The 64,911-nt window shown below is 41.4% G+C and overlaps 1 protein-coding gene across 2 annotated transcripts; it reads right to left on the bottom strand.

Moving 5' to 3' along the window:
* Positions 1–12,427: 12,427 nt before the first annotated feature.
* On the bottom strand, positions 12,428–49,158 carry HSD17B11 (hydroxysteroid 17-beta dehydrogenase 11). 2 transcript variants are annotated; one of them, XM_020911594.2, is made up of 7 exons: positions 48,787–49,155; positions 43,770–43,877; positions 41,089–41,220; positions 38,905–39,011; positions 32,182–32,319; positions 16,402–16,518; positions 12,428–13,155 (listed from the first exon to the last, which is right to left on the bottom strand). In XM_020911594.2, exons 1-7 carry the CDS (start codon positions 48,997–48,999, stop codon positions 13,065–13,067), a joined length of 906 nt encoding a protein of 301 aa, XP_020767253.1. In that variant the 5' UTR covers positions 49,000–49,155; the 3' UTR covers positions 12,428–13,064. The 2 variants fall into 2 exon arrangements, with proteins under 2 accessions (XP_020767253.1, XP_070314260.1); XM_070458159.1 differs by lacking the exon at positions 16,402–16,518 and having other exon boundaries at positions 48,787–49,158.
* Positions 49,159–64,911: the final 15,753 nt, after the last annotated feature.

Genomic DNA, 64,911 nt, shown 5'->3' with positions numbered 1-64,911 from the left:
TTCAGCTTCAGCTGTTCAACCCACAAATTGGAGAACAATTAAACTGAAAAGTTCTCATACGGTTACAAAAGTTCTAGGGCCCACAACAGATTTCCCAACCTGGGATCTGACAAAAGGACTGAGAACCCCCAGGGAATTTGACTTTGAAGGCCAGTGGGATTTGATTACAGAACTTCCACAGGACTGGGGAAACAGAGACTCTTGGAGGGCACAAACAAAACCTTGTGCACCAGGACCCAGGAGAAAGGAGCAGTGACCTCACAAGAGACTGAACCAGAGAGCAGTGACCTCACAAGAGACTGAACCAGACTTGCCTGTGAGTGTTCAGGAGTCTCTGATGGAGGCATGTGTCGACAGTGGTCTGCTGGAGGGTCAGGAACACTGACTGCTGCAGTCCTGGGAGGTGTGATGTGTTGGCATAAGTCCTTTTTGGAGGAGGTCACTGTTACCACACCATAGTTCGGCCTCAGGTCAACCTAGAGAGAAGGAACACAGCCCCACCCATCAGCAGAAAAATGGATTAAAGATTTACTGAGCATGGCCTTGCCCATAAGAGCAAGACCCAGTTTTCCCCACAGCCAATCCCTCCCATCAAGAAGCTTCCATAAGCCTTTTATCCTTATCCATCAGAGGGCAGACAGAATGAAAACCACAATCACAGAAAACTAACCAAGCTGATCGCACGGATCACAGCCTTGTCTACTCAATGAAACTATGAGCCAACCATGAACAGTTCAGTGCAGTTCAGTTCAGTCACTCAGTTGTGTCTGACTCTTTGCGACCCCATGAACTGCAGCACGCCAGGCCTCCCTGTCCATCACCAACTCCTGGAGTCCACCCAAACCCATGTCCATTGAGTCTGTGATGCCATCCAACCATCTCATCCTCTCTCGTCCCCTTCTCTTCCTGCCCTCAATCTTTCCCAGCATCAGAGTCTTTCCCAATGAATCAGTTCTTCACTTCAGGTGGCCAAAATATTGGAGTTTCAGCTTCAACATCAGTCCTTCCAATGACTATTCAGGACTGATTTCCTTTTGGATGGACTGGTTGGATCTCCTTACAGTCCAAGGCACTCTCAAGAGTTTTCTCCAACACCACAGTTCAAAAGCATCAATTTTTGGCAGTCAGCCTTTTTTTGGTCCAACTCTCACATCCATATATGACTACTGGAAAAACCATAGCTTTGACTACATGGACCTTTGTCAGCGAAGTAATGTCTCTGCTTTTTAATATGCTGTCTAGGTTTGTCAGAGCTTTGTTATTATAGGCCTACACAATGGCCTGCCTCAGGGAGCCCTGTCTGGCCTGACCTTTGGGCTAGGGTGCATTTGTTTGGCTCACAGGGAGACAGCCTGGCCCTGCTCACCTGTGAAGGTCTGTAAGGAAGTGAAACTAGCATATCTCCCTGCCTGAGACTTGTCATTGTAGGAGATATTTGCAAGAATGATATGGTCTTTTCCTTTGTTTCCTCACCTCCCTGCTCTGCTCCCCCATCTCTGATCTATACAGGAACCTGGCATCCAGGCCCTGGGAAATGGTCATTTTAGGCACTAGCCTGCCACTTTCTTAATCAACTGGCTTTCCAGTTGACTCAATACCTTATCTTGGATTTATTGGCCTGTCATGGGGGAAGCAGAACCAGCTTAGACTTGGTCACAACACTGTTAGAATGAGCACCGTATAGATGAGGAAACTGATGGCAAGAAAAGTGAAGTAACTGCCAAAGTCACATAATCAGTAAGAGGCTGAGTTAGGGGACTTCTCTGGTGATCCAGTGGCTGAGACTCTGCCCTTTCCCAATGCAAGGGGTCCGAGCTCAATCCTTGGTTAAGGAACTAGATCCCACATGCCGAAACTAAGACTTCATGCAGCCAGAAAAATATATAAATAAATTTTCAAAAAATAAAGTAAAAGTTTTATAAAAAGAGGGGTTGAACTAGGATTCAAACTCAGGAAGTCAGATTGTAGAGCCCCGACTTTTAACCTAAACCAACTAGTTATAACCAACCAGCCAAATGATTCTCAACTAAGGATACTTTTGTCCCAAAGGAGACAATTTTCCATGGCTCTCGGAGACATTATTGGTTGCCACACTCAGGCACGCTAGTGGCCTTGAGTGGGTACAGGACAGGCAGGCTGCTAAACATACAATCCACAGTCAGCCCTGAGCTTTGAAGGAAAGAGTTATCCAGCATAGTTCTTAGGTTCAGACATCTTGACCTAGGCTATACCATATTGCACTGGAGAGAGTACAACTGACTATTAAGTTTTAACACTGAGTGCATTCATAAAAGAGTACTTGACTTTATCAGTCTGCATGCCGGCTTAAAATATTAAAGTGTTAGTCGCTCAGTCGTGTCCGACTCTTTGTGACTCCATGGACTATAGCCCTCCAGGCTTCTCTGTGCATGGAACTCTCCAGGCACGAATACTGGCTTGGGTACCCAGTTCCTTCTCCAGGGAATCTTTCTGACCCAGGGATTGAAACCAGATCTCCCTCATTGCAGGCAGATCATCTATCATCTGAGGCACCAGGGAAGTGATGCTTATATGGAGTCTTGTTTAAATATCAACATAGTGATTTAATCAAACCTAATGCTGGCTACAACATCCGGAATCTGTTTTCAGGTTGAATGTCTATAAGTTCACTTAGTGTACTCACACCGTGCAAATTCATATACTATTAATATACTTCTGAAAAGCAAATTAAAAATGTATAATAAGATTAGATTCTTTTACCTGCTGGGGTGTTTGTATTACCCAAGAATTAAGAAGGTTTGAGGAAGTGAAAATAACTTTGTTAGTGTTACTTACTTCACATTATGCTCAAATAGTTTGGATGCTGAGAAATTTCATTCAGTCTGAGATCACTTGGAAAACTGCCTTTTATTTATTTTTTTCCTATCTTGAGTCAGAGTGTTCACATTCCTCAAAGAAAAGGTTCTACTTTCTTAACAATGCTAGAAACACAGAATCTACCCCTTGCTTCTTTTTTTTTTTAAGTTTTGGAGATTTTTTTTGCATGTCTTATGACATCATTGACTTCATTTCAATGAGTTTTCATAGCAAGTAAAAATGTTTAGCTTACTCTGATAACATTTTACAGTAGTTTTCTTTTTTTCTTACTGATATGAATGAAGGCACTTCAAGTTTATCATTCATTTGCCTTCACATTACATTTTAGGGTGAGTTGTTTTTGGGAAAATTTTCTTGAGTAAACTAACACCATCTATAACAATTAGATTCTTATTAAACTGAGATATTTTTTGAATTTTTTCTGCTTTTTTCTTTTTCCTCTTCAGTGAATATCCCTCTTGAGAGCCACCCCTCTGACTTCCCATTTTAGATATGCGATGCTTTTTACACAGGTAATAATAACCAGAAAGGGGAAAAGATGGAATAGCATAACTAGTATATTTATAATTTGGAAGTCATATTATAATGATGGTAATATTAATCATAGCATTTACATAGCAAAAGAAAGTGAAGGAAAGGTGAATGTGAAAAGAAGATTGGTAGAGGCATCATCCAGGTTGAATTTTTCCTTCTGAGCAGAGCCATTCTGTGGGTGCTAAGGAATTTCATCTGTGCTGTGTAAAGCTCAGAAGTGTTGATATGACATAGTAATTGATGACAGGTAGGTGATATACCGTGGTCTAAAGAAAAGTCGACAGGGACTTCCTTGGTGGTCCAGTGATTAAGAATCAGGGGATGTGGTTTTGATCCTTGGTGGGAAAACTAAGATCCCATATGCCAACGGGCAACTAAGCCTGTGGGTCACAACTAGAGAAGCCCAATGTAGCCAAATAAATGAATAAGAAAAGTTAACACTAAAAGCCATTATTTCTTTGGGGGACATAAAATGAAGTTATGAGATCTGTGTACATCATTTTAATCCTCTGTTTAGTCTAGCTATTGTAATTTGCTTAGCAGAAATTTAAGAATACAATCTCTTCAAATACTTTTCTTGATGTTTCTGGAAGGTTCATTAGTTCATCATCCAGGATTCTGTATACTGCCAAATTGATAAAGCAGAATTAGGTAGTCTTAAAGATCATATAAACTTACCTTGAGGCCGCAAACAAATCCCTAATTCAGACCTCATATACAGCCTCAGAATATTTTTGGTTTATAAAACCTTTCACCTCATCTCTACACATCAGTCTTGCTTCTTTCCCTAGAGTAACAAAGAAATGCTCCTGATCACTGTAGTTTGCCTCTCCACCATCTTTCCCAGGTGGCTTAGTGGCAAAGAACCCTCCTGCCAATGCAGGAGATGTGGGTTAGATCCCTGGGTCGGGAAGATCCCCTGGAGGAGGAAATGGCAACCTACTCCAATATTCTTGTCTGGAGAATCCCGTGGACAGAGAAGACTGGTAGGCTATAGTCCACAGGGTCAAAAAGAGTTGGACGTGAGTGAGGTGACTTAGCATGACTTAGCACACATGCCATCTTTCCTTGTTCCTCCCATTATTCTTTCCCTGATAATTCCACTCTTCCTGCCTACAGGGCCTGACTCTTTTGATTTTCAACATACTTTGTTTTTTGTTGTTGTTGTTTTTGTTTTTTTCAGTGTTACAGCTCTTCAACATACTTTGATTTCTTCCATAGTAAAAATATTCAGTGAACTCTTTGTCTACCCCATCCCTGTTTGCCATCCTGTCTTTCATATCTGTCAGGTTAAACAGACTGCCTCTGTTTTCTGGCTACCCATTTCCTTGGGAGTATGAAACTGTTTTGCACTTTTACTGTACCACTCGGTATTGATAAAAAAGGGCTGTGACAGTTCTTAATATAAGGAGCTACGTGAGCCCACAGGAAGGGCAAATCATTCAGTCCTGAAGATGGGGGTGAAAGGTGAGCCATAAATGGTGAGCAGGGGTTGGATGGTGAATAATCCAGATATAGGAAACCATGTGTGCAGGAGCCAGGAGGGGAGAGATCACGGCACATTCAATGAACAAGAAGTTCTGCCTTGGAGCACTGAGTGTGGGGTAAAGAGAAGATAGATAGCAAAGGCTCAGTCTCTCAAAGTCTTAGCAACAGTGAGGGCTTTAGTAGGAGACTGCCATCATCAGATTTAGAAATGCTGCAGGCTGGAAAAAGGATTGGAAAAAGGACAAAAGAGATGGAGGGAGACTAGGTAGGAGGCTTTTCAGTAATCCAGGCCAGAAATGATGGTGGTCCGAATGAGGGTGCCAGCAAAGGAGATGTTTAGGAGCTAGAATAATGGAAGAAATACGCATTCACTTAATAAGTATACATGAAATACTTGGTATATTTTATGGGCTATTCTAGGCATTGGGGGGAGTACAGCAATGAATAAAATACATAAAAACAAATCACTTCCCTTGGGAAGCTTATGGTCTAGAGGCAATGTTGACAATAAAGAGCATAAATAGGATTTCCCATGTGGTCCAGTGGCCAAGACTCTATACTCCCAATGCAGGGGGCTGGGGTTTGATGCTTGGTCAGGGAACTAGATACCACAATGAAGATTGAAGAGCCCACATTATACACCTAAAACCTGGCACAGTCAAATAAACAAGTAACTTTTTAAAAGGACATAAATAAGCAACATATGTAGCATGGGCATAATGATAAGTGTCAAGAAGAAAATCAGAGAAAAGAAGGAGAAAATCGGAGAAAAGAAGGAGAAATGGAAATGTGTGTAGGCGGTGTAGGCAGGGTTGCAGATTTAGGTATAGCATGAGAAATTCTGAAAATACCTAAGGAAAGAGACTTAAAGGAAACAGGGAGTTAGCTATGTGACTATCTGGAAGAAGAAATTCTGGAGAGAAAAGACTAACGTACAAAGGTCTTGAAATGGGAACATGTCTTGTGGGTTGAGAACCATCAGTGAACCAGTGTAGCTGGAATGAATTCCAAGAGGGTGAGGGTAGTGTGATGGTTAGTTTTCTAGGTCAACATGGTTAGACTACAGTTCCATTATTCAATCAAACGTTAATCTAGGTGTTGCTGTGAAGGTATTTTGTAGATGTGGTTAACATCTACAATCAGTAGTCTTTAAGCAAAAGGAAACTGTTCTTGATAATGTGGATGGGCTTCACCACATCTGTTACAAGACTTTGAAAGCAAAACTAGCTTTCTCTGCACTGTAGACTGTACGTGTTCCTCTGAGGTTCACAAGTTGCGATCTAATTTCCAATGTAATGGTATTTGGAAGTGGGGTGTTTATCTCAGAGTCCAGCAATAAGGCCAGGGACAAATCATGGGATCGAAACTATTCAAAATGTAACTAATATTAATTAATCAATTCACAAATCACTCAAGTGTTGCACACAGTAGTGAAACAGGAAACTGAGTTCTGCTCACGGAGCTGAGGAATGAACTTTAAAAACTTGCATACACTCACATAGGCAAAGTTTTATTTTAGAAGACAGAGCTACAAAGCGCTCAGCATAGATACTGAGAGGGGGCAAAGAGCCCCCAAAGGTGGGAATAACAGCAGCTTGTATCTTTGTTAGAATTGATCTGTTTGTTTTTGGTTGGCTTGGGGCCTGATGCATGTAATTTCTGACCAGTTTTTTGCAACGTCCAGTTTATCATTTTTATGGTTTTCTTTTGGTTCCCAGTTTCTCAGTTTCCCCCACATTGTGGTGCCATCCCTTGACCCTTTCTCAAGACCCCAGACCATTATTTAGGGACCAGATGAATGTTTTAGAGTTAATGGTCCACCTGGAGTTCTTCTCCTTGATAAACTGGGCAGTAGTTAATGATTGTTTTGTTCTGGGTCTGAATGTTTCATGACCCTCCAGACCAGGGAGGCATTCCTCTGAATGCCTTGAAACTGGAACAACAAATATAGCTTTGGGCTAATGGAGCAAACGTTTATGTGAGAGAACGAGTTGAAATTAGGAAAAGAACCGAGGCCCTCAACCCTACACTGACCACCTAACAATTTCTGCCTCAATAGGTTAGTCAAGGTAGGGAAAATAGGAAAGGGGGTTAAGAGCCCCCAGAAGAAGTCTGGGGAGGAGTCGTCTCAGCATGAGCAGTGGTCTCTGGTCCTCAGACAGGCTGTGAACAGATAGCTCCCTTCTCTTCTGATGGAGCCTCCTGTGGCTGTTCGTCTAGAACAGCTCTTAGCAGGAGGAGTTGGGTCCCCTGGTAAAGAGCCTTCAGTCACTTGTCTCAGTGGGCTTATTTTTATTTTTCGGCCACGAATCATGTAGGATCTCAGTTCCCTAAACAGGGATTGAACCCGAGCTCCCTGCATTGGGGCAGGAGAGTCTTAACCACTGGACCACTAGGGAAGTCCCTCAGTGGGCTATTTTAAGGAGTCTGCCAGTGGGGTGTCATGGTTACACCCCATGGAGTTTTGTCTCCATCAGTTACTCCTTCTGTTTCAGTGAAGCCCTTCCATAGATATTGCCCAGCAGTTTACTTATTTAAAGCAACACTTGGGACTTCTCTGGTGGTTCAATGGCTAAGGCTCTGCGACCCAGGGCATGGGGCCCGGGCTCGATTCCTGGTCAGGGAACTAGATCCCACATACTGCAACTAAAAAAATTCTGCACCCCACAGCTAAGACTTGGTGCAGCCAAATAGATAAATAGATAATTAAGAAAAGTAAAGCAACACTCAATTTATCCCTCTAAGGCGGCATTTGCAGATCTATACTGGACATTTCAAAACAATTAACACTGAAGTTGACACTGGCCATTGTGACTCCATTTTGAACTACCTAACAAAGCTTAAATCCTACGAGTTTCACACAAGGTGAGTAGGAATCATAGCACAAAAGAATTCACACCACATCTTGGGGCCTTGGGGAGGTGATTAGTTCAGGAAGGTAAAGCCCTCACGAAGGGGAATGGTGTCTCACAAGAGAGACCTCAGAGAGCTCCCCTTCCCCTTCTGTCCTGTGAGGACACAGAGAGAAGGCAGGCAGGCTGGCTGGCTGAGAACCAGGAAGCAGGCTCTCACCAGACACCTAATCTGCTGGTGTCTTGATCTTAGACTTCCAGGTTCCAGAACTGTGAAGAACGCGCATGCATACTTAGTTGCTTCAGTCGTGTCCGACTCTTTGCGACCCCATGGACTGTAGCCCACCAGGCTCCTCTGTCCATGGGATTCTCCAGGCAAGAATCCTGGAGTGGGTTGCTGTTTTCTCCTCCAGGGGATCTTCCCGACCCAGGGACTGAACTCACATCTCCAGCAGGTGGAATTTTTTTTTTTAACTATTGAGAAGACAATAACTTCCTGTTATTTATAAGGCACCCAGTCTGTGGTGGGCTTCCCTGATAGCTCAGTTGGTGAAGAATCTGCCTGCAATGCAGGAGACCCCAGTTCATTCCTAGGTCGGGAAGATTCGCTGGAGAAGGAATACGCTACCCCCTCCAGTATTCCTGGGCTTCCCTGGTGGCTCAGCTGGTAAAGAATCTGCCTGCAATGTGGAAGACTTGGGTTCGATCCCTGGGTTGGGAAGATCCCCTAGAGAAGGGAAAGGCTACGCACTCCAGTATTCTGGCCTGGAGGATTCCATGGTCCGTATACCCCATGGGGTCGCAAAGAGTTGGACACGACTGAGCGACTTTTTTCAGTCAGTCTGCGGCAGTCTGTTATAGCAGACTGAATGAACACATCCTGAGTAAGAATAAATGCTGCCTCAAGACTGCAACACCAACATCTGCCCAAGAGAAACTTCCCTGGTGGTCCAGCGGTTAAGAATCTACCTGCCGGTGCAGAGGCCATGGGTTCGATCCCTGGTCTGGGAGGCTCCCACATGACTCAGAACAACTAAGCCTGTGGATGACAACTACTAAAGCCTGCATGCCCTTTAAAGCCTGTGCTCCACAACCAGAGAAGCCGCTGTGAAAAGAAGCCCGTGCATCACAGCTCAAGAGTAGACCCTGATCACTGCAACTAGAGAAAGCCCTTGGGCAGAAACAAAGATTTAATGCAGTCAAAAATAAAATAAACTCATTAAAATTAAAAAAACAAAACAAAAAACTTCTGTTAAAGAGTTTCCAGCCTGCCAGCTTCCCCTACAAATTTCAGATTTTATAGCTACCACCATCATGTGAGCCAATCCCTCAATTCCTTGAAACCCGTTCTCTCCGTCCCCACCCTCTCTCTGCCAGTTGTGTATATACATATGTAAAGCTTCCTACTGGTTATGGTTCTTTGGAGAACCCTGACAAATCAGGCAATAAGGGGGCAGGTAAGAAGACTGGACCACAGATGGCCTTGTTGGTCATAGAAAGGACTTTAGATTTATGTTTCAGATGAGAAGCTAATGAAAGATATACAGCTGAAGCATGACAGGATCTCATATTTTAAAGAATCATCTGGCTACTGTGTTGGGACTAGCAGAAAGGGGAACAAGAGGTGATGGTGACTTGGGTTAGGGGGCAGCAGTGGTGGGGGGTGGTGCTTCCCGGAGACTCAGAGGTAAAGAGTCCGCCTGCAATGCAGGAGACTTGGGTTTGATTCCCTGGGTCAGGAAGGTCTCCTGGAGGAGGAAATGGCAACTCATGTCAGTATTCTTGCCTGGAAAATCCCATAAGGTATCAAAGAGTCAGACACGACTGAACACGTACGCAAATTAGCAGCGGGGATGCTAAGAGGTGACAGAATTCTGGATGTGTTTTCAAGGTAGAGCAAATAATAGTTCTTTTTTAATGGATGTCAAGGATGATGCAAATCTTTTTGGCCCGAGTAACTGGATTAACGAGTAATGGGGTTTGGAGCAGGTTTGGGGTCATGTGAAAAGTTCACTGTAATGCTACCTTGAAACGCTTATTGGCCATACAGGCAGAGATATCAAGAAGGTATTTGGATGTCTTTTTGGTGTTCAGAGGGAAGATTCAGGCTGGAAATATACATGTGGGAATGGTGATTGATATTGAATGTGAGTTCTGGGGATAAGAATTTGAGAGAGATAAAAGTGAGGGAAAGAAAGGAGGCAAAAATAGCACCAGGTTTTGGGCTTGGACACTTGTTAAAAGTGTCATTCTTTGTTAGGGAACACAGACTGTTGAGAGGAGGCTAGGTTCTGCATGTGTTGAATTTTAAAGATCTGTTTAACTGGAACTGGAGATAATCTAGGAAACTATGTTATCTAAGTCAATCCTTTTATAGATGAAGAAACCAAGGTTCCAGAATAGCTAGCTTGAATTAGAAGGACCAAGTGCTCTTTTTGCAATAGTAGAGTGCCTGTAATTACAGGGACGCGTACATCTCTACAATTCTGAAGTTGACCTAGTCATCCCTAGACAAAAAAAAAAAAAAAAAAAACCCACCAAAAACGAAGAAAGAAAAAGAAAAAAAAATTTGGTCAAATTGGCTCTCAGATCACGTAGAAATTCCTATCTATTTGGGAGAAGGATTTGATTCCAATGTAGACTGGGCTTTTCAGGCAAAGCTAGTGGTAAAGAATCTGCCTGCCAATGAAGAACATGGAAGAGATGTGGATTTGATCCCTGGGTTGGGAAGATCCCCTGGAGGAGGGCATGGCAACCCACTCCAGTGTTCTTGCCTAGAAAATTCCACAGACAGAGGAGCCCGGAAGGCTACTGTTCATGGGGTTGTACAATGTCAGACATGACTTAGCAAGCATGCACATGCAAATCTATCACCCAGTCTGACAGAGGAAGCTCTTAATTGCTCCCCTTCCCTGAGTAAGATACTTATTAGCCATTTACTCATCAGCCAAATTGATGTTGAGGAGGTCCTGAGGGTCAATCTCAATCCTTTTCTTTGGCCTGATTCCCTACTATTTCCAGACCTCATTTTCATTAAGAAGTGTAGATTTCTGGCAAGTGAGAATGGTAGTACGGGGTGGGGGCAAGGCTTTGGGGGGAAGTGAAAAAGAGTGCTTATGAAGTAAGCATGGGAATATTCTCAAAGGGAATAGGAGAGAGGCTGGTGAGTCCCAGCTGTCCCATGGCAGGGCCCAGCATGATAGCAAGAGCTCAGAGAAAGGTGTGCAGGGAGGAGAGCTCCGTGGCACAGTCAGGATTTCTGCACTCTGCAAAGGAGAGAGCTGTCAGTCATCAAGGTCCTAGTTACAACCACAGGGTACCATGACAGTTGACAATTAGGAGTCTTTCCCTTTCATCTCAAAACAAAGTAAGCCTTTTGGATTTTGGCATGACCCTTACAAGTAGCCTGGTTGATGGCCGAAACAGATTTTCCCATTAAACTGTTGAGTAGATTCAGAGTTAGGGCTGATGCTTTTCAGTAGCTTCAGTCATATCCGTCTCTGTGATCCCATGGACTGTTGCCCATCAGACTCCTCTGTCTGTGGGATTTCTCAGGCAAGAATACTGGAGTGGGTTACAATTAGTTAGTGGAGAAGGAAATGGCAACCCACTCCAACTTTCCTTCTCCAGGGGATCTTCCTGACCCAGGGATCGAACCTGCATCTCTTACATCTCCTGCATTGGCAGGCGGGTTCCTTACCACCAAGCCACCAGGGAGGCCATCAGAGTTAGGACTAACTTCATTCAAATAACAGAGAAAAGTCTTCAGACTTAGAGTCACAGCAGGAATTGCCTGATGTTGGTGAACTGAAGCAAGCTTTTAAAATAAAATTACGCAGGGAACAACATTCAGAACCCCTGCTGCATTCCTTCACCTTCCAGCCTCTGAGGTTCTTCTGGGAACCTCCTCACTACTGCCTATGACACAGGATTGTTGGGAGATTAAATGGCAAAGTGTGCCTAGGATGTGGCTAGCATTCAATAAAAGGGACTGATTACCATTCTGTCAGCATAATATCCAAGAAGTACCCTGCAGAAGAGACAAGTAGTATTTATTTCTCACAATGGTCAATGCCAAAATTCATCCAAGGATTTTGTGTTAAAAGCCAAAGCATGTTTATTATGAAAGTGGAAACTTAGTACATTTTGGGCCTCAGTTCTTTTACTGAAACTTCAGTAAAGGCTTTCTCCTAGTCTGCTGAAAATTGCTGCTTGGCAACCTGGAACAAGTAATCAAAAGAATAAACAATCAATTTCAAAATGAGTTAGATGAGTATAACAGACTCTCCACCTTCTAGTGTCTTTCTCTGTTAACATGATAGGATCTCATTCAAATATAATGATGTTTTTGGAAAGCAGGTATTTTTGATTCAGATATGTATTTACATCAATTAAACATAGAATATAGTTTGACAGTAATTGTGTTTTGATTCTCTGTATTCAAAGAAGTTGGATGATGAGAAAGAGGGAGAAATTTATTGTAGAAATGATACCTCAGTTGAAATTTCCTTATATGTTATAGAACCTATAGTATGTGTGTGTTAGTGGAGAAGGAAATGGCAACCCACTCCAACTTTCCTTAAACAAATTCCCAGATACTAAGAGGAAAAAAATAAATAAAAGACTGTGATTACATAATCCATTTTCCTTTCATTTGATGGTTAAGCTGTGTTCTGCTCAAAATAAAAAGACAGAAAGACCAAAGGCTGAGTTCATTTATTATTGCTGCCACTTATGGATACATTTTCCCAATTCTTTGTCTCAAATCCCAATGATGCTTTTATATTTGCAACACACATTTATCTCCATTTTCCCTGCACTGAAATGTCTGACATGGGAATATGAGGTATTTCTTAGAAAACAGAGTAGTAAGGTGTAGGATAAAATGTTTCGGCAGTATTTCTTACATCACATGAAATTCATTTGAAATGCCACTAGATACAGTTCTTCATTACATTTAGCAAGCTTGAAATTTCTGTTTCTTATGTAGAATAGAAAAGGGAAGGTGAATTATATAAAAGTTGAATGTAATTAAAAATAAAAATATACATTAAATATTCACATTACGTACCTTGCAAAGCCTTCAATGAGTCACAAAATCTTAGAAATTATTATAAAATTGTATCTCTTTTTCTCCAATTCCCCACAAAATCAGTTCCTAATATATTTCTGTGTATTACATGAAATTAGGACCTGCCAGAGCCTCAAAAGGTGATATGAAGAAAAATAAGTCAATTAGGAAAAGCAGATACTTTTAAAAACAGTAAAATTCTGACTAATATTAGATGAAATCAACCTGAACCTGGTAAATCAGTTTTTCAGAAACTTAAGCACTTATTTTCCTTTCATTTTATATCCAATAACTGCATCAAACCTAATATCAATCTTTCGTCTTAAAATTGCCTCGAAACGCTCAGGAAGCATCCTAAAAGAAAGATACATAAAAATAATTAGGAAATTAATATTAAGTACATTTGTAAAATATCTTTAAGAATACTTATATTAAAAAAAAACAGAATACTTATATTTATCATATATCACGCCCATGTTAAATAAGATGAAGAACGTTAACTCTGGGTCACTATTATGTGTTCTTTCCAAAGAAATACAATTCCTCTTGAAAAGGAAAAGAGAAGAGGTTTAGGCCTCTTTAGGGTAAGAGTGACTTGAAAGATTTAGCCTTCAAAATAAATATACTGGAATATTTTTAAAAATATCTAAAAGACAAGGTATATAGAACTGAATAGTTCAGATGCTAAAGGCTCTTAAAAAAAGAAACCTGACATTGGAAAGGAAGTAAGAATAGGAACTAACTTTATACTTTGTAATTCAGAAACTATTAAAATGTTCCACTGAGATATCAAAGAAGCAGAATTGCTAAAAGAAAATGCAGACAATGTACTTAGTTTTGAACATAGTACTGAACAAGTTATTTAACCAAAAAGCTTAAATTCCTTCTATATAAACAAAAGAATTAGCACCTATGCCACAGTGTTCTTGTAAAGAATTGATGTGTTAACATAAAATGCTGGCTCATGTTGGTGTATAACAGAAACCAACACAGTACTGTCAAGCAATTATCCACCAATTAAAAATAAACAAATTAAAAAAATATATAACAATTTTAAACAGTGATGGACACATGGTAGGTTTAATTTTTTTTCTCCCTACCCTACATTTAAGACTGTAGGATAGGAACTTGTCATATTCCAATGAGTCTGAGAGAAACTAAACAGAATATGTAAGTCAGTGCAACTATATACAGACACCTGCTTAGATGGAATTAAAATAAGGTTTGAAAATTGAGCACCAAACATTCACAGTCAGAAGAAAATCAGGGCAATATTAATAGCTGTGATAATTACAATGATAGTAGCATCAATATACAAATATGTATTTTTATCATATACTAGATATTTTAAATGCATTATTCTGTATTCCTCACAGCCCTGCAAAGTCTTGTTGTCTCCATATGACAGATGAAGAAACGGAGCTTCAAAAAAGTTAGATAACTCATCCATGTTCATGCAGTGAGCAAGTTATAAACACAAAGCTTCATCTAACTCTAGAACACAAACTGTGAATCTCTATGCTAAAGGTCTAGGTAATCTTTATTTATTTAATCAATAAACAGACATTTTGGTGCCTCCTATGTGACAACCTGTCCTGTTAATTCTGGTGGCTCAGTGATCAAGAATCCATCTGCCAATGCAGGAGACACCGGAGACTTGAGATCGATCTCTGGGCTGGGAAGATCCTCGGAGTAGGAAATGGGAACCCACTCCAGTATTCTTGCCTGGGAAATTCCATGGACAGAGGAGCCTGGAGGGCTACAGTCCATGGTCTTAAAAGAGTCAGACACGACTTAGTGGTTAAACAACAGCAAACGCGTCCATTAACTCTTCAAAGCGTGAGGATACAGTGATTAAAACCAGGCAAAATTCCTTCTCTCAGAGTTACATTTTAAAGGACTGATCACTGAGAGCTTACATAATACAAGTGTAATGAGAGACATTTCACAGGTTTTAACTCATTTATTTATCAAGAAGACCCTTGAGCTTTACTACCTAAACTTTAAGGTAGCTTCAACCATAGTTCCCAGCAGAAGGGGCTAAAAAACCTGACACAAGCCACTTGTGCTTTTGATCTCGTGGACTTTTTTTTTTTTTTGACTCTATGTCAGTAACTCTCAGTGTATGATCTTTGAACCAAATGCCTGCAACAACTGCCTGTTGAAATAAGAGATTTCTGGATCCCAACTCAAACATCTTATATTAAAATCTCTAGAGGTAAGATCCAGGTATCTATTTTTGAAACTAACTTCCCAAGTGATCTATGTCACGGAAGCCTGACTCTAGGGACAAGCAGCAAGGGAGTTCTTTTCCCCCTCTGACCTAAGTCATGTCTTCACTTCGCCCTTAACCAGCCTCATCACACACAGCCTTCCCATAAAAGTAACAGGGCAGGGTGTTACAAGACCTTCTTTAAACCAGCAGTTTCCAATCTTGGCTGTACATTGGCTGTACAATTGTACACTGTACATTGTACAGTCTCTGGAAGGTTGTATCTCTCAGAGACCAGGCCACACTACAGACCATTTAGATCAAAATCTTGGGAGCAGGTGTCAGGTGTTGGCATTTTTTAAAACTCCCAGGTGAATTCCAATGGCACCAAAGTTGAAAGCTACTGCTCCAAAGAAATCCTTCTCATATTTGAATATGCATACAGATCACCTGTGGGTCTTACTAAAATGCAAATTCTGATTCAGGGAATCAAGAGATTCTGTGTTGCACACAAACTTCCAGGTGATGCTGAGGCTACTGGTCCATGGGCCAAATCTGAGGTAGCAAGTCTCAAGGGTCTCTAAAATTATAAAAGATAATTCAGCAATTCCTTCAGTATAAAAGATTATTTAGCAATATGCTTCAGTATAATTTTGCACAAAGTAAGAGCTCAGTGATTATCTGTGGTATATTTAAAATAAATGTCTAAAACTTGACTATGATCTCCTCCAATATCAATGTCACATAATTCCATTATGTAATAATGCTTAAAAATTACTCTCCTTCATATGCATTCATTTATGATAAGACTTCCAAAAACATACAAACTTCTTTCCTTAAAAAAACATTTTAAAAAAACTTACAGAAATTAGTTACCTAATTGCTATTTCAATCTTGAAAGTGAAAGTCGCTCAGTCACGTCCAACTCTTTGTGACCCCATGAATATGCAGTCTGTGGAATTCTCCAGGCCAGAATACTGGAGTGGGTAGCCTTTCCCTTCTCCAGGGTATCTTCCCAACCCAGGGATCGAACCCAGGTCTCCCCCATTACAAGTGGATTCTTTACCATCTGAGCCACAAGGGAAGCCTAAGAATGCTGGAGTGGGCAGCCTATCCCTTCTCCAGCAGATCTTCCTGACCCAGGAATCGAACCAGGGTCTCCTGCATTGCAGGTGGATTCTTTACCAACTGAGCTAGGAGGGAAGCCCATACCAATCTTGCTTGAATGATTAACAAATGTGGTTTTAAAAATGGATGGCTTCCTTAAGCCTATTGTCTTTATTAACTTAATTCCATGTAATTGTGCTTTATCAAATGTTGGCTTTAAATCTGAGTAAAAACATGTAATAGAAAAATTCATCACGGGGACAAATATCACTGTCACTTACTTTTCCATCAGTGATAAAAGGCTGAGAGAAGATGGAACAAATACCATTTTCTGCTCAGTCAGGATCCCATCTATCAGCTTGTTTACCACTTCCTCAGGTTCCAGGGTAGGTCCCAAGCTGAAACAGAAGTAGTCTTCAGAACCAAAACATTTCCCTGAGGCTTCAGCTTTGGTTTGGTGTTAAACGAGTATGTTAAGTTATCATACAAAAACCGTTACATAACCGACTTATAGTTAGCATCCAGCCCAACACAGGTGCTCAAAAATGCTATTTTGGCAATAATAACAACAAAAACAAAACCACTTACTTCAGTGCTTATAGGGAACAGCAATTAGCCAAGATGGCAATGGCCAGTCTCTCTTGCTCCCCGCCCACCCCCATCCCCGTCCTCTTGCTCACACCCCACATCCTGTAAACAACGACTCCGCGTGGCTATGGAACAGCTGAGATTATTTATAGCAATGCACACACACATCATGATGTACTCACTCGGTCACATGCCACCATTGTTCCGTATATCTCTATAAGCACCATCTGAACAGCCCTTGCGGCTGCATCAGCCATTAGTGAATAAGCATGCCTGTCTTGCTGCTGCGTCAGCCGTTAGTGAATAAAGCATGTCTGCATTTCCTAAGGTTCCTCGCATCTTCTTCCAGCTTCCTAGCTCACACCTTGCCTACCCTGGCTTCAGTGAAGAGGGAGACAGTGGTTATGAGGTTCTGCATAGTATGTTAAAGATTCTACACAGATCATCTCACTAAAGTTTTCCAACAACTCTACAAAGGGGATATACTAGAGTCCTTATTCTGCAAATAAGAACTATAGGAATAACTAGGACTCAAATTAATTTAACTAGATTAGGACTGACACATTTCATTTTTAAATTTCTAGAAGTCTTAGGAAAAAAGTCAGATTCCATAATATGTTTCATTATTCTATTAAGACAGTTTAGTGAACCATATCTGAAGAATTAGAAAAATTAAAATATAGGACTATGCCCAGCTCTAAGTCCTTGATCTCCATATGGAATCTTTATATTTACTAAGTCTTGTTTTAAGTTTCAGCTTTGTTACTTCATTCATGTTACATCTTTACTGTGTAATCATCCTGGCATATGTACTACCGAGTAGCATGCAGTCCCTAAAAAGTGACCTTCGTTATCTGGATGTTAAAATAGGTGCACTTAGGCTGGAGTTGCACCAGAGTTGGCCATGAGTTTTTAACATCTTATTAATGACTTAGAAAAAAAATACATAATCAAATTTACTCACTAAATTGGCTAATGTCATCAAACTGGATGACTAACATTTGGGGGGACAGATTTTAAATGTGTGTGACTAGTTAAGTGGGACAAAATTAAACAAATTGAATGAGATTCTTTAGGAACAAATACAGAATAGTTCATTCAGAAAGAAGAATATGCACTAAAGTAAGACTGGGAAACTGGAAAGTGTAGCATGTACTTAAAAGTGAACATGAGGGGACTTCCCTGATGGTCCAGTGGTTAAGAATCCACCTTCCGATGCAGGGGACGTGAGTTCAATCCCTGGTAGGGGTGTTAAGATCTCAAATGCCTCTGAGTAACCCAGCCAGCACACCACAATCAGACTGCCGAGCTTTAGGGCCAATGCTCTGCAACAAGAGAAGCCCTCACACAGCGACAAAGACCCAGCACAGCCAAAAAAAAAGTGAGCATGGTAACTGGATACATGGAGGAAAACAGAATTTAAATCACACGTGATATAATTTCTCATTCTCAGCATTGTGTTGTCGTGTCCAGACTCTTGTAACCCCATGGACTGTAGCCTGCCGGGCTCCTCTATACCTGCGATTTCCCAGGCAAGAATACTGGAGTGGGTTGCCATTTCCTTCTCCAGGGGACCTTCCCAACCCAGGAATGGAACTCACGTCTCCTGCACTGGCAGATGGATTCTTTACCACTGAGCCACCAGGAAGTTCATTCTCAGAATAGGACATTTATTAGAATCCTGGGTTTACCCCAGGACCCTGGTGCAACAATATCACATATGAAATGCAGAGAAAATGTAATAATGAAAGTGATGGATTTTGGCCCAATAGAGGCACCAATGAAAAGCAATGAGAACTTAAAGAAGACCAAGCAGTCCTTTAGCCTGTGGGATTAGCAGATAAATAGTGCCAAGCAGGGTGATTCTAGAAACTGAAGGATGTTTATGCTTTGAAAAGTGTTCAGAGGGAAATTCAAGCTTATCGCTACCAGGATTCCATATTCCCAAGCTCCATCAAATTCCACAAACACCTATGTAAACAGTACAGCACATGTCTTCATTCACACTGTGGCCTTGCTAACCTACCAATCAAGTGATGTTGGACTGACTGAGCCTCTCTTAGTTACTTGATCTCTTTACCTAAGGTCTTAGCCTCTGCCAGAAGAATTTTCATTGAATTTAAAGACTGTCTAATAGCATGATATTAAAAGACTGTAAGAAAAGCCTTCCAGAAAAAATTCAGTTTCTTGGCAAAATAAAACCTAAATCATTAAAATGTCAGCATATGGAAATACCTTTTCCTCAATAGTCTAATGTTAACAAGAGTTGCAAATCCTATTAAATAAATATAGATAATGGATTTTGTTGAAACTATTCAAAAACACTTCAGGCCTATCTGCTGGGGTGGAGAAGAAGAATGCATGTGGGATCTTAAGAATACTTAGGGAGAAAGTATTTTCAGGTAGAAGAATTACCTGAGTGGTTATCTAATTTCACCACTTAGGTAGCTGAATCATTTGGGGGATGACATCTCTACTCTCCAAAATTTTTTGGTTTTGTACTTAATTGGAAAAAAGGAGATAATGCAGTGGTACCAACTGACTCTCCAAGGGACAGATTATCAGTTTTGTAGCATTTTCATATTCTATGATATGAATACTCCCAACATAGCCAATTTCAAATTACCAGCATGGTGTCACCAAAGGAATATAAGTTGTCTTCAGCACTCCACGGGTAATATGATGGTTAAATGGAAAATGTACATATAAATACTTATAGTTATACCATATGAATGTTACTTGTCACCTTCTTATATAACAACTTTTTTATGGTACTGCTGCTGCTGCATCGCTTCAGTCGTGTCTGACTCGGCGCGACCCCATAGACGGCAGCCTGCTAGGCTCCTCTGTCCCTGGGATTCTCCAGGCGAGAATACTGGAGTGGTTGCCATTTCCTTCTCAATGCAGGAAAGTGAAAAGTGAAACTGAAGTCGCTCAGTTGTGTCCGACTCTTTGCAACCCCATGGACTGTAGCCTACCAGGCTCCTCCACCCATGGGAGTTTCCAGGCAAGAGTACTGGAGTGGGTTGCCATTTCCTTCTCCTTTTATGGTACTAGCCAATGAAAAACTAATTATTTTTCTGTGTGTGCTAAGTCGCTTTAGTCATGTCTGACTCTTTCCAACCCTATGGACCGTAGCCTGCTAGGTTCCTCTGGCCATGGGATTCTCCAGGCAAGAATACTGGAATGGGTTGCCATTCCCTCCTGCAGGGGATCTTCCTAACCTAGGGATTGAACCTGAGTCTCTTATGTCTCCTGCATTGGCAGGCGGGTTCTTTACCACTAGTGCCACCTGGGAAGCCCAATCTTTCTGTGGAACCCACAAAAGCTAAATTTTTAGAGGAAACAAATTTTGTCACATATATTACACATAGGAGAGTAGACATTTCAAAACAATGTCTAAACATTTTAAAACATTTTAAAATTCTTGACAAATAAATCCAGATTATGTGGCATTTTTATATCACTAATGGAAAAGAAAAAGATATTTAAGGCAAATGCATTTAATTTAAAAGTGTTCATATACCTAATAATAGTGCCCCAAAATATATGAAGCAAAAGTGACATAATTGAAGAGAGATATGGACAGTTTAAAGATAAGAGCTGGAGACATTAATCCGACTTTCAACAATGGTTTGAACAACTGGACAGAAGATCAGCAAGTTGGGACTCTGTGCTTCCACTGCCAGAGGCCTGGGTTCGATCCCTGGTCAAGGAACTACGATCTTACAAGCCATGGGGTGCAGCCAAAAAAAAAAAAAAAAAATCTCAAATCAATAACCTAACTTCCCAACTGAAGAATCCAGAAAAAAGAACTGACTCTAAAGAAGGCAAAATAAAGGAAATAATAAAAATTAAAGCAGACATAATGAGAGAACAGATAACAATAGACTCAATAAAACCGAAAGCTGGCTCTTTGGAAAAGATCAACAAGACTGACAAAACTTTTGCTGACCAAGAAAAAAAGAGATTAGACAAACTACTGAAATCAAGAATAAAACTGAGTTCATTACCGAGTTCACTACTACTAATCTTACAGAAATAAAAGGGACTATGAAAATATGATGAATAACCATTTGTCAAAGATTAGATAAGCTAGATTAAATGTACAAATTCCCAGGAACACACAAAGCACCAAAACTAACGCAAGAAGGAATAGAAAACGTGAGTAGCGCTTTAACAAAAGATTCAACTAGTAACCAAAAAACTCCCAGCAAAGACCAGGACTAGAGGGCTTCATGATGAACTCTACTGGAGTTTAAAGAATTAACATCAGTCCTTCTCAAAGTCTTTCCAAAGACAGAAGAGGAGAGAACTCTTCTCAACTCATTCTATGAGCCCAGAATAACCCTGTTACTAAAGCCAGAGAAAGATAACACTAGAAACTACTACCAATATCTCTTCTGAATACAGATGCAAATATACTCAACAAAATACCATCAAATCAAATATAGCAATAAGTTAATGTAATATGCCATATTAATAGAATGAAGGATAAGCCCACAAGATCATCTCAATGCACAGAATAAGCATTTAACAAAATCTAACACTTTCATGAAAAAAAAAAAAATCACTCAACAACCCAGGAACATATGGGAACTTCCTTAACCTTATTTTTCTAAGCACTTGTACAAGGCAGTCTGATCTGTATAACCAGGGTGAAATAGAGAAGATAATAGGAGTTATTAAACATGAAAAGATGACTGTGAGCCTTTCTAATAATAAAAAATATACTATCACATAGAAGCACTGTTTTTTCCTATCATAATGGCCAAGATTAAGAGCGCTGGATCATTGAAAAAGCAAGAGAGTTCCAGAAAAACATCTATTTCTGCTTTATTGACTATGCCAAACCTTTTGACTATGTGGATCACAACAAACTGTGGAAAATTCTGAAAGAGATGGGAATACCAGACCACCTGACCTGCCTCTTGAGAAACCTGTATGCAGGTCAGGAAGCAACAGTTAGAACTGGACATGGAACAACAGATTGGTTCCAAATAGGAAAAGGAGTACATCAAGGCTGTACATTGTCACCCTGCTTATTTAACTTATATGAAGAGAAATGCTGGGCTGGATGAAGCACAAGCTGGAATCCAGACTGCCGGGAGAAATATCGACAACCTCAGATATGCAGATGACACTACCCTTATGGCAGAAAGTGAAGAAGAACTAAAGAGCCTCTTGATGAAAGTGAAAGAGGAGAGTGAAAAAGTTGGCTTAAAGCTCAACATTCAGAAAACTAAGATCATGGCATCTGGTCCCATCACTTCATGGCAATAGATGGGGAAACAAAGGAAACAGTGGTGGACTTTATTTTTGGGGGCTCCAAAGTCACTGCAGATGGTGACTGCAGCCAGGAAATTAAAAGATGCTTACTCCTTGAAGGAAAGTTATGACCAACCTATACAGCATATTAAAAAGCAGAGACATTACTTTGCCAACAAAGGTCCGTCTAGTCAAGGCTATGGTTTTTCCAGTAGTCATGTATGGATGTGAGAGCTGGACTATAAAGAAAGCTGAGTGCCGAAGAATTGATGCTTTTGAACTGTGGTGTTGGAGAAGTCTCTTGAGAGTCCCTTGGACTGCAAGGAGATCCAACCAGTCCATCCTAAAGGAGATCAGTCCTGGGTGTTCACTGGAAGGACTGATGTTGAAGCTGAAACTCCAATCCTTTGGCCACCTGATGTGAAGAGCTGACTCATTTGAAAAGACCCTGATGCTGGGCAAGATTGAGGGCAGGAGAAGGGGACGACATAGGATGAGATGGTTGGATGGCATCACCGACTCAGTGGACATGAGTTTGGGTGGACTCCGGGAGTTGGTGATGGACAGGGAGGCCTGGCGTGCTGCGGCTCATGGGGTTGCAAAGAGTCGGACATGACTGAGCGACTGAACTGAACTGAACTGAATATTTAAAGTTGTCAAAGGTGAGAGGAATGGACACATATACCCGGCCAGTGGGAGGATAAATTAAAACAATCCTCTAGGAGGGTAATCTAATCAATCAATCAAAAGTAAGTTCCTACTTTTTGACCCAATAATTTGTTTCAAAAAAATAATTATAATAAGATGGTTGAATGTTCAGTGCAGCATTATTTAATAGCTAGGACAGGGAAGCATCCTAGATGTCCATCAGTAGATGAATGGATAAAGAAGCTGTAGTACCTATGCACATGGAATATTACTCAGCCATAAAAAGGAATGCATTTAAATCAGTGCTAATGTGGTGGACGAACCTAGGGCCTATTATACAGAATGAAGTAAGTCAGAAAGAGAAAAGCAAATATCATCTATTAACACATACATATGGAATCTAGAAAGATGGTACTAATGAACCTATTTGCAGGGCAGCAACAGAAATGCAAACATAGAGAACAGACTTATGGACACGGGGGAGGGGGTAAGAAGGAGACGCTGTGACGAATGGAGAAAGTAGCATGAAAACATATACATTAACACATGTAAGACAGATAGTAGGAATCAGCTATATGCCTCAGGGAACTCAAACCAGGCCTCTGCGACAAACTAGAGTGAGGGGATGGGGTGGGAGGCTCAAGAGTTAGGGGCCATATGTATAACTACGGTTGATCCATGTTGACGTACAGCAGAAACCAACACAAATTTGTAATTGCTGTTCAATTAAAAATAAATTAAGAAAAAAATAAAAACAAGGGAAAAGAAAAAAATAAGATGGTTGGAAAGGCAAGCAAAGACACACACACACATACATATATATATGTGAATATATAAACACACAATGTATATATGCACATGTATACATGCACACAAAAATATGCATTTATTTCAATAACGAAAGATTAGAGATCTAAATGTCCTCAACAGAGAAAATTTACATCCAAAGATAATTAGGCTAACATTAAAAAGAATAAGGTGAGACTTCCCTGGCAGGCCAGCCATTAAGACTGAGTTTCCACTGCAGGAGGCACGGGTGGGATTCCTGGTCTGGGAACCAAGAACCCACATGCCACACAGTGTGGCCAAAAATAAAAATAAAGAAAGAGTAAGGTAAGAAAAAAGAAGAGTAAGGTAGCTCTTTGGGCTTCCCTGGTGGTTCAGACAGGAAAGAATCTGCCTGCAATGCAGGACACGGGGCTTCGATCCCTGAAGTAGGGCATGGCTACCCACTCTAGTATTCTTGCCAGAGAATCCGGTGAACAAAGGAGTCCAGCGGGCTATAGATGTTGGGGTTGCAACGAGTCGGACATGACAGCACATGCACACAAGTGAGCTCTTTATATATCAACACAGAAAGCTAAGGGCGGCATATAGTTAACAAAAAGGGAGCTTATATAAATAGTATGTATGTTTCCATGTACCAGGAAAAGAAGCCAAATAGGAAGCGTAGACTCTTTAAAAGCAATAAAGCTATTTCCAATGAAACACTTCATATACATCTGAAAAATAAAGATTCTTGGGGAAAAACTTCAATGAAAAATTATGTAGAAAAAAGAAAGCTAGTAATAGAGGGGCATTTGGAGTCAGGGACCCAAGTAAGAATTCCAGTCTGCCCTTCTGGGACTGCGGAACCTTGGGGAATTTTCTTAACTTCTCCAAGTTTCAGCTTCTTCGTCCATAAAATGGGCAATCTTGCAGATTGTTATAAGGATCAGAGCTGCGGGAGGCAACCTATGGTGTGGGTCCAAATCTAGTCCTCCCATCTTAAAGATCAGAGGTAATTTATGTCAGATATCTAGACCTAGTAGGGTACCTGGTATTTAGTAGGCTTTCAATGAAAGGTGGAAAAGTGAAAGTTGCTCAGTCGTGTCTGATTCTTCGCGACCCCATGGACTGTAGCCTGCCAGTCTCCTCTGTCCATGGAATTCTCCAGGCAAGAATACTGGAGTGGGTAGCCATTCCCTTCTCCAGGGGATCTTCCCAACCCAGGTCTCCCGCATTGCAGGTAGATTCTTTACCGTTTGAGCCACCAGGATACCTTGTATTTAGTAGGTTTTCAATAAAGGCTTTTAATAAGATGATTTCTTGATATCCAAGTGTATTTATTTTTTAATTAACTAATGTACTTATTTTTGGCTGTGCTGGGTCTTCATTGCTGCGAGGGCTTTTTTCTCTAATTGCAGAGAGCAAGGAATCCTTTCGACTTGCAGTGCTCGGACTTCTCATTGCAGTGGCTTCTCTTGTTGCGGAGCGTGGGCTCTAGGGTTTGTGGGCTCAGTAGTCGTGGCTCTGGGGCTCTATAGCACAGGCTCAATAGCTGTGGTGCACAGGCTTAGCTGTTCCAAGCCACGTGGGTCTCCCCAGATCACAGGTGGAACCTGTGTCTCCTACATTGGCAGATGGATTCCTTACCACTGAGCCAAATTTATTTAACAAAAATAACTGTTAGCCGGCAAAAAATTTACTTGGAGCACCTGATTATACTTAATTCCAATAAACTCAGATTATGCTACATTATAACCCTCACAGTAAACCAGTTTCCTTGCAGTGTGTTAGATATGTAAATATAATAACCAATAAGCTACATCTTTGATGTGCCTTAAAAGAGAATATAAGTACCAACAGTAATATAATACAAATTATTCTGAACTGGTCCCTTAGAGGAGAACTGCTTCCTGTTTTCTCAAAGGCTTGTCCCTCTGCAAAAAAAATGAAATTTCAATCTGAAACTCAGTTCTGCCAATTACAGTCAAGTTAATTGATCTCCCTAAGCAGAGTACTGTTGATGAGGTTTAAGAAAACTGGAGATTTTATTTAGTGTCCAAAATACAAACTGAAGTAAGAATTTTTCTGTCCTCTAATTGGAACTCCCCAGGAGCACAGGGGCTGCGTGGTGCTGGAGCGAGTTTGGTCAGCATGGTTTGGCCGCAGGTAAACAGCAGGACTGAACACAGCTCCACCCATCAACAGAAAATTGGATTAAAGATTTACTAAGCATGGCCGTGCCCATAAGCCCAAGACCCAGTTTTCCCCACAGCCAATCCCTCCCATCAGGAAGCTTCCATAAGTCTCCTATCCTCCTCCATCAGAGGGCTGCTGCTGCTAAGTCGCGTCAGTCGTGTCCGACTCTGTGCGACCCCATAGACGGCAGCCCACCAGGCTCCCCCGTCCCTGGGATTCTCCAGGCAAGAACACTGGAGTGGGTTGCCATTTCCTTCTCCAATGCATGAAAGCAAGACTGAACTGAACCGAACTGAATTGGAACTCAGTTTCTACATTAAACCCAACTTCACCTTTGGCATGCTAACATCAGCTTATCTTCAAAGGGGTTCCTGTGTCAGGACAAGCTCCAGACCCTTCCTTAGTCAGGTTATATTGTTGATCAGGCTAGAGTCAGGTCGACTTCCCCTCACCACCCTTTCCCTCACCACCCTCTCCAACAAGTGTCCCCAATAGTTTTTTAGTTGTACTAGCGGAGTTTGACCAGCAGAGGGCACCCTTGCCATCATGAACGTCAGCTTTTCTCAGGCTCATTCTGGGGGCAAGGATAAAAAATTTAATTACAATAAAATATATATATGTATATAATGTCTGTTTTTAACTGCTGAAAGACAGTCTAAGTGATAAGCTTGACTCAAATATATTATTTTATCATCTAAATATTGGCAAATTTTATCTTGGGGAAAACACTCTCCTCTTCCTTTGAGAATACATTTCAGTTTCAGTGAACTTTTAAAAATTAATTCCTATTGAGATATAATTTACATATTATATAAATTTGTGTACAACTGGTTGATTTGATATATTTATATATTGCCACATGACTGCGACCTTAGCATTAGGTAACAAACACTTCTATCTCATTACATATTTATTTCTGTTCTGTGATGGGAACATTTTAAATCTAACTTCTAAGCAACTTTGAATTTTTTAAATACAGTATTGCCGCCTATGGGCTTCGTGGAAGGCTCAGTGGTAAAGAATCCACTTGCCAAGCAGGAGATGAGGATTTGATCCCTGGGTCTGAGAGATCCCCTGGAGAAGGAAAAGGCAACCTGCTCCAGTATTCTTGCTTGGAGAATCCTATAGACAAAGGAGCCTGGCAGGCTACAGTCCACGGGGTCGCAAAGAGTTGGACACGAATCAGTGGTTAAACAACACTAATACCTTGTCGTCTATAATCATAATGCTGAGGGAACAAGCAGTTTACTTACTGCTTCTAGAGTCTCATGTGTAATATATGCCAGTTATATGAAATTTAGACATTTAATCTGTACAAAAAGAGATGTCTGTGCTTCCCTAGCGGCTCAGATGGCAAAGAATCTGCCTACAATGCAGAAGACCTGAGTTCAATCCCTGTGTCAGAAAGATCCCCTAGAGAAGGAAATGGCAACCCACTCTAGTATTCTTGCCTGGAGAATCCCATGGACAAAGAAGCCTGGTGGGCTACAATCCATGGGATCACAGAGTCAGACATGACTGAGTTACTATCACTTTCATTTTCAAAGAGATGTCCAAAAGAGTGTTCTTCAAAATGTTAAAAATAGTCTCCACTGGATAGAGGGTTTAAATGAAATGGAAAAAAAATTTATTTGTATTTTTCTGTATCTTGGAATTTTTTTTTAAGGTACCCATCATGTTTACAAAAATATTAAAGCTATTCTCAAAGACAGGAAACATTAAAAATTAACCTCAGTGCCAATCCTTTGTAATTTTATTTTCTAACCAAGAAAAGATTCTGATCTGTTACTAATTTTGTGTGGCACTGGAGCGGCCGAAAGGAGATACCCCACATCCAAGGTCAGGAAGGGCAGCCGTGAGGAGATACCCCATGTCCAAGGTAAGAGAAACCCCAGTAAGACCGTAGGTGCTGAGAGAGGGCATCAGAGGGCAGAAACACTGAAACCACAATCACAGAAATCTAACCAATCTAATCACATTGACCATAGGGCCACCCGAGACGGACGGGTCATGGTGGAGAGGTCCTGACAAAATGTGGTCCACTGGAGAAGGGAATGGCAAACCACTTCAGTATTCTTGCCTTGAGAAGCCCATGAACAGTATGAAAAGGCAAAAAGAGAGGACACTGAAAGATGAACTCCCCAGGTCAGTAGGTGCCCAATATGCTACTGGAGATCAGTGGAGAAATAATTCCAGAAAGAATGAAGAGACGGAGCCAAAGCAAAAACAACACCCAGTTATGGATGTGATGGTGATAGAAGCAAGGTACGATGCTGTAAAGAGCAATACTGCATAGGAACCTGGAATGTTAGGTCCATGAATCAAGGCAATTTGAAAGTGGTCAAACAGGAGATGGCAAGCGTGAATGTCGACATTTTAGGAATCAGCAAACTGAAATGGACTGGAATGGGTGAATTTAACTCAGATGACCATTATATCTGATACTGTGGACAAGAGTCCCTTGGAAGAAATTGAGTTGCCATCACGGTCAACAAAAGAGTCCGAAATGCAAAACTTGGATGCAATCTCAAAAATGACAGAATGATCTCTGTTCCTTTTCAAGGCAAACCATTCAATATCACAGTAATCCAAGTATATGCCCTGACCAGTAATGCTGAACAAGCTGAAGTTGAACAGTTCTCTGAAGACCTACAAGACCTTTTAGAAAGTGAAGTCGCTCAGTTGTGTCCAACTCTTTGCAACCCCATGGACTGGAACCCACCAGGCTCATCCATCCATGGAATTGTCCAGGCAAGAACACTGGAGTGGGTTGCCATTTCCTTCTCCAGGGAATCTTCCTGACCCAGGAATCGAACCCGGGTCTCCCGCATTGCAGGCAGACACTTAACGGTCTGAGCTACCAGGGGAGCCTTCCAGACCTTTTAGAACTAACACCCAAAAAAGATGTCCTTTTCTTTATAGGGGACTGGAATGAAAAAGTAGGAAGTCAAGAAACACCTGGGGAGAAGAAAAAAAAAGAAACACCTGGAGTAACAGGCAAATTTGGCCTTGGAGTACAGAATGAAGCAGGGCAAAGGCTAGTAGAGTTTTGCCAAGAGAACGCACTGGTCATAGCAAACACCCTCTTCCAACAACACAAGAGAAGACTCTACACACAGACATCACCAGATGGCCAACACCGAAATCAGATTGATTATATTCTTTGCAGCCAATATATAGAGAAGCTCTATACAGTCAGCAAAAGACCAGGAGCTGACTGGGGCTCAGATCATGAACTGCTTATTGCCAAATTCAGACTTAAATTGAAGAGAGTAGGGAAAACCACTAGACCATTCAGGTATGACCTAAACCAGATCCCTTACAATTATACAGTGGAAGTGAGAAATAGATTTAAGAGACTAGATCTGATAGACAGAGTGCCTGATGAACTATGGATGGAGGTTTGTGACACTGTACAGGAGACAAGGATCAAGACCATCCCCAAGAAAAAGAAATGCAAAAAAGCAAAAGGGCTGTCTGAGGAGGCCTTACAAATAGCTGTGAAAAGAAGGGAAGTGAAAAGCAAAGGAGAAAAGGAAAGATATACTCATTTGAATGCAGAGTTCCAAAGAATAGCAAGGAGAGATAAGAAAGCCTTGCTCAGCGATCACTGTGAAGAAATAGAGGAAAACAACAGAATAGGAAAGATTAGACATCTCTTAAGAAACTTAGATATCAAGGGAACATTTCATGCAAAGATGGGTTCGATAAAGGACAGAAGTGGTATGGACCTAATAGAAGCAGAAGATATTAAGAAAAGGTGGCAAGAATACATAGAACTGTACAAAAAAGATCTTCATGACCCAGATAATCACAGTGGTGTGATCACTCACCTAGAGCCAGACATCCTGGAATGTGAAGGCAAGTGGGCCTTAGAAAGCATCACTATGAACAAAGCTAGTGGAGGTGATGGAATTCCAGTTGAGCTGTTTCAAATCCTGAAAGGTAATGCTGCACTCAATATGTCACCAAATTTGGAAAACTCAGCAGTGGCCACAGGACTGGAAAAGATCAGTTTTCATTCCAATCCCAAAGAAAGGCAATGCCAAAGAATGCTCAAACTACTGCACAATTGAACTCATCTCACATGCTAGTAAAGTAATACTTAAAATTCTCCAAGCCAGGCTTCAGCAATATGTGAACCATGAACTTCCAGGTGTTCAAGCTGGTTTTAGAAAAGGCAGAGGAACCAGAGATCAAATTGGCAACATCTGCTGGATCATCGAAAAAGCAAGAGAGTTCCAGAAAAAGATCTATTTCTGCTTTATTGACTATGCCAAAGCCTTCGACTGTGTGGATCACAACAAACTGTGGAAAATTCAAAGGCCTATTTAATGGAGACTAATGGGCTACATTTTTTCCTCTTCTTTCTGACTAAATTTCATAAAAGAACTGACCAGACTATATCACCCTTTCCTCACCTCTTCCCTCTTAAACTTATTCCGAACTGGCTCCTCCCCGCTTCCCAAGGCCATGAAAAGCCTCCTAGTTACCAAATCCAGACACTTCTCTATCCTGGCCATCCTTTGCCCCCTGGGAGCACTTGACCTCACTGACCCTCCCCTCATTTCTGAGCTCCCACCCGGCCCTAACTGCTGCTCTCCGGCCACTCCCCACCAGTCTCCTGTGTGGGGTCCTCTGCCTCCTTTTGAAGCAGTGCCGCCCAGGGTTCTGTCCAAGGCTCTTCTCACTCCACACCCTGTCCCTGGACAACCTCCCACTTCCACTATTCTGTCCACATTGATGACCACATCCCTGCACACCTTCCTGACCTCCAGGCCTGTGTCACCAGCTGCTGGCCTGCTTAACACCTTCCCTGTGATCACCCACAGGCACTTCAAACTCATCATGCCTAAAAGGGACTCCTTCCCTCAATCACACTCTTCCTTTTGAGTTCCCCTTTTCACTGAAGAGTACCACCCAGGGACTTTTCCTTTGATCAGTGGTTAAGAATCCGCCTTCCAATGCAGGGGATGCAGGCTCCATCCCTGGTTTCCTTGGTCTCAGAACTAAGATCCCATGTGCCTCGAGGCAACTAAGCCCACAGGCCTCAACTTGAGAGTCCCTGGGCCAAAACAAAAGATACTGCCTGCTGCCACTTAGACCCCACTCAGCCGAAAATGAATGAATAGTACCACCCAGAAAGAAAAAAAAAAAAAAAAAAAAGAGCCTCTTGATGAAAACGATAGAGAAGAGTGAAAAAGTTGGTTTAAAGCTCAAAATTCAGAAAACTAAGATCATGGCATTCATTCCCATCACTTCATGGCAAATACATGGGGAAAAGTGGAAATAGCGGTAGACTTTATTTTGGGGGGTTTGAAAATCACTGCAGATGGTGACTGCAGCCGTGAAATTAAAACACGCTTATTCCTTGGAAGAAAAGTTATGACCAACCTAGATAGCATATTAAAAAGCAGAGCCATTACTTTGTCAACAAAGGTCTGTCTAGTCAAGGCTGTGGTTTTTCTAGTAGTCATGTATGGATGTGAGAGTTGGACTATAAAGAAAGCTGAGTGCTGAAGAATTGATGCTTTTGAATTGTGCTGTTGGAGAAGTCTCTTGAGAGTCCCTTGGACTGCAAGGAAATCCAACCAGTCCATCCTAAAGGAGATCAATCCTGGGTATTCATTGTAAGGACTGATGTTGAAGCTGAAACTCCAGTACTTTGGCCGCCTGATGTGAAGACCTGACTAATTGGGAAAGACCCTGATGCTGGGAAAGATTGAAGGTGGGAGGAGAAGGGGATGACAGAGGATGAGATGGTTGGATGGCATCACCGACTCAATGGACATGAATTTGGGTAAGCTCCAGGAGTTGGTGATGGACAGGGAGGCCTGATGTGCTGTGGTCCATGGGCTTGCAAAGAGTCGGACATGACTGAGCAATTAAACTGAACTTATTTGAAGGATGATCTCTAGATTACCAAAGGAAAGCTTTTTTTCTTTTTACACTGTGGTACTGGTCACCTCTATCAGAATTACTTATGATGTGGGACATTCCTAGAGATCCAGTGGCTAAGACTCTGAATTCCCAATGCAGGGGGCCTGGATCAGGGAACTAGATCCTACAGCTAAGAGTTGGCATGATGCAACAAAGGAGGAAGATCCCATGTGCCACAAATAAGATCTAGCACAGCCAAACAAATGCATAAATATTTTTTAAAAAATAAAAAAAGAAATAATTATGATGCTTGTTAAATATACAGAGTTTCAGGCTCCCTTCCCCACCATTACTCTATCCTGACCAAAATGAAGAAATGCACAACTCTGGAGGTGGGACCCCTGCATGGTTCTCAGTACTCCTAGAGAAAGGTAAATGTACTGAAGTCTGAGAACCACCACCTAAGGGAAGAAAAAAGGAAGGCTAAGCAACTTCACTGTGTCATTCATATCTGTTTATATACATTGTCTCTCTTTCTCTATATATTCCCACAGTCTAAAAAAGCTGAAACTGAGATGAGCTAGGGCCTCGAATATCAGGTGTTTTAAGGATTAAAATACTTAGGAAAAAAAAATACTTAGGAAAACCTATAGAATGGTTGATATTCATAGCAACCACCAATCCTTCTGTCTCCATTTTTTGCCTCAACTTACCTGGTACCTGGGTTTTTGATGAAGCCAGTGTTTACGAAATTAGGGCAGAGACATGTTGTTTTGATTCCGGTTCTTTCTAAGGCACTCAGTTCTTCAGTCAGAGCTTTATGAAATCCAACAGCAGCAAACTTGCTTGAACTGAAAATAACCAGAGTTCATAAAATAATTCAAGAAAGCGGCTACATCTACTTAACTCAGATATCTGTTTTCCTTAGGTAAGTGTGGTGCTCTGCTAGAGAGCCTGGGCCACATCTGAATCTCAGGCCTGGCCAGGACCTGCTGAATTAGAATCTGCATTCTAGATGACCCTCGGGCAAACTGACAGGTACAGTAAAGTCTCAGAGGGCTTCCCAGGTGGCCCAGCACTGAAGAACTCGCCTGCCAATGCAAGAGACATGGGTTCGATCCCTGGGTTGGGAAGATCCCCTGGAGAAGGAAATGGCAACCCACTCCAGTATTCCTGCCTGGAAAATTCCATGGACAGAGGAGCCTGGCGGGCTACAGTCCATGGGGTTGCAAAAGAGTCAGACACCACTAGCAACTAAAACAACAAATAACAACAAAGTCTAAGAAGCATTGACTGTATCTCAGCAATTATCAGAGAAGTGAGTAGGTTTAAATGTCTTGTTAAGAAAATTGGTAGGGTGTTCATTTTTGTTGTTGCTGTTTCCCCAAAAAATGTAGTGTCACTATAGGCTGTTCATTATTTACTACAACATGTCCTGGAATTTATTGGGAAAATCTCCTGGGTAAGTCCTGTTCTTCCTTTAAGTCTTAGCTTGACTTTCTTAAAGATGTATTTCCAAAACCCTAGTCTATATTATTTCCCCATTATACAGTAATCTTCAGTTTTCCATGAAGCACATCTTGAGTTTGTAATTATTCATTTGAATGAATTTTTTTAATGTCTGGCCCCATACCTTCACTATAATAATCTCCATGACTGTTTTGGTCTCCAATGAATCCCAGGCCCCACGGCCTGGCACAGTGCTTGGCCTATAATAGGTGCTCAGTAAATATTTTTCAAGTGAATAAATCAAAATGTAAAGCAATTCTTATCATCATAGTGCCTTCATTTGGAAAGAGAATGGAAATAACCATATTTTAACTGGACATTACTTTTCCAACTAGGCTTTTAGAGAAAGTAGCAATACTGAAAAATATAAAGTCACATACCATATAATCCACTCACTTAGAAATACAATTCAATGGGTTTTAGAATATTACTTTATTAATTTTTAAAATTATACAAAATATTTTTATATAAAATTTACAATTTTAATTATGTTTAAGTGTATAATTCAGTACCATTAATTACTAGATAGATTGCTTTTCTCTAAGCCTATACAGATTAGCAATTATACAAAGTAAATTCTTGCCAATTTACCTGTGCTTTGGAAAACAGAAAGCTGTGGAAAGTTCTCTTTTATCCTTTTTTCCTGAAGCTTAGACATTTACTGAAGCCTTAAAAGAAAGATTGCTAGATTCAATTACATAAAATGTAAATCTTCGGCACACAACAGAAACAAAATAATCATATCTAAAATTGATTACTGTATAACAGACACTGACCTCAGTTATTCAGATACATTATTTAATTCCTTACAACAATTCTGTGAAACCGATACTATTATGATCTTCATTTCCCAAAAAAGAAATGTAGGTAGAGGTGGAATTATAGAACTTGCCCAAAGACAAAATGAAATTGTGGAATTAGGCTTTATATTTGGGTGGCAAAGCAGACCACTAATATGATATAGTCAAAACTTATATTAGCTCCTAACCAAGTTAAGGGCTTCCCAGGTGGCACTAGTGGTAACGAATCTGCCTGCCAATGCAGGAGATGTTAAGAGATGCGGGTTTGATCCCTGGGTGGGGAAGACCCCCTGGAGAAGGAAATGACAACACACTCCAGTATTCTTGCCTGGGAAATTGACTCAGTGACTAAACAAAAACAACAACCAAGTGAAGAGGTAAATGACAAACTGGTAAAGCATTTGCAACTTAGAGGACAAGGATTAGGGTGATGTAAGAATTAGGTGAATAAACGACAATTTTTATAAATGAATGAACATCTCAGTCATGTCTGACCCATTTTACGATCCCAAGGACTGTAGCCTGCCAGGCTCCTCTGTCCATGGGATTTTCCAGGCAAGAATATGGATTGCGTTGACATTTCCTTCAGAGGAAGATCCCTAACTCAGGGATCAAACCCACATCTCCTGCATTGGCAGGTGGGTTCTTTACCACTGAGCCACTGAGGAAGTCAAATGAATAAGACAATATTCTAATGGATAAATGCCTAAGGGCATTAGCAGAAAATTTACAAAATAAAAATACCAATGTGTATGAGTGCTAAATCACTTTAGTCGACTGTCCAACTCTGTGTGATGCTATGGACTGTAGCCTGCCAGACTACTCTGTCCAGGGGATTCTCCAGGCAAGAATACTGAAGTGGATTGCCATGCCCTGCTCCAAGGGATCTTCCCAGGGATCAAATGCATCTCTTATATCTCCTGCACTGGTAGGCAGCTTCTTTACCACTAGTGCCACCTGGGAAGCCCCCAAATACCAAGAGATATATGTATATGTAATGTTTTATCTTTTCAGGGGTAATTAATATAAATACCAAATAGAAAAAGATAAAAGTTGTGCCTAGGCGTAACAGTAAGGATAGTAGGAAATTTTTTATTTGTTTGAGTTGTTTTCAATGTACAAAATACTTTCATTTTATAGAACTGGACTGGCAATCTTTTTAAGTCATATGTCTCAGCTTTAAGAAAAAAAAGTGGAAAAAAAAAGTGAGGGAACTTTCAACAGAATTTCCAAAGTATAGGTTAACTGGCAGTTTTCCAAAGTACAGGTTAATTGGCAGCATTTTCTGGAAGACAATTTGGCAAAAGGTATAAAATTCATTAAAAAAATATGCCATGCTGGAGACTTCTCTGGCAGCACAGTGGTTAAGACTCTGTGCTTCCACTGCATGGGGTGCGGGTTTGATCCCTTGCTGGGGAACAAAATCGACATGTCATGAGATAACAGCCAAAAAAATAATAATTCTACCTAACTATTTATCTATCTATGCATATTCTTAGAGCCAGTAATTTCTCTTTTAATGACTTATCCCAAGGAAATAATCAATCATGTCTCTAAAGATTTATAGTCAAGGATAGTCCCTGGGGTATCCAGTTCATGAAGGCAAATGGTTGGAAAGAGCTGAAAATGTCTGTAGTGGACAGAGGCTGTTTTTGCCTCTGTCAGCATTCATATTCCCTCATTTTGCTAAGGCGGCGTTGGTTTTGCTGGCTTACACCCCAGTACAGCAGTTGGATTCAAGTTTGTCTAGTTAAGAGTGAACTCCAGAACTAGGACACTTGTGAACTCCAGAACTAGAACACTTGTGAACTCCAGAACTAGAACACTTGTGAACTCCAGAACGAGGGCCCGCTGCTGCTAGACTTGGGAGTTGAGAAGACATTATTCCAGCATGGCTGGTGGCCATCTTAGCAACAGAAAGCCTGCCTAAGACGTCTCTTTCGGTCTGAGGCAGTTTAAGTTTTGTGTTCCTGGCAACTGAAAGAATCTGGAAAAATAAATTACCCAACAAAAACTGAAAATGATGTTGCATATATATATTTAACATGCAAAATGTTCACTTTAAATTAAAAAAATTATATATGTATATCTTTTTCAAAGTATGACTGTATTTCTACATTAAAAATGTCCTAAAAAATGATAAGAAATGCTCATCATGGTTATTTCTGTGTGTGAGATTACCAATAAATAATCTTGTTTTTTCTTCAACTAAACTGTTTTTTCTGATTTTTCTGAAATGAACCAAAAGTACAGAAATTTATTAAAACTCATAGTTAATGATCTTGAGTATGTTGAAGGAATTTTATATTTTTGAACTTCAGAGTGAATTTGTTCTTAAATATATATATATATATATATATATCTCAAAGCTAACGTGAGTGGATTTTTTTACTGCACTTTGTGTGTATGAAAGCGTTATTTGCTCAATCATGTCTGACTCTGTGACCCCATGGACTGTAGCCCAACAGGCTCCTCTGTCCATGGAATTCTCCAGGCAAGAATACTGGAGTGGGTAGCCATTCCCTTCTCCAATGGATCTTCCTGACCCAGGGATTGAACCCAGGTCTCCTGCACTGCAGGCAGTTTCTTTATCATCTGAGCTAGCAGGAAAGCCCACTAAATTGAATAATAACCTCAATAATATTTTCTTATTCCAAATTATTCTTTTGGATAATATTTCATTACAAGGTAATGTTTAGTGCTCAATTTTGGCATGTCTTCCCATACTGGTAACTTTCATGCTAAATTGGCTATTTGAATTGACAAAATATACCAGCTAGAGTTTATAGATGAACAAAAAGAACAAACAAATTTGCAAAGTTAGTCTAACCATATCCACAGACTGGTTGGTTGTTCTTAGGTAATGGCAAGAGAAGTCATTTTTATTTTGTTCTTTTTGTTCATCTACATTTTCTTTCTTTCTCTCTTGGTATATATGTATTTTCTAATAGTTTTAGAAATAAATATAGCCTTGACTTGAGTTTTTTAAAAAAAGATGAAATACTGCTAAAGCAGTCACAGGACAGACCTATTGTGCCTAGACTGCACACTGTCTCTTTTGAAGTAATAGCCCCTAAACGCTAATTCGATTTTTGTGTGTATATCACTCTCTTGATGAAAGATAAGCACTCTCTTGCTTTCAGAACCTGAAAGCAGCAGGTTCTGCTGCTAAGCTCATATGTTTATATGTCATAAGAAAATAAGTTATCCACCAGAGCCTGAAGTTGTCAGGAAGCATTTAACAAGAGGCTTCCTGTGTGCTGTTTTGGATCTGTCAGGAACCCTCTGGTCCTTATTGATTCCTGAATATTCAGGAAATAAGAGGAGAGGCATGCCTTTCCCCTTTCCCGGGGCTGAGGAATCCAGGCATTTCTCATGACGGTGATAAGTACCATCTTCCTTTTTATGAGCCATACAGTAAAAGGTGATTGTTTGCAAGTCTCTCTTTGATAGGGATCGTCTTATGTTTTATAAGTCTGGAATTTTAATCTTTGTCTTTGCTGAGAATAACTACAGTATATATGCCCACGCCATGAAGATTAAAACACCTTTGCTCCATCAGAGCTTGGGTCCCCGTGTCTTTCTTTCTATTCTTTCTGTCTTTCTCTATTTGTCTATTTCTGGCTAATTCCTTGGAGCGCGGAGGCCCGCTGAGCTCACTTTCTTGCCCGGGCTTCTAAGCCCCTCTCGAGAAGGCGCACCGCGCCTTCACCCACTCGAGAGGGCGCCCCGTGCCCACGTGCGGCAGCGAGGCCTAAGAACAGGGCTCTGTTGCCTTTCCGCGTAAACCAGGGGATAGCAGCCTCTTTCTCTCTCTTACTCTCCGGGCCACCAGGTTCCGGTCCATTAAAGGACCAACATGAAGTGAAGTGAACTGAAAGTCGTTCAGTTGTGGCTGACTCTTTGCGACCCCATGGACTACACAGTCCCTGAAATTCTCCAGGGAGTGGGTAGCCTTTCCTTTCTCCAGGGGATCTTTCCAACTCAGGGATCGAACCCAGGTCCTCCCGCATTGTGGGTGGATTCTTTACCAGGTGAGCCACAAGGGGAGCCCAAGAATACTGAAGTGGGTAGCCTATCCCTTCTCCATCAGATCTTCCCAACCCAGGAACTGAACCAGGGTTTCCTGCACTGCAGGTGGATTCTTAGCCAACTGAGCTATCAGGGAAATCCCATATTTACAGACATATCAATGGCTACATTTACAACTACATCTGTGTTACTTCTAAAATTTAGATACTTAATTCCAAAAGAGCACATTTATTCGGTAGAAAACAAATTTGAGCAATATCTATTTACCTGCATAGTCATAATTCAACATTAAAGGGTGATAATTTGCTAACATACAGAAACAGCGAACAACTAACAGGGTGCCTGCAACCAGTAGGATGACCATGGCTATCATGACCTCACTGATTAATTCTCCACACCATTACTGTGCCCTACTTGTCACAGTAACTTCTTAGTTATTATAATAGCATGGGTTTTTAGAAGAACTATTAAAATTCATTTTTACAACAATTTCATTGTCTGGATGTTTTTAATTTGGAATCCCAGATTATATTCTCTTTATAATGGTTAGTTTCCACAAAATTACTTTATTAAAACGATTAATATTAACTTTTTTCATCTTGCAAAAATCCTGCCCTCGTTTTAATTCCTTGCTGCTAAAAGGGAAGCGAAATGCTTGAAGCACTTGGCTTCCTATTGAATAATTTCCCTGTAGCCACCTCTCAAATCATCAGCCTAGGAGAGGATTAATGATTGATAAGGTTGTTGTGCAAGAGACATTCTGCAACTCCTTCTGCTTATTTCAGCAACACTGGAAGTCTGTGTGTTACTTGCTCAGTTGTGTCTGACTCTTTTGTGACCCCCATGGACTGAAGACTGCCAGGCTCCTCTGTCCATGGAATTCTCCAGGCAAGAATACTGGAGTGGGTTGCCATTCCCTTTTCCAGGGGATCTTCCCGACCCAGAGATTGAAATCAGGTCTCTTGCACTGCAGGAAGATTCTTTACCATCTGAGACACCAGGAAAGCCTATCATTGTTAACAATAGCCATTACACTCAAGAAATCACACTCAAGTTAAGCACAGGAACCAATGAAAAAAACACATGTTTACATACCAGTAAGCCAGTAAGAAGGGGACCCCAGTATGCCCAGCTGCTGAAGCCACAGTGACAATATGGCCATGATTACTCTTCATCATCTCGGGAAGAAATGCCTTTGTAGTCTAGAAATGTTTTTATTAAGAGGAAAAAAATTATTTCTGATTTGTAAACCCAGTGGGAATATTTCAAAATGAAGGTGTATTTTGTTAACATTGTTCATAACATTTCATCAATGAAAAAAACCTAGATTAATCTTCATAAAAGAAAAAAAAAAATGTGGCAACATAATGCAGATAGGATGCCCAGATTAGAAAAGCTCAGTGAAACAATGAACACTGAAAGCTTTGAGAATCCATCTCAATTAAGTTGTTAATTTCGTATGTCTCCAGTTCCTCCACCTTCCATCATTGACATCTTCTCTCATCTCATATACTGAACAAGCATAATAACTAGAGTTATTAAAAATTTTACATTTAAGGTGAAATTGTTAGAAAAGAGTTTGGTTATGTCATCAAAATACTGAAGTGACAAAAACCTTGCAACAGTCACTGAATGATTTTATACAATAAATATTTATTGAGCACCTACTCTATGCTGGGGATTCAGAAAAAAATACATTTTCAGAGCGGCAGAAAGACACAAACTTTTAAGGCATAAAAATATAAAAAATGGATGTCAATAACTTGGAGCTAATAAAATGAAACAATACTGCATTTTCACCAACCCCAATATCCCTTCTTTTAAACTAAAGTTGATTTACAATACTGTATTAGTTTCAGGTGCAGAGCAAAGTGATTCAGTTTTATATACATATATATATTCATATTATTTTCCATTATGGGTTATTATGAGGTAATAAATATAATTCCCTGTGCTATACAGTAGATCCTTGTTGCTTATCTGTTTTATGCCTAGCAGTTTGTTAAACCCAGACTCCTAATTTGTCTCTTTCCCTTCCCTCTCCCCTTTGGTAACCATAAGTTTTTCTGTGTCTGTGCATCTGTTTCCGTTTTGTATATAGATTAATTTGTATCATTTTTCATTTTCCATATGTAAAGGGTATCATATATTTGTCTCTCTCCATCTGATCTACTTCACTCAATATATTCTTTAGGTCCACCCATGTTGTTGCAAATGGAAATATTTCATTCTTTCTATGGCTGAGTACATTTCCATTGTATATATATTTACTACACCTTCTAAGTCTCAATTATATGTTGATGGGCACTTCGGTTGTTTCCATGTCTTGGCTATTGTAATGCTTCTATGAACACTGGGGTGTATGTACCTTTGCAAATTAGAGTTTTCATTTTTTATGCACGTGTACCTGGGAGTGGGATGGCTGGGTCATATGTAGCTCTCTTTTTTGTTTCTTAAGGCAGTTACATACTATTTTCTACAGTGACTATACCGATTTATATTCTGAGATTACTCATCCCAAACTCACATCCAAGAAATCTTTAAGGGGCTCTCTTATGTACCGGCTATTTGACCAACATTTAGACTCTCTCTCTCATTCTCTCTCTCTCTCTCACCATTTAAGATCTTGAATGGTGAAGTTCCTAATAAAGTTTGCAATTTTGGAACCAGGAAATAATATAAGGCCTAAGTCTTGTGAGACTCTGAAAGTAAACAGGTAAACTGGGTTCACCTTTTATAGAATCACAGAAAATGACTCAGATAATCTCTAATCCCTCCCTCATCTCTGAACAGATCACACAGAAATGTAAAAATCTAGCTTAGAATTAAAACATATATAACACCTAAAGTTTATTCTTATTATTAATTCATATTACTCATATTTTTTGAGGGAAGGGAAGAATGATTTGATAGGATTTGGTCACAGGATGTAAAAGGTTTCTTTGTATAATGTTATTCTCAGTATCTATCTGGAGAAAATTGATCTGATTCAACCTTATGTCTGCTGAAAGCTTCACTTTAGGCCTGGTGCACTGGGAAGACCCAGAGGGATCGGGTGGAGAGGGAGGTGGGAGGGGGGACCGGGATGGGGAATACATGTAAATCCATGGCTAATTCATTTCAATGTATGACAAAAACCACTGCAATGTTGTAAAGTAATTAGCCTCCAACTAATAAAAATAAATGGAAAAAAAAAACAAAAAAAAGGAAGCTTCACTTTAAACTTAATCCTTGGGTTACACAAAAGGGAATGTTTTTGGTAAAAGAAATCATACTTACCCAGAAATGTGCAAGGATATTAACTTCAAAAGTCTTTTCAATCTGAGGGTCTTGTGTAGCGAACAAATCTGATGTGTAGACTACACCAGCATTATTTACTAAAATACTAACATCTCCAACTTCTGCCTTCACCTTCAAAAATAAAATTAAAATATTTGCAACATTTAGAGGTCTGGGAATAGGTCTGCATGCAATGACTGTTAACGAAATATAACTCTTTCTATTAGACGTGAAAAAAAAGTAGTTTTGTAACCTGTGTGTCAAGTGGGAAAAAAAAATTTTTTAAGTCCTTAATTTCAAAACAGCCCTGTCTGTAAATCTAATAGGTAGAAATTTTCTTTTGCAATTCAGTCTCTTGACTTTGCTCTCTATTGATTAGAACCCAAGAGGCATTTGTCTGACAAAAACCTAACCAGTGACAGATAAACAACAATTCACAGTGGGAGAATCTAATGAGAATGAGAATCTAATGCCACTGCTGATCTGATAGGAGGCGGAGTTCAGGTGGTTATGCAAGCAATGGGGAGTAGCTATAAATACAGATGAAGCTTCACTTGCTCAACCACTGGTCACCTCCTATGCAGCCTGGTTCCTAACAGGTCATGGACCAGTAGCAGCCCCCAGCAGTTGGGGGACTGAAGGAGAGGTGGCATGTAGCCCATTAAAGCCTTTCACTATGCTATGCATTTTACACGATTGCATTATTTATCCCATTTAATTCTCACCATTCTATGAAGTAGTAATTCTTACATGCTCATTTTAAAGGTCAGAGACATTGGAGAAGGAAATGGCAACCCACTCCAGTATTCTTGCCTGGAGAATCCCATGGACGGAGGAGCCTGGTGGGCTACAGTCCACGGGGTCGCAAAGAGTCGGATATGACTGAGCGACTTCACTTTCACTTTCAACCCTCAGCTGAGAAGACTTTCAGCTCTTGTGTTTGCTATTGATTGTTTTCTTGAGTTCTCAAAGACCTGTGACCATATTTTTTTTAAGTTGCCTGTTTTCTAATTGCATCACTTTACACACTGTTGTCTAATAATATGTGGTATTTAGAATGCCTTCTTAATTATTTTGAGCAGCCATTGCCTGTATTTTCTTAGCACCTCCTTGGTTTTCTTATGTGAACTCATCTGACAGGGAAATGCAGCTTTTTGTTTGCCCTCTCTGCATACTGGACCATCTGAGTCAGTGTTCTAACTAATCCCTGATGGTCTCTGAGTTACTGTTCTACCAGATTCAGTGGTTATGTGCTTCAAGAATTTTTAGGTAGAATTGGTCCTATTAGGAGACTCTTGGTGTCACCTTTGTTATCTTAAAAGCTGGTCCCTTTGCTGAGGCTCTTAATTTTCTGAAAACTTGATTCTATTTCAGCTAAAAATTGGCAAGGCTATTTAAAAAATTGATGGAAGCCATTTAAGAAATTGAAAAGTAATCGCAAACAACATTGGGTAGTTGTGACTTTCAGTTCTGTATCAGTTGAGTTTTTGTGCTCTTTTCCCTGTGTACGTGGTGGTTCTATTTTTCTCCAATAAAACTTTTTATTTAAAAAAAATTAAAAAATAAAGGTCAGAAACATGAAACACAGAAGGGTTGTTTCTTGCCCAAGGTCACATGGATAACTAAGGTTACATGGAGATGAAACTCTCCCAGATTCTCTGACCTCAGAGCCCAAGACATGCCACTTCAGACAGAAAGGAAGTCGGAGTGAAGGCTGGTCAGCACATCAGAAGGGCATGAATGTGTCACTGCTAAACGCTCAGCAGTCAGAAATTAATTTCATCAGGTTGTATGTAAATTACTGGGTGGTCAAGCTGAGTGGTCTGGCCCTTGACAAACACTATGTGTACCTGTCTCCTCATCTCTAGCACAACATAAAAACTGTTGTTCAGAATAATGCCCCTAAGTTCTTGAGAGAAAGAGGACATTTTGTGTGGTTGAACTGATGAAGCTGCCATTATGCCTCCAAAGTAACAGGACTCAAGATATAAATTCATGACTTCCCTCATGGCTTGGACAGTAAAGAATCTGCCTGCAAAAAAAAAAAGAATCTGCCTGCAACGCAGGAGACCCAGGTCTGATCCCCGGGTCAGAAAGATCCCTTGGAAAAGGAAATGGCAACCCACTCCAGTATTCTGTCCTGGGAAATCCCATGGACAGAGGAGCCTGGCAGGCTATAGTCCAGAGCGTCGTCGAGTCAGACGTGACCGAGCACGCGCACACATCAGGGACAAGATATAAATTACTGCTTTATATTGCCAATGACACTCCTGACCTTATCTTCATCCTTCAGCTCCTCATCATCACATAATATCCCACCCTAGGGCTTTCACATTTCTTAATAATGAAAGCAGGCTGAGAGTTTAATTGAATCGAGTATCTAGAGGTGAGGTCCAGGCATGTGTATTTTAAAGAATTTTCCCAGGTCCAAATGAGCCTTTCTACCATTACAGTAATTAGTTAACAAGTTAATTAGTTAACCAAGTTCCCCGGAAAACTCCAGAACACACTACAGTCTGGGAGCCTCAGTTTCAGGTTCAGGGTCTGCCACTGGCTAGCTGGACAACCTTGGAGGAACCACAAAACTTCTGTTTACTTTGCCTACATCATAGAGGGGTCATCTCCAAATCCTCCCCAGTTTTGGCACAATACGATTGGAACCAAATTTAAAAGAAGTTTACCTTCTTTGCAGAACTGTAAATATCTTCTCGGTTACTGCAGTCTACCACAAAGGCATGAGCCTTCGCGCCCAGTCTCTTGCATTCGGCGGCTGTTTCCTCAACTCCATGCTGCAAAAAGCAACGAAGGGCAAGGAGAGCAAGATAAATGACATGAGCAGATAATACACACAGCTGAAAACAGCTAAGGGTATTGAGATTCTCGGGTCTAGGACTGGACAAGAATTTAACTAATGCATTTTTGACAGGGATATAGGCACGCTTCACTCTCCGTACTACAACGAATTTCTCTTATTTGGAACTGAATTGAAGGCAAGCTTTTAAAAGAAGACCAAAGTCTTAAAATACTGAGCGTGTATTCATGAATTTCACATGCTTTTTTAAAATTAATTTTTACGGGAGCATAGTTGCTTTCCATGGTTCTGTCATACTCTGTGACTCTGTGTATGTGTGTATTCCATGTGCATGCTAAGTCACTTCAGTCGTGTCTGACTTGTGACCCCATGGATTGTAGCCTGCCTGGCTCTTCCGTCCATGGGGCTCCCCAGGCAAGAATACTGGAGTCCAAGGGACTCTCAAGAGTCTTCTCCAGGACCAGAGTTCGAAAGCATCAATTTTTTGGTGCTCAACCTTCTTTACAGTCCAACTTTCACATCTGTATATGACCACTGGAAAAACTATAGTTTTGACTATAAAGATCTTTGTTGGCAAAGTGATGTCTCTGCTTTTTAATATGCTGTATATTCACTCGTCTACTTTTCATAGAGCTTACAGATTGTAAAAAGTCTAAGAACCACTAAACCTGACTGGGGAAGGAGAATAGGTGGAAATAGAGATCCAATAGGTTGGATATTTGCAAGGAGATCCAACCAGCCCATCCTAAAGGAGATCAGTCCTGGGTGAAGCTGAAACTCCAGTACTTTGGCCACCTCATGCGAAGAGTTGACTCATTGGAAAAGACCCTGATGCTGGGAGGGGTTGGGGGCAGGAGGAGGAGGGGACGACAGAGGATGAGATGGCTGGATGACATCACTGACTCGATGGGCATGAGTTTGAGTTGACTCCGGGAGTTGGTGATGGACAGGGAGGCCTGGCGTGCTGCAATTCATGGGGTCGCAAAGAGTCAGACACGACTGAGAGACTGACCTGAACTGAACTGAACTGACTGAATATACAGAACTAGGACTGCCAAACTTTTATTTAGCCAATTAAGGATGTTAAAAACTAACACAGCAGCTATTTATATTTACTATCACTGTAATTTCATTAAATAAATAGATAGATATAGATAGAAGGGGATGACAGAGGACGGGATGGTTGGATGGCATCCTCGACTCAATGGATATGAGTTTGAGCAAGCCCCTGGAGATGGTGAAGGAGAGGGAGGCCGGGAGTGCTGCAGTCTATGGGGTTGCAAAGAGTTGGACATGACTGAGCAACTGAACAATAGATTTATATCTATATATATAATCCACCAAAGAGTAGGAAGAACATCATCTCAAAGTAGAAGATAAAATTATTTAAACTAAATGAATTTCACATAATACATGCTCCCTATATTATCCTTAATTTTCTGACCACTTCTGCTACTACCAGCCGGGTCTGACAAGCCGACATTATCTTTTACCTGAAGTGAAGTCAAAGTTGCTCAGTCATGTCCGACTCTTTGCGACCCCATGGACTATGTAGTCCATGGAATTCTCCAGGCCAAAATACTGGAATGAGTAGTGGTTCCCTTCTCCAGGGGATCTTCCCAACCCAGGGGCTCGAACCCAGGTCTCCTACATTGCGTGGGTTCTTTACCAGCTGAGCCACCAGGCAAGCCCATCTCTTACCTGGATTATCACAATAGTCTCCTAACTGCTTTCCCTGCAACCCAGCAGCCCGAGGAACCTCTTCATAGAAACTGGTTCCAAACCCTCCACTGGTTTCCCTAGTAAAAACTGAAGCACAAACAGCCTACAGGAACCTTCATGATTGGAGCTGCTGTTCCTTCAGTTTCTATGCCAGAGCCATCCCACAGAAATATAATGTAAGCCACATATATTTAACTGTTCTAGTAGCACATTAAAATTTTTTTAGTTTAGTACATTTTATATAACTTTGCAACCCCATGAACTGTAGGCTATCAGGCTCCTCCATCCATGGGAGTTTCCAGGCAAGGGTACCGGAGTGGGTTGCCATTTCCTTCTCCAGGAGGTCTTCCTGACCCAGGGATCAAACCCAGGTCCCCCATAATGCAGGCAGACACTTTTACCACCTGAGCCACCAGGAGAGCCCCTTTATATAACTTACTATGCCCAAAATATTATTGTTTTGAAATATTTATTATTAGGAAATATAATCATTTCAACATGCAATCCATACAAAAGTAATTAATAAGAAAGTCTTTGAAATGCCATGAGTATTTATATCTATAAGCAAGCATAAGTGTTAGTTGCTCAGTCATGTCTGACTCTGCGACCCCATAGATTGCACCCCACCAGGCTCCTCCGTCCACGGAATTCTTCAGGCAAGAATAATGGAGCAGGTTGCCATTTCCTTCTTCAGGGGATCTTCCCGACCCAGGGATTAAACCCTAGTCTCCTGTATTACAGGCAGATTCTTTAACATCTGAGCCACCAGGGAAGCCATTCATACCTCAAGCACATTCTAATTCTGCCAAGTCACATTTCAAACACTACACAGCCACAAGTAGCTGGTGGCTAATATCTACTACTGCACCCAAACAACAGTAACACAGAGCTTTCTTTCACTTCTCTCCCTTCTGTGCCAGGCTTTGTCTTTGTGGATCCCTCTCTGCAGAGATAAGCCAGGGACTCACTGTACCCTCAGCCTCTTCTGACTTTGACTCAACTGCCTCCATCTTGGTGAGGCCTTCTGTACAAGATCAACACTCCCACCTCTGCCATCCCCACAGTATAGGCAGAGTCCCTATCCACTTTCATGTTTTATTTTTCAATTATACTTAACAACATCCAACAATTACACATTTTAGTATATACTGTTTATTGTCCCTAGCTCATAACATTTTCCTCACTGCTGTATCCTCAGTTCTGCATTAGAAGTTTCTGGCAGATAGTAGGTGCTCAATAAGTATTTGTTGAGTAATGGAGAAGGAAATGGCAACCCACTCCAGTATTCTTGCCTGTAGAATCCCATGGACAGAGAAGCCTGGCAGGCTACAGTCCGCGTGGTCGAAAGAGTCGGACAAGAGTTAGCAACTAAACCACCACCAAATGTACTTCATTCCAGATCAGAAAAAAGTTTGTACAAACTAGCATTGGGCTCTGGGAGTCACGAATCTAGACGCATAACCAAACTCATACACCTTTGAACTTTCGCTTAAACTTCATTTTGTGAAGGAATAATAATAACTTAACACTTGGTGTGTTTACCACATGGCAGGTACCACTACATGCTTTGTGTGGTAGTACCACTACATGCTTTATTTCCCATTCCTCTGAGGAAAGTACGCTTATCGTATGGATTTTGCAGTAAAGGAAACTAAGGCTCCAGGAAGCTACGCACGATGCTGAGTAAGTTAGCCATGAAGTGTGGAGTTCATCTGACCACACCACTCTGCCTGCCACTTACTGCTGCGACCACGTCCAGAGGAGGCTGGGCCTAGTTTCTACCTTTCGCTGACATGTAATTATTTATGCTTATTTCCCTCAGAGATTGAGAGCACGGGACTCTATCTCTTGTTTGCCACTGTGTTCTTAACATTTGGGCAACAGACAGTGAAGGGTATCTGTTGATGGCATCTCAATCACCCATTCACTGGGTAGCTCTCGTACATGTGAACTAAGTTGCTTCAGTTGTGTTAGATTCTTTTCGACCCTAAATACTGTAGCCTGCCAGGCTCCTCTGTCCATGGAATTCTCTAGGCAAGAATACTGGGGTGGGTTGCCATGTCCTCCTCCAAGGGATATTCCCCACTCAGGGACTGAACCCATATCTCCTGTGGCTACTGCATTTCAGGTGGATTCTTTCCTTCTGAGTCACCAGGGAAGCCAGGTTAGCTCTCAGCCAACCTCAGCCCCCTGAATTCTTGTTTATACCATTGGATGTTGTGTAAGGGATGGTGTTTCTTGGCATCGTGTGGCTCCCCCAAGCCCCTCTGTCCATCCAACACTGGTCAAATAATAAAAGGTAAGAGTCTAAGTTCATCTCCCTTCCTCAGGGTACACCTATTCTGGGAATTACTTTGAAAGTTTTTTTTTTCCCCCATTGCTTTTAACTAAAAGGTGATTTAAAAATTTCTCTTGGAAATTACTATGACAAAGTAATGTCGCTTTCTGTTGGGTATCTTTTAAATGTACTTATCTCAGTAGCTGCAAGATTTTTCTCTTAATAGGTGCAAACCTCTTTTTTAACACACTAGCTAAAGCTTTGACTTTTCCTACAGGATAAGATTTAAGACTCCACCCTCCCGATGTAGAAGGCACAGGTTTGATCCCTGGTTGGGGAAGATCCCACATGCTGCTCAGCAGTCAAAAAATAGAAGCCAGAGGGATTAGTGAAATCAGGTTCAAAGAGCTGGACACGACTGAGCAACTGAACTGAACTGAAGATAAATTGACAATGTCAAATTAGTGATAAGCAATAACTGGAAACCTTACATCCTCTAGGTTCCTTATCATGTGAAAAAAGTGAAAGTTAAGTCACTCAGTCGTGTCCGACTCTTTGCGACCCCATGGACTGCAGCCTACCAGGCTCCTCTGTCCATGGGATTTTCCAAGCAAGAGGACTGGAGTGGGCTGCCTTCTCCAGGGGATCTTCCTGATCTAGGGATTGAACCCAGGTCTCCTGCATTGTAGGCGGACGCTTTAGCATCTGAGCCACTAGTGTGAACACCAACACATTAATTGATGCATGTTTTCCCCCCTTCTATAAAATGGCAATACTAGTAATTTTTTTCCTACTTACTTAACAGAGATGCTGTAAGGGGCTGTTGCCAGCAAAATGCAACACAGATGAAAGGTACTAGAAAGTAAAAAACAGTAAGCACTATTACCTTATTTATATCCCACAGGACCAGCTTGCACTTAAGTTTGGCAAATTCGTAGGCAGTCTGCCTGCCAATTCCGTGTCCAGCTCCGGTAATCAGGACGATCTCTCCGGTGACTGATTTTCTCTTCTTAGGAATAAAAAGCTTCAGGAGAGACTCTACGATGCAGACGGGCAAAAAGGGCAGAAGCAGGAAGACGGACAGAAGGAATTTGATCATTTTTTTTGCTGCTGCGAGCTTTGGGTATATTTCGTTTTACCAGTCACTCTAAATTGCTTCTGGGAGATTGTTCCGTCAAAGACTGGCGCTTGTAAAAGCGAGAACAAGGAAAGGCTCCTTTATCGCAGAGAAACAAACAACTCCGAAACCGTTCCTTCCGCTGGGCTGGGCTTGGCTAGGTCTTTGGCAATTGGCTCAGGCTGCAGTGCGGAACGACAGCTCGTCAGCTCAGAAATCTGGGAGGGACAAAAACCCAGCCGCGGGAGGTGGGGGGAGCTTTCTAGTTGAGGTGCGCTGCGAGGCTCATCTTTTCCTCACTTTTTCGTGGTCTCGCGGGCCGACCTTGGAGGGTTCGTTGCCACTTGTTTTGGTAAATGTGATCAATTCCTTTTAAAGTTACAAGGCTAACTGGCAGGGTGCTCAGTCCAGAGGCTTTCCTGAAACTTGATGGTTCCCCCACCCTGGTTAAGGGATGCGGATGTCGCTTCTTGTTTAAAAGGAACCTCGGGAGAAGGCCAATTGTTCTCGCTGGCTGAGAAAAGGATGCTCTATCAGATTTCAGTTTGAGCTCTGCATGGTTTCTGGAGGAGGGGGACGTTTTGTCCTTTCAAGGGCAGCAATAATCAAGCACCAGGAAAATTCTGATTATATCCAGGGAGACTGTTTCCACAAGGAAGAACAGGATTTGGATAAGTTTTTTTTTTCCCACTGCATTTATTAGAACTTGCAATAAACATATATTATGCTTTAGTTATTGTATCTTTATCCAGGTTAAAAACATCATTGCCCCCCAGATAAATAATAAAGTGGGAAGAAGATCACCTTGCCTAAAGATTACCTATGTAATCTTGTTCAGTAGCTGATGTGTATAAGTATTCAATATATAAGTGGTGATGTAAACAAAAATCTTACATATTGTTTATTAAAATAAAAGACCCAACTCTGGTCTCTGGTCTCGTGTGAAGGAAGAGCTTAATAAATGTCCCTTATATGTATTTTAAGAAATTCAGTTCTTTTTCTTTTCTTTTTTTTTCAGTTCTTTTTTTAAAAATTAATTTTTATTGGAGAACATTTGCTTTACGATGTGTTGGTTTCCACTGTACGGCAAAGGGAATCAGGTCTCGGTGTACATATGTCCGCTCTGTTTTGGATTTCCTTCCCATTTAGGTTAACACAGAGCACGGAGTAAGATTCCCTGAGCCATACGGTAGGTTCTCATTAGTTCTCTTCACTTCAGCTCTTTTTTTCTAAAAAAAATTAATTTTTATTTATTTGTTCTTGGCTGCACTGGGTCTTCGTTGCTGGGTGGGTTTTTCTCTAGTGGCAGGGCCTGAGCTTCTCGTCGGGGTGGCTTCTCTTGTTGGGGACGGGCTCTCGGGTGAGTGGGCTTCAGTAGCTGCGGCTCCTGGCTCTAAAGCTCAGCTGTAATAGTTGCGGCACGCTGGCTTAGTTGCTCTGAGACATGTGGGATCTTCCCCGATCAGGGATCAAACCCGTGTCTCCTGCATTGGCAGACGGGTTCTTTACCACTGAGCCACCAGAGAAGCCCCTCAATTCAGTCCTTAACCATAGATGAACTGGGGCTTTTTGTGAGACACTAGGGCGCTTGGAAAGACACTTCTGTCACGTGGGTCACTAATGGTCACCCTTTATGTTTAAGAGGCAGGGAGATCACAGATAATGGAAGTTCACAAATAATTCACATTCATTTCTCCCTCTTATTTAAACAGCCCCTACACTGTTATGGGGGATAAAGTGACAATTCCACAATGTAGAATTCCATTATAGATTTCCTGAAAATTCTGAAGTCTCTGTGGTTTTTTCTTGTAGCTGCCAAATCCAAGTCTATGATTATACAGTACCTTTCACAGGGGAGATTTATGTCTTACTTTCAGGAAGACAGAAAGGAGAGTATTCTCATACCAGCTATTTCTCAAGTAGTTCTAATGGATTCAAAACAAAAGGCCATGAAACAGTAATTACACAGGTCAGTGAAGAAAGTTCCCTGTTACTTTAAAGAATACTGAGGAGGACTGTGCAGAAATGATGACTAGGTTGTGATGAAGGAGGTACTTCCAATAGCTATCTTGTCATTCTGGTATGGAAGCCTTCACTCCTGGCTCTGAAGTCTGAATTTTAGAGCTGGAGGAATTTAGATGTTAGCTTATCCAACTGGATCTTTTTTCTTTAGTAAGTATTGAATCTATGAATTCAAAGTAATGAATATGTCTGGTTTGAAATGGTTCAACAGGAAAGATATCAAAAAGACAGTCCCTAATCCTACACTGTTTTGGGTTTTTTTTTTTTTTTTTTTTTGGTTTGTTTGTTTTTGCTTGTTTTGGCCACAACTATGAGGCTTGCAGGACTTGACCTGGAACAGTGAGAAGTACTGAGTCCTAACCATTGCACCAGGGAATTGCCACCCTGTTTTATTTCTCAGATCAAATGCTTCTAATCAATTTAGCTGTCTTTTACAGACTCTTTTAGTGTCTTTTTTCCTTTCTACTAAAATACTATTAAGGAATTACTATCAATCCTGTTTCTGGAGGAGGGCATGGCAACCCACTCCCATATTCTGCCTGGAGAATCCCCACGGACAGAAGAGCCTGGCAGTCTGCAGTCCATGGGGTTGCTAAGAGTCAGACACGGCTGAGCAATTAAGCACAGCACATCATTTCTATTTAATCCAATTCAGTAAATGTTATTATGCATCCTATATGCAAGGCCTGGTGAGGAATTTGAAGTAAAGAAAAAGTGATCTCCTTAGCAATCTACAGTCAGACCAGTAAGTTACCCTGGAGGAAAGAAGCAAATATTTGCATGTATGTGTGTGTTCAGTCATGTCTGACTCTTTGTGACCCCATGGACTGTAGCCAACCAGGCTCCATGAAATTTTCCAGGCAATAATACTTGAGGGGGGTGCCATTTACTACCCCAGGGGATCTTCCTGACCCAGGGATCTCTTGAGTCTCCTGCATTGGCAGGTGGATTCTTTTACCACTTGAGCCTCCTGGGAAGCCCCAAGGGAGAGGGAGATTGATTTCAGTGGTTAAGAAAGACTTATGAGAAAGTTGGATTTGAGTTGTGTCCTGAGAGTGGATATGACTCAAGCAGCTACTGGGGCAGGCTATTTCAATCCTGCTCCTAAATCTACTCAGGAAAAAAGAATTATGTTGATCCATGTAAGAAGAGCCCTCATTTTCAAATAGTCAGCTCTATTTTGTTTAAGATCATTAAACTTTCTAAAATCCATTCAGTGTTATCAAGGTTACTTGCTTCATCAGCAACTAAGCAGAATAAAGGAAATTCTGACCAACTGGGGAAGAGTTTTGCTATTCCAATCTTGTGTTTTATAAGTTGTGCACCACTATCTATTAGTGAGTCAAGGAGTTATTTTGTTGTCTAATCAATTTAAAGGGTCATGTTAGCATTAAAATATTATATATAGAACATTTGTAGCAAGTTGTTTAAAGTCTGACTCTTTTCCAACGCCATGGACTGTAACCTGCCAGGCTCCTCTGTCCATGGGATTTCCCAGGAAAGAATACTGGAGTGGGTTGCCATTTCCTCGTGCAAGGGATCTTCCTGACCCAGGGATCGAAGCTGTGTCTCCTGCATTGCAGGCAGATTTTTTTTTACTACTGTGCCACCAGGGAAGGGGCTATTTACAGCAAATACTATAGGACCTTCTTCTGGGTAAGTATTCCAGTGAAGCTTTTATTTCAGTTTTCTGTAGGCAGGTAGATGCTGTGGAGGAGGGTATGTGTGGTGGATGTACGGTCTACTTGTACTTGGTTATTTGAGAGGCAACAGAGCAAAGTGTTAAGAGAATAGACTCTGGAGCCAAATGGCCTGAAGTTCAATCCTGGCTCAACTAATTACTTACTGCTCTCTGTGACTTTGGGGAAGATATATAACTATTTGGTTTCGGTGTTCTCATCCGTAAAGGAAAAAGAATGGTATCTATCGTATTGTGATTATTATGAAGATGCAATGAGACAGTATTTATAAGACGCTCAGAATAGGGTTTGGTACATAGTAAGCTATGCGGATGTGACCGAGAGTCTCAGACTGTTGTAGTCAAATCTGAATTAAACCAAATACTTCAGAGTTTGACAGTGAACCATGCACTTCTGATTTGGACTTGAACCTATGTGCCCAGACTCACACCCAGCCTAAACTCAGATTGGGACTTGAACCCGCAGTCTTTTAATCAGAATCACTCACCTGGTGTCTGGACTTACTGAGGCTCAGGTTCTTCGTGTCTCAGTGCAGAAGGAATTCAATGAGAGGCAAAGTGGTAAGCAAGATGTAGCTTTATAGTAGAGGATGCTTGTGAAAGATGCAAGCAGGCAGGCAAGGGGCCTCTACCCCAGGATTAAAGTGAAGTCACTCAGTCGTGTCCGACTCTTTGCGAGCCTGTGGACTGTAGCCCACCAGGTTCCTCCGTCCATGGGATTTTCCTGGCAAGAATACTGGAGTGGGCTGCCATTTCCTTCTCCAGGAGATCTTCCCGACCCAGGGATTGAACCCATGTCTCCCGCGTTGTAGGCACACGCTTTACCGTCTAAGCTGCTAGGGAAGCTCTCAGAATTAAGTGGACTACAAAACCCCAGGATTAAGTGGGCGCAACTTGATAATCCACATAAGTTGGGGAGGAGGAAAAGATTGTTAGGCTTACATCACTAGCTCCTTCTTCTTACAGGGCAGGAGACTGTCTGACCCTATGAGGTCAAACTCGGACTGTCATAGCACTTATTCAAATTAGCAAAAGGGTGGTAACTTACACTAAAGTATGTTGAATCATCTCAGACTTCCGTATAATGAGGGTCTCCTACTTTGGAATGTCACCTTTCCCTCAAATTTCTGTCCTTGATCCTCAGGATTGTTACCTTGCTGAACTCGACCAGCAGAACTCAGGCTTTTTTTTTTTTTTAATTTATTTATTTTTTATTGAAGGATAATTGCTTTACAATCAGGCTTCATTTTTTTCTTTCGCTTAATGACATGTGACATATCTCATGCTTTGATTTATGGCATTATAGTTAAGCAAGCCTGCTTTGTTCCATGATAATCTGATAGCTTTCTTGAGCAAACATTAATTTACAGGGGTCTTCCAAATTTCCCTCAGTTTCCCTCTCTATCTATAATCCCATACTGAGATTTCTACAGCTACCTGTACAACTATCCTATTCTATCCCAATCAACAGGAACCACTTGATCATTTACCAATAGCTTTAGGTTGCAAGTGTAGCCTGTGATGTATCTTTGACTTTTTAGTTCCCCCTTGAGAAGGGTAGTGTGTATAAACATTGAGTAAATGAGAAGGAAAGAAAAACTTACAATTTACAAAGGAAGGTTCAGAGAAGTCAAGTAACTTGCCAAGATAATGCTGACAAGTTCAGGGGGGCTGGAATTTATGTCCACAAATTTTGTTTATTAACAGCTTTATAAATATATAATTCACATACCACAGCTCTTTGTGGTTTTGATTTGCAGTTTCCTAATAATGATGACTGAGCACCCTACCATGTGCTTGTTGACCATCTGTATATGTTCTTAAAGTTCTTTCATCGTTTCTATTTACATGTATATTATGTATCTTAAAATATTTATTTGGCTGCACTGGATCTTAGTTGTGGCACATGGGATCTTGTTCCCTGACCAGGGATTGGAAGAAACCAGGCCACCTGCTTTGAGAATGCAGTTTCAGTCACAGGACCATCAGAGAAGTCCCCATTTGCCCATTTTTAAATTGAGTTACTTGTCTTTTAGTTGTTGAGCTGTCAGAGTTTTTATATAGCCTGAACACTGGAATTTCATCCAATATATGATTTGCAAATACTTTCTCTCATTCTTTGGGTTGTTTTTTCATTTGCTTGATAGTGTCCTTTGATGCACAAAAGTTTATTAAATTTTGATAAAGTGTATTTCTGTTTGTTTGTTCTTTTGATGTCATGTCTAAGAGATCATACACATTCAGTCTATAGCATTTCACTCCTACCCCCTCCCAATTCATGTTCCTCTCACATGAAAAACAACTTCATTGCATACCAACAGCCGAAAGTCTTAACTTATTTTAGTACGAAATCTAAAATCCAAAGTCTCATTTATATATCATCGAAATAAGAAAGGAGTGAGACAAGTATGATTCTTCCTCTGGCACATTGTTCTCCAGCTGTGGGCCTGTGAAATCAACATGCTATGTGCTGCCAAAATACATATATCCTATGGATATATACATAGGATAGACAGTCCCATTCCAAAAGGGAAAAACAGGAACGAAGAACAAACAGATCCCAGGTAAATCAAACACAACTAAGCCTTAGAGACTAAAGAATAATCCTCTTCAGCTGTACTCCCTGTCTTCCATGCCTACTGGGGCTGCAGTCCTAAGTCTGCCTCTTTTCCTGGTTGAGGTCAAGTGCAGGTGACGCTGCCAGTGTGAAGTCAGTGGAGTGCCCACCCTCACTCCCCTGGACCCTAAAGAGGGCTCTCTGCGGTGGCCCTGCCCTTTGAAATCTAGGTGGAGGCAGCCATGCCCCTGGGCCCTTGCACTCTGCTGATGAAAAAAGTGCTGCACTGATGTTGCCAGAGTTTGCTACCTTTGGAGTGGCAGCTACCCCTGCCAGCTGGAACCCACACCCAGAGTGGCCAAAGAGCATGGTGCCAAAGTGCAAGGCGTGAACCTAAGATGAGAGGCCACACTGGGCCCGGCATGCCAAGGTTCTGTAGGTGCAGGAGGCCCCCCTGGTGAAATTGCTCCGCTTCCAGAGCCTTTGTACTCTGCCCTTCTGAGAGTTCAGGTGGCCCTAAAGATCTCTGAACTGCCTTCAGGCTCATTCTTCTGGCTCTCTTCAAGAATAACTTCTGTTGAGATGGTTGATCAATACCAGTCGCCTTAAGAAAAATTCACTTTGGGCCACACCCTTAGACTTCTGTCTCAATCTTGCTTCCTCATTTTTCACAACATAAATAGGCTGAGAGTTTTCCAAGTCTTCATGTTCTACTTTTTTTTTAATTAAAAAATTTTATTTATTTATTTATGTGGCAGCTCTGGGTCTTTGCTGCTCCACACGAGCTTTCTCTGTTTGCCCGGGCGACTCACTGCAGTGCCTTCTCTTAGTACCGGGCACTTATGTGGGACCTGTTTTTTCTTCACTCCTATTTTTCCCTTTTGGAATGAGACTGCCTATCTGATGCCTATCCCATCATGGTATTTTGGCAGCACATAGCATGTTGGTTTCACAGGCTCACAACTGGAGAACAGTTTGCCTCAGGAGGAATCTTACCTGAGTGAGCAGACTTAGTAGTTGTGGCACGTGAGTTTAGTTGCTCTGTGGCATGTGGGATCTATCTTCCCGGACCAACTATTGAAATCTTGTCCTCCACACTGGCAAGATTGATTCCTAACCACCGGACCACCATGGAAATCCTCTACTTCATTTTTGATGAACAATAACATCAATAAGTCATTTCTCTCCTTTTGCATTTTTCTTGTCAATAAAAATAATCAATAAGCAAACTGTCATTGGAATAGAAAAGAATTTTATTTGCACCAAACTGAGGTCCACAGCCCCCATGACAAATTCTCAGATAACTCTGAGGAGCTACTCCGGAGAAGCATGGTTTACAGGACAGTTTTATATCTTGTCAGAACAAAGAACATCAAACATATCAGGAATATGTCCTTCAGGTTTTCAAAAAAACAGATCAGCACGTCCATAGTGAGTCAGTATGGCTTTAGTACCTGGGAAGGGAGTCTTACATAGGAGTACCAGTATTGGCATTCCAGGGAGACATTTCATTTTTATTTTTAAGGCAGACATTCTTTACTTATGAGCAGTGTGCCCTTTTCTTTAATAATTAAAGCAGACATACAATGTATGCTTGAACAGACTATTTTAATTAGCATAAAATTGGAGTTGAATTAAGTTTTATAGGGTAGAGTTGCTTTACAATGGTGTGTTAGTTTCTACTGTAACAGAAAAGTGAGTCAGTTACATGTATATATACATACAGGACATGGGCAGGGCAGAGGAGCCTGGCAGGCTACAGTCCATGAGTTGCAAAGAGTTAGATACTACTAAGAGCGCATGCCTGCACCATCCCCTCTTTTTTAGCTTTCCTTTCCATTTAGGTCACCACCTAAAAGCTTTGAGTAGAGCTCCCTGTGTTAACTAGTTTCTCATTAGTTTCTGAATTCAGACACAAATACAAGTGTATTTCATACTTTTCATACTTTTTTTTTTTAAACTTAAAGACAAGTCGTAGAGCCATTTTTTAGAATTAGAGTTTAAGAGGTTAGACAGTTTATCTCCTGGCCAAAAGTCAAAACTTCATTAAAATTTTAGATTTGCTCACTAATGTGAAATAAGTTGTGTTCAGGGTATCATTCTCCCGAATTTGTGTGAAAGCAGTGTAATATTCAAAGAATATGATGAGTTATTCACTGTCATTACTTTTCTTTGGGCTTCCCAGGTGGCGCTAGTGGTAAAGAACCCGCCAGCCAATGCAGGAGATATAAGGGTTTGATCCCTGGGTTAGGAAGATCTCCTGGAGAAGGGTACTACAACACACTCCAGAATTCTTCCCTGGAGAGTTCCATAGACAGAGGAGACTGGCAGGCCACAGTCCATAGGGTCGCAAAGGATCGGACATGACTGAAGCAACTTATCATGCATGCACTTTACTTTAGAAAAACAGGGGCTGCTTTTTAAACTGCTTTCAATGTGGGCACTTTACCAAAATAGCAAATGTTTGACCTAGTCAAATATGGTGTGTTTTCACATTTCCTATTGAATTGTGTTGATAGTACTATAAATTATTTTGTAAGTCTTAAAACATCATCATATTATGTTATTTTGGATGACTCACTTGGTATAAGCATAAAAATTCCTTGTCTAATTTGGTAAGAAAAAAAAATTCAACTTATATATATAAGTCAGAATGACTTCCCCAGAATGACTTCACTTCAATATGTGAAAATTTGTTTCATCATAGTAAAGCAGGTAGGAATGTTGCAGGAAGAGGGACCCCTTCCAGGGCCCGAAACTGGGCTTTTCTCTAACACTTGGAAATGAATTGTCCGAGGAGACACATGTGCTGACAAAGCAAGAGATTTTATTGGGAAAGGGCACCCGGGTGGAGAGCAGTAGGTAAGGGAACCCAGGAGAACTGCTCTGCGCGTGGCTCGCAGTCTTGTGTTTTATGGTGATGCGATTAGTTTCTGGGTAGTCTTTGGTCAATCATTCTAATTCAGAGTCTTTCTTGGTGGCGCACGCATCGCTCAGCCAAGATGGATGCTAGCGAGAGGGATTCTGGGAAGTGGACAGACACGTGGTGTCTCCTTTTGACCTTTCCTGAACTCTTCTGGTTGGTGGTGGCTTATTAGTTCCGTATTCCTTATCAGGATCTCCTGTCATAAAACAACTCATGCAAATGGTTACTATGGTGCCTGGCCAGGGTGGGTGGTTTCAATCAGTGTGCTTCCCCTAACAGGAAGATCCAGGTCACTCCTTAACAGTTTGCTTACTAACGCTGCTGCTGCTACTAAGTCGCTTCAGTTGTGTCCGACTCTGTGTGACCCCATAGAGGGCAGCCCACCGGGCTCCCCCATCCCTGGGATTCTCCAGGCAAGAACACTGGAATGTGTTGCCATTTCCTTCTCCATTGTTTAGTAGTAGCTTCAGCTAAATATCCAGTTTCACTGCTTGCAAGTTCTACTTTCAGCAAAACACTAGAACCTGAACACAATTTGGCTAAGTTTTTTGCCATTTTATAGCAGTTTCCAATAATATATTGTTCATTTCCACCTGAGACTGAAACCAAATGGATCCTTGTGGGACTCCTGGGCATGGAAGGACTTTTTTGTCCCCCATTTCTTGTAGGCAAGACTCCAGCATCTATGACTTTCCCTGAGTTCCAAAGAGCAGATTTCAACAGTTGCTAATCAAGGGAGGAGCCAAGAAACCACCTTAGGCAAGATAAAAGAACTAAATTCGGTTCAGTTGCTCAGTCTGTCCGACTCTTTGCGACCCCACAAACTGTAGCACACCAGGCCTCCCTGTCCATCACCAGCTCCCAGAATTTACTCAAACTCATATCCTTTGAGTCGGTGATGCCATCCAACCATCTCATCCTCTGTTGTCCCCTTCTCCTCCTGCCTTCAATCTTTCCCAGCATCAGGGTCTTTTCTAATGAGTCATCTCTTCACATCAGGTGGCCAAAGGATTGGAGTTTCAGCTTCAACATCAGTCCTTCCAGTGAATACCCAGGACTGATCTCCTTTAGGATGGACTGGTTGGATCTCCTCACAGCCCAAGGGACTATCAAGAGTCTTCTCCAACACCACAGCTCAAAAGCGTCAATTCTTGGGTGCTCAGATTTCTTTATAGTCCAACTCTCACATCCATATATGACCACTGGAAAAACCATAGCTTTGACTAGGCGGACATTTGTTGGCAAAGTAATGTCACTGCTTTTTAATATGTTATCTAGCTTGGTCATAACTTTTCTTCCAAGGAGTAAGCATCTTTTAATTTCATGGCTGCTGTCACCATCTGCAGTGATTTTGGAGCCCAAAAAATAAAGTCTGTCCCTGTTTCCAGTATTTCCCCATCTATCTGGCATGAAGTGATGGGATCAGATGCCATAAGCTTGGTTTTCTGAATGTTAAGTTTTAAGCCAATTTTTTCCACTTTCCTCTTCTACTTTCATCAAGAGGCTCTTTAGTTCTTCTTCATTTTCTGCCATATGGGTGGTGTCATCTGCATATCTGAGGTTATTGATATTTCTCCCAGCAATCTTGATTCAAGTTTGTGCCTTATCCAGCCCAGCATTTCTCATGATGTACTCTGCATATACGTTAAATAAGCATATTTAATATATACAGCCTTGACGTCAAAAGAGACAAGAGAAGCTCATTAAGATTAGGAGACCAACTACGTGAGATGCTGCACACCCTAATCATGTGAACAACCCCACCATTGAACTATTGCTGTAAAACTTCTCATCAAATCCTCCAGGCTGGGACACAGCTTTTGAGAGCTGGATCCCGCTGTGGCCCCCTTTGCCTGGCAAAGCAACAAGAAGCTATCTTTTTCTGTTTCACCCAAATCTCTGTCTCTGAGATTAGATTCAGCACTGCTGTACAGAGAAGCTGAGCTTTTGGCATCAAGACCACAACAGAATGGCCTTCAACATCCATCTGGATGTCAGAACACAGCCTCTGTGCACCAGTACTGAACTGAATCTCAGATTTTGGGTCATGGTGAAGAAGGAATTCATAGGGCCTGGACTCCATCTCAGGCCTGTCCGTGCTGGTCGTGGGTGGCCACCTCTCCAGTGGACTCTGAACTCTGTGCTTAGCGCCTGTGGGAATGACAATGGAAGGATAAGACCCCCTCTGGGCAGGGGAATCTTGAAGCCTAAGAGAAAATGGACACTAATCACCCCTGCCTCCGGACAGTATCTATCGGAATGTAACCACAGGCTTATTATTAACTGGTTGGAATGTAACCGCAGGCTTATTGATCACACAGAACAAGTGAACAAGGGGGTTATTGTAATTGTATTTACCCTTCCTTTGTAAGCCTCAAGGGATTTGGGTTGGTGGGTTTGGACACGTACACAGGGGGTATAAAAGATTTTCACAAATGCTGGTCGGGGTCCTTGGCTAAGAGGAGACTCTGCCTTGGGCCCGCTGGTGTAGTAAACTGCACTCCACTATCAGCATTGTCCTTCTGAGTGAGTCTGTTTCTCGGAAAGCGTGGCTATCACATTGGGATTGTCGACTAAAAAGATGCACAACTTGAGAGTTGCAAGTTAAGTCTTATTTGGGTAAAATGAGGTCTGCTGCCTGGGAGACAGTGCCTCAGAGAGCTCTGAGGAACTGTTCCAAAGAGGCAGTGGGGGAGGGTGGTTTTGGTTAAGGGGGAGTTCAGTGCGATCAGGCACTCATTTTCCAAAGGTTTTCTGCTAGTCAGGAGAAGCTGATGTCGCTAAGAAGGGATTTAGTGCTGGGATCATGAAAGCAGTTCCTGAAAATATCTGCCTATCTAAAGACCTGTTCTACCAGCTTCACTGGAGCACAGAGTGCCTCGTGTTCTACCTGAAAGCCCTTCAGGAAGTTTCAAAGGTCAGCAGCTTCAGCAGCACAGGCAGATGGCAAGTGCCCTTGTTGCTGTTCAATCGCTGGCAAATGCTATTGGCAAGTGCCAGTTTGTAGCCGACAAGGTCAACTGGGGGATTAGGATTGACATATATACAGTCCCATGTATAAAGAAAGCTGAACACTGAAGAACTGATGCTTTTAAACTGTGGTGTGGGAGAAGATTCTCGAGAGCCCCTTGGACTGCAAGGAGATCCAACCAGTCCATCCTAAAGGAAATCAGACCTGAATGTTCATTGGAAGGACTGATGTTGAAGCTAAAACTCCAATACTTTGGCCACCTGATGCAAAAAACTGACTCATTTGAAAAGAACCTGATGCTGGGAAAGATTAAAGGTGGGAGGAGAAGGGGATGACAGAGGATGAGATGTTTGGATGGCATCACTGACTCAATGGACTTGAGTTTGGGTAAACTCGGGTAGTTGGTTAAGGACAGCGAGACCTGGTGTGCTGCAGTTCATGGGGTTGCAAAGAGTCAGACATGACTGAACGACTGAACTGAACTGAACTGATGTGTAAATTAGATAGCTAGTGTGAACCTGCTATTTAGCACAGGGAGCTCATCTTGGTGCTCTATGATCACTTAGACGGGTGGGATGGGAATGGTGGGAAGGAGGTCCAAGTGGGGGATATATGTATACATACAGCTAATTTACATTGATAAACAGCAGAAACTAACACAACATTGTAAAGCAATTATTCTCTAAAAAAAAAAAAAGTAGTTTTATTGCTTTGCCGGGCAAAGGAGGACACAGCAGTCTGATGCCCTCAAAACTGTGTGTCCCCCTACTTGGGAGGATATGGTAAGAAGTTTTATAGCAATGGTTCAAGGAGGGGTTTGTTGATAAGGATCTGAGTGTGTGCAGGGCCTACATTCCTTTAATCTGGCCTCAGGTGGTTTCCTGATGAGCTTCTGTGGTTCTTGAGGTTATCAAACTGGGACTTGCTCTGTGGAATGAAGACTGCTTCATCAGGTGATTAGAATCTTCCATTCTTGGGGTTTTAAGTTTTGTAGAGGAGATCAAAGATATTAAGTGTATCCCTTGAGACACCCTTATGGCAGAAGAACTGAAGAGCCTCTTGATGAAAATGAAAAAGGAGAGTGAAAAAGTTGGCTTAAAACTCGGCATTCAGAAAGCTAAGATCATGGCATCTGGTCCCATCACTTCATGACAAATAGATGGGGAAACAATGGAAAAAGTGAGAGATTTTATTTTTTTTTGGGGGGGGGGCTCAAAAATCACTGCAGATGGTGATTGCAGCCATGAAATTAAAAGACGCTTGCTCCTGGAAGAAAAGCTATGACAGACCTAGAGAGCATATTAAAAAGCAGAGATATACCTTGCCAACAAAGGTCCAATTAGTCAAAGCTATGGTTTTTCCAGTAGTCATGTATGGGTGTGAGAGTTGGACTATAAAGAAAACTGAGCACCGAAGAATTGATGCTTTTGAACTGTGGTGATGGAGAAGACTCTTGCACCTCCCTTGGACTGCAAGGAGATCAAACCAGTCAATCCTAAAGAAAATCAGTCCTGAATATTCATTGGAAGGACTGATGCGGAAGCTGAAACTCCAATACTTTGGCCACCTGATGCGAAGAACGGACTCACTGGAGAAGACCCTGATGTTGAGAAAGATTGAAGGCAGGAGGAGAAGGGCACAAACAGAGGATGAGATGGTTGAATGACATCACTGACTTGATTGACATGAGTTTGAGCAAGCTCTGGGAGTTGGTGATGGACAGGGAAGCCTGGTGTGCTGCAGTATATGGAGTTGCAAAGAGTTGGACACTTCAGTTCATTTAGCGACTGAACTGAACTTGAGGCAGAGCTCAGCCCTTGCTCCAAGGCTGCATTATTCTTTCTTGACCTCTCCTCCGTTATCTTGGCATCCCCTTCTTCCCTGATTAGCAAGTGTTTAAACCTGCTCTTTGGAACTCAGGCAAAGTGATGGAGGCTGAAGCCTGTTTCCTACAAACAAGAAATGGAATATGTAGAAAGGCTACCATTCCCAGGAGTCACACAAGGTGATGCTGCATTTCAATATTTCTACCATCATTCCGGTCAGGATTACTGAGGTATTCTTAGGAAGACAGGTTTTTTTTCCTATAGCTCCCCTCTTTTCTTTCTGGGTCCTCATCAGAATTATCTTCAATGATTCATGCATAGCAATGTGAATTATTTCTTTTTTGTTTTCTCTGTTTTTTGGCTGTGCTGGGTCTTCCCTCTTCACATGGGGCTCTTTGTTGTGGCAAGTAGGCTTCTCTAGTTGTGGTGTTCGGGCTCCAGAGTGCTCAGGCTTCTCTAGTAGTGGAGCATGGGCTCAGTTGCCTGGGGCATGTAGGATCTTAGTTCCCCACCCAGGGAACCCACAGCCCCTGCATTGGAAGGCAAATTCTTAACCATTGGACCACCAAGGAAGCCCCCATATAGCTTTTTCTAGCACATACCTCAAAACTCTTTCCATGTCTACTCTGTTCTAAAGCTCCTTTCCACATTTTGGGGTATTTGTCAACAGCCCAAATACAAACCCTCTTATAAGGGCACAAGTCCCACTCAGGAGGACTCTGCCCTCATGATCTAATTACATCTCTAAGGCCCCATCTCCAAATACCATGACATATGAATATGCATGGGTGCGAGCTCACTCAGTCAAGTCCAATTCTTTGCAACCCCATGGACTACAGCCCACCAGGCTCCTCTGTCCATGGGATTCTCCAGGCAAGAAAACTGGAGTGGGTTGCCATTTTTGCCTCCAGATATGAATATGGGGATATTCAGTCTATTGCAGAGTGACTCACAAATGTACTGCTCTGATCTTGATCTTTCTCCTGAACTTTATACCTTTTACCCACCTTCCTGTTATACACTGATACCTTGAGTTCTCTCACAATCACAAGCTGAGTACACCTAACCAAACTCTTTATCTTCTTTTTAAAGACTGTGAGGAAAATACCATTCCAGCAACTTATTTTTCTTTCACATTAAAAAAAATTATCTATTTTATTTGGCTGTGCCAGGTCTTAGTCATAGCATGCAGGAGCTTCAGTTCTGCCATATGAGATCTAGTTCCCTTGTTATAGCCATGCTTTCTGGGAAACAAACTTACTCAGAAGGACAATGCAGATAGTGGAGTACAGTTTATTACACCTGCGGGTCCACGGCAGAATCTCCTCTTAGCCAAGGACCCCAAGCAGCATTTGTGAAAATCTTTTATACCCCATGTGTACGTGTCCAAACCTACCACCCCAATTCCTTTGAGATTTACATAAACAAAGGTAGGGTAAATACAACTACAATAACCCCATCATTGACGTGTATGTGTTCAAACAGTCAATAATCAATAAGCCCGTAGTTACATTCCAAACAGTTAATAATCAATAAGCTTGTGGTCATGTTCTAACCAGTTAATAATTGATAAGCCTGTGATTACATCCTGATAGATATGGAAAATGTTTATGACCTGTCCGGAGACAGGGTTGATTACAGTATGTTTCCTCTTAGGCGATGAGTAACCTGGATGTGATCTTCAAGATTCCCCTGTCTGGAGGGGGTCTTATCCTTCCATTGTCGTTCCCACAGGCACTAAGCAGAGAGTTCAGAGTCCACTGGAGAGGCAGCCAAGCATGATCAGCACAAAGAGGCCTGAGCTGGAGTCCTGGCCCTATGAATTCCTTCTTCACCCTGACCAGGGATTGAACGCAGAACCCCTTGCACTGGAAACATGGAGTCTTAGCCAAT

The sequence above is a fragment of the Odocoileus virginianus genome, chromosome 29, assembly GCF_023699985.2.
Source record: "Odocoileus virginianus isolate 20LAN1187 ecotype Illinois chromosome 29, Ovbor_1.2, whole genome shotgun sequence".
Classification (NCBI taxonomy): Eukaryota; Metazoa; Chordata; class Mammalia; order Artiodactyla; family Cervidae; genus Odocoileus; species Odocoileus virginianus.
Note: the sequence above shows the minus strand (reverse complement) of the source record. Positions and strands in the feature narration are given on the sequence as shown.

Coding starts and splice junctions, on each gene's coding strand:
- HSD17B11 (XM_020911594.2), bottom strand. CDS start 48,999: ATGATCAAATTCCTTCTGTCCGTCTTCCTGCTTCTGCCCTTTTTGCCC. Junction 41,221..43,769: donor TTTACAGTTCTGCAAAGAAG/GTAAACTTCTTT, acceptor TTATTTTTGAAG/GTGAAGGCAGAAGTTGGAGA. Junction 16,519..32,181: donor ATCAAAAACCCAGGTACCAG/GTAAGTTGAGGC, acceptor CTTCTGTTTCAG/CTTGGGACCTACCCTGGAAC.